Below are 72,089 nucleotides of genomic sequence, written 5' to 3' on the forward strand. Positions count from 1 at the left end.
GCCGATGCTGGTATATTTATACCTGGAAGGTGCCGAGTTTGACGTAAGGTTGGACATAAGACGTCACTAAGAACTCACAGTTCTTTCAGGACTCCAGGAGTTCTAGGACAAATCAATACAGAAGCAGGGGGAATTCCTGGGCTGCTGGAGGCTTGGTTTATCTAAGAACACGTTGTGCTTCCTAGGAGTCTATGAGAGTAGCCTTGCCGTATTTGGACTGCATTGGCTATGTATTAATATGGGTATGATTCTTATGCCTATATAAGGATATGATTTGATATAACCACATAAGGGCATAAATCGGGAATATTAAATAGAGTCCTAGATTCATCTACAACAGCATAGAGTGAATTGGTATAGAGTAGATTGTTTCAAAGTAGAGTAAAGTGATGTAGAGTGGAGTGGTGCAGGGTAGAGTGGAGTGGTGCAAAGTAGAGTGGAGTGGTATAGAGTAGTGGCGTACAGTGCAGTGTTGCAGAGTGGAGTGGTGTAGAGTGCAGTGGCAAAGAGTGCAGTGGTGCATAATACAGTGGGGTAGAGTGCACTGGCATAGACTAGAGTGCTGCAGAGTAGAGTAGAGAGGCATAGAGTGAGTGGATGTAGAGGGCAGTGTCATCGAATGCAGTGGTGCACAGTAGATTAGAGTTATGTAGAGTGAATTGGCATAGAGTTCTGTATAGTGGTGTAGAGTGGTGCTGAGTAGAGTTCAGTGATATAGAGTAAAGTGGCATAGAGTAGAGCGTTATAGAGTAGAGTGTCGTAGAGTGCAGTGGCAGAGAGTGGTGCAGAGTAAAGTGACAGAGTGCAACAGTGTAGAGTAGCGTAAAGTCAATTGGTGTTATATAGAGCATAGATCTCAGCTGGGTTTATGGGTGTACTCTGGTTTTTTATTCTTATATAGAGCATAGTGGCATACAGTGCCGTGGTGCAGGGTAGATTACCATAGTGTGCAACAGCGTATAGTGTATTGGTTTTGAGTAAACTGATATAAAGAGCATTGTTGTAGATCGACGTCGCATTGAATGGTGTGGTGTAGAACAGAGTAGCATGTGTGGAGTGGCGTACAGTGGAGTGGTGTGGCGCAGAGTGGAATAGAGTGGTGTAGACTGCAGTGGCATAGAGCAGATTGTTTCAGAGTAGAGTGAAGTGGCGTACATTGCAATGTTGCAAAGTAGAGGGCGGTAGAGTGCAGTGGGGTAGAGTAGATTAGAGTGGCTTAGAGTCAATTGGCATGGAGTAAAGTGGCGTTGATTGGAGCATTGTAGAGTATAGTAGCGTAGAGTTCAGTGGGAAAGAGCAGTGTCGCAGAGTAGAGTGAAGTAGAGCGAAGTGGCATAGAGTGGGGCTGTGCAGAGTAGAATGGTTTAGAATGCATTGGCATAGAGTAGAGTGGTGCAGTGGCGTAGATGGCAGTAAAGTGGCATAGAATGTAGTATAGTGCAGTGACATAGACTGCAGTAAAGTGGCACAGAGGACAGTGGTGTAGAGTGCAGTCATACAGAGTAATGTGTCAGAGTGTAGTGGTGTAGAGTGTAATAGTGTAGTAGTGTAGAATGCAGTGGTGCAGAGTGGTGCAGAGTGGGGCAGAGAGCAGTGACGTAGAGTACAGCTGAGCAGAGTAGAATAGAGTCTCGTAGAGTGCAGAAACGTGGAGGTCAATGGTGTGTAGAGTAACGTAGCCCACAGTGGATTAGAGTGCAGTGGCATTGAGTACAATTTGTAGAGTATAGTGGCAGAAAGTGCAGTGGTACAAAGTAGTTGGCGTAGGTACAGTGGTGTAAGGTGCCTTGCTTTGAGTAACGTGGTGCGCAATGAATGGGCATTGAGTACAGTGGTTTTGAGTAGAGTTACGCAGAGTGCAGTGGTGCAGCATAGATTGCAGTGATGTAGACTGGAGTGGCACAGAGTATAGTAGAATGGTGTAGAGTGTAGTGGCATAGAGTGCAGTAGTGTAGAGTAGATTGTTTCAGAGTAGAGTGAAGTGGAGTGGTGCAGGGCAGGGTATAGTGGTGCAGTGTAGGGTGCAGTTGCATAGAGTAGTTGTGTAGAATGCAGTGGTGTAGAGTAGAGTGGCACAGTGTTAATTGCAGTAGTTTGGAGTGGTGCAGAGTAGAGTGGCGCAAAGTGCAATGGAGTAGAGAAGATTGTTTCACAGTAGAGTGAAGTGGCATGGAATGGAGTGGTGCAGGGTAGAGTGGAGTGGTATAGAGTAGTGGCAAGGAGAGCACTGGCATAGAGTGCAGTGTTACAGAGTAGAGTGGTGTAGAGTGGAGTGGTACAAGTGGAGTGGCGTAGAGTGGAGTTCAATGGCGTAGAGTGCAGTGGTGCATAGTAGAGTGCACTGGAATAGAGTAGAGGGATGAAGAGTAGAGTAGAGAGGCGTAGTGTGAAGTGGCATAGAGGGCAGTAGTGCTCAGTAGATTAGAGTGGCGTAGAGTGCAGTAGAGTGGTACAGAGTAGAGTGTAATGGCATAGAGTATAGTGGCATAGAGTCAAGTGGTGCAGAGTAGAGTGGCATAGAGTAGAGCGTCATACAGTTTAATGGCAGAGTGCAGTGCTGCAAAGTAGAGTGTTGTAGAGTGCATTGGTATAGAGTAGAGAGGCATAAAGTGCATTGGTGTAGAGTGCAGTGGCATACACTGGTGCAGAGAAAAGTGATGCAGAGTACAGTGGTGTAGAATCGAAAGGCGTAGGGTGCAATGGCTTAGAGTAGAGTATAGTGGCATACAGTGCAGTGGTGCAGAGTAGATTGGCATATAATGCTGTGGGCTAGAGTGTATTGGTTTTGAGTAAAGTGGCGTAGAGTGCATTGGTTTAGTGTGGAGTGCGTAGAGTGGAGTGGCTTAGAGAGGAATAGAGTGGCATAGACTGCAGTGGCATAGAATTGATTGTTTCAGAGTAGAGTGAAGTGGCGTAGACAGCATGCTATACAGTAGAGTGTCGTAGAGTGCATTGGTGTAGAGTAGATTAGAGTGGATTGGCGTAGAGTGCAGTGGCATAGAGTGGAGCGATGCAGATTTCATTGCCGTAGAGGTCAGTGGCATAAAGCAGAGAGGCAGTGTTTCAAACTATACTGTCATAGAATGCAGTGGTGTATAGTGGGGTGGCATTTAGTGCATTGGCATAGAGTAGAGTGGCGCAGAGTGGAGTGGCATAGAGTGCAGTGGCACATAGTAGAGTGGTGAAGACAGTAGTCACGCAGAGTAGAGTGGTGTAGAGTGCAGTGACGCAAAGTAGAGTGGCGTAGAGTACAGTGGTGCAGAGTAAAATAGAGTGGCATAGAGTGTAGGCGTAGACTGCAGTGATGCAGAGTAGAATAGAGTGGCATAGAGTGCAGTGACAGAGTACAATGGCATAGAGTACAGTGACATAGAGTATAGCGGTGTAGAGTGAAGTGGTACAGAGTAGATTGGCATATAGTGCATTCGTTTTAAATAAAGTAGTGTAGAGTGCATTGGCATAGAGTGCAGTGGCGTAGAGCAGTGCGGTGGTGTAGAGCGGCGCAGAGTAGAGTGAAGAGGTGCTGAGTGCAGGGGTAACAAGTACAGTTGCATAGAGTAGATTGTTTCAGAGTAGAGTGAAATGGTGGAGTAAATTAGAGTGGCGTAGCAGGGACTGATATAGAGTGCACTGGCGTACAGTGAAGTTTACAAAGTAGACTGCAATGGCTTAGAGTGCAGTATTGTAGAGAAGGGTGGCATAGAGTGGAGTGCTGTGGAGTGGTGCAGAGTGCAGTAGTGCAGTGGTGCATGTTTATGGATTTATAGAGCGCATGGCCACCGTCACGTGGGACAGCCGCGGGATGTCCTCCGCATGGAACGGGTTAAACACATATCAAACAACATATATTTGAAGTATTTGTGAATGTTGTTCACTTGTTACAATGAAATAAGTGACATTGTACTTACAACTCTGACTCATAGTTAGCTTGGCAGGCACTGTTTCTTATTACTGGAGGTCCAGCTTCCCCAACTTTACATGGACCCAACTCCGGCGGTTTATTCGTGAGAGTGGGGGAACGTTGCCCCCCCACCCACTGCAGCGGCACTAAATGTAAAAAAATAAAATGGCAATGAAATTATTTCATTGCCATTTTATTTTTAGCGTGCAGCAATTGCCAGTCTGCCTCCGGACAGGAGAAATGTGAGTGTGTCCTCTGCTGCCATCGGACTGAAGCAGAGCTGATTGGATGTCTCAAATTGCGCATGTCACTTTGGCCGAACTGTCTTGTGCCGGTCAAAGTGTCATAAGCTCTTTGAAGCTCTCCACCCAGCTGTCTTAGACAGCTGGGTGGAGACGAAGCACAGGCCTAAAGGGCCTGAAGGAGCGGCCAGCCAATCCTGGCACTGCTCTCATGTTGGTGAGAGGAGCACCAAGATTGGTTAGTGGAATTTTCCTGGAGGCTGAAGCCGGCGCAGCCAACAAAAGAGGGACCGAGGAGGACGTCGGACATGCAGCAGGTAAGGTAAGTGACTCTATTTTTTATTATTTGCCACTAGCCTTGCTTGCATGCACGCACCCACCAGCCACTTAGTTTCTCGCCCTACCAATGCATATACTTGCCAGCCGCCCCTATCCTCGACATGTACTTAAAGCCAGCTTGGACCGGTCTGAGACACATAATGACTTATTTGTAGGGCTACTGGAATTACGTGGCATAAGGCAGCACGTACTTTGGCAGTATTATTTCGCATTTCTTTTACATTTTAACACATAGCAGTACTGTATGGGCAAATGTTTCAAAGCATTAGAACACATTTAACACCTGAATACAGCAATCAGCTGCTAAAATGCAACAGGTTAACTTATCTTAGGGTCTTATTCTGCATGAGCCCAGATGTGTGTTTGTTTAGTAACGTTTGATCTGTTTGAGCTAGAGTAATCTGAAAAGTATATACTGTTTAGGGGATTATGTGGAAGGTGGGGTAAATTCATAATTAAGTGGAAATGCCAAAGCTACGATACAATTCAGATAATATATATTTCTCAGAGGGCGAGTTAGTCATATTTGAATTCTTGTTTACAAGAGGCAGTACGAAAACGAGGCACAATACGTTATCATATACAAAGCATGGGCATGCATAATGAATTTTGAACATCCGTCAACAACTTTTGCACCAAAGCTGCCCATAAAGCTTCCTAAGCAGATTCCGTGGGGCGACCTTGTACCAGAGTCAGTGGGGGCTATGGCGGAGGATCATCGCCCCCCCCCCTGCCAGCACTTTAAAAAACATAAAAATATAACGATAAGAAAACAGGTTTAAAACCTGTTTTAATTAGCATGTGCCTGGGCTGGGGGTGGAGCCAAAGTTATAAAAGGCTGGAGAGGGAGTGGTGGGCTCTACCTACTCTGCACATGTGGTTTCTGGCCGGCCGTCTCAGGCCGGTCGAAAATCACATGCGCAGTGGCCACTCGCCAACCCCAGCTGCATTGCTGGGGCTGGAGAGAGCAGACACAGACTCCCAGTCTGTCCTGGAGCGCACATCATTGGCTCTCAGGCCAATCCTGAAGCTGCTGTCATTTAAGAGCAGCCTCAGGATTGGCCGCAGGGCAGGCTGGGAGCCTGTGCCTGCCTGCCTGCAGCGGCGGAGAGGAGCGGAAAAGCACGATGCGATGCTGGAGGGCAGCAGGTAAGTTTTATTTTTTAGTCTCTGTTGTCCCCTGTTCCCCCCCTCCCTGGACCCCTCCCCGCCTGCCTCTTTTCCCCACAATAAGCCCCTCCTGACCAGAGTATCATTCAAACACACCTTTAAGCCTGTATAATTAATCAGCGCTTGACTTTCCCTTGTTTTGCTTACAATTGAAGATCATTGTCCTGTCAGCTTTGACTGGACTCATTTCCATCACCGCATTCAACAACCTGTTCCTTCACCACTTCCAAAACACTAAATAAATAAAAAAATCTTTCCTGGGTCCATCAGCCGTGATTCAGTCACAAACGAGTATCTGCAAGGTAAAAATGGTATCCAGCATGCTGCCAAACTACATGGATTAAAACATGCATCTGTGTTGCTGTCTACAAAAGCTTTATAATGTAGGGTAGGAGAGGTCTGTTTTCAGTCTTGTTTGTAGCCTGCACCTTAATTGGGCACCAGAGCCGGTGACAGCAAGAACCTTGACTCGCGTATGGCAAGGGCCTGAATTTACTCAATAACTATATCAAAAATATTTGAGTGGAATTTCCAACTGGACAAATTTGTTTCTTAATCAATCTCTCTCTAATTTTGCTTTGTTTCTTCATTTGTAAACCATTGTTTATCATATATGGCACTTTCAAGCAGTGGCGGCTGATGCATATTGACAGTGGCGAGGCTGGTGGAGGGAGCGCGGGGGAAGAAATAAATAAAATAAAAGGAAAACTTAACTCATGCTGCTTCTGCCGTCTTGCACCTTGCATCTCCCTTACATTAAAGTCTCCTATTAGGGCATATCTTAGAGACATTTTTAATCTCACCACTTTCTGAGCACCCTCAGAGCACTTACATCACCCCCCAAAAATATGCTCCGCTGTAACCAGGCGTCGTAGCACAGCTGGGTTGCAATCGGCAACTCAGCTGGGATCCCAATGATGAAGCATGTCACCAACTAGATTGGTGAGTGAGGGGTCTTCTAAAAAAATCCACCGGAAGTTTGCTCTCTGCTACAAGTTAGGTGAGTCCACTCCAGTGGTACCGCTTTCTGCGGGTGCGTCCAAGTTGATTTGCTTATTACTTTGGGGAAGAGGACGTACCCTCAGCAACCCCGAGTTCCTCGCTCTCCTATTGTTTTCTTACATATTTTTAAATAATGTCAATAGAATTGGTTAACAGCAGTCTACCACGCTGGGAATTAATATATTTTACTTCCATTTCTTATCAGAGTTGTTGGCACTGGAATAGAACAGAAAAGAAATATAGGTTCTGTTCTGTTTCATGCAAGGAAAAGGGGCACCTCATTTTAGTGCAGATTTGTGTTTAATATGATTAACTTTACCTTTTGTGTGACTGATGGAGCTACCAGAAGTCTTGTGGAGCTGCTCCCTCTGCTGGCTTCCAGTTAGAATTACAGTTGGTTTGAAAGAGCTGCTGCCTCACATACCCGAGTGGAAAATAGTTTTAACCGGAATACAAATAGCCTTTTTTCGAGAAACAAAAAAACATTCCGCCAAACGGTTTTGATAAAAGATACAAACCAATGTTAAAACCATAATTCGATATAAACATTTCCATTATATTGAAACGATGGCAATGTAGCCCGAGGAGATCGTTTTCCATTAACTCACATACAACAGAGCATGGGGTTAGATAGTAAATGAACACTCCAAACAGTCATTTGCCAATCCTCATGTATATATATATATAAATATACATACATATATATCCTTGTATATATATATATATATATATATATATATATATATATATATATATATATATATATATATATATATATATATATATATATATATATATTCACTGAAAAAACCATAGGTTATAGACCATATATAGTTAGGAATTAGCATTTAAAAAACCTTATTTTACTCACACAAAACCATTGAAATTCCATATATAGTTAGTTGCACTAACTATATATCGCGCACCCGTAATCCACTGCTGATGATGTCACATATTACATCATTCATGACATGGTCAGTGACATCACTGATGACATCACTGATGACATCTCAAATGACATCACTGATGACAACATCCAGTGATTATGTGTTTCTGTAAAGTTTAAATATGTTTTACATATTGAAGAATGAGTGGATGTATAAGTGTCTGAATGAAGGTTTTAGTAGGTGCGTGATTGACTGTATGAGTGAGTGATTAAATGCGTCTTACTAAATGCACGGGTTAGTGACTAAACTGTCTGAAAGTGTGCATCAGCATGTCTGTTGTTGTGCAAGCTGCTGCATGTGTTGATCAGTAGCTATATAAGTAGCTATATGGGTTATTGATTGGTTGCACAAGTATTTGTATGGGAGACTGAGTGTGTGTATGACTGGCTGGGAGGTGTGTGACTCTGTGCAGATCAATGTGTACTTGTATCAGTGATTCTATAAGAGAGTAAGTATGTGTTAGTATATGTTTTAAAATGTAAGGTACTCTATGTTTAACTGTGTAGATTAGAAAATGGAACTGTGATTGATTCTTTACAGGACTGACTAGGTGTGTGAGTAACTCCATGGATGAGTGGCAGAGTGTGAGTGTCTGTATAGGTGTATGAGTGCATATGATAGTGTTGTAAAGATGAGTGATTGTATGTATGAATGATTGTATGGGTGAATGAGTGAATGTGTGTGTAGACGTAGGAATCAGTGAGTGGGTATGTAGTAACTAGTATTGGTGTGTCAATGGTTTCAAAAATTATACTCTGTATTTAACACTGGGTGTAACAGAGGTTATATTAAAGTGTGAGGAGATGCATTGTATTGTCACATTAATGATATCATCATTGATGTGACCATTGATGTCAAATGAGATATCATCAGTGATGTCATTTGAGATGTCATCAGTGATGTCATCAGTGATGTCACTGACCATGTCATGAATGATGTAATATGTGACATCATCAGCAGTGGATTACGGGTGCGCGATATATAGTTAGTGCAACTAACTATATATGGAATTTCAATGGTTTTGTGTGAGTAAAATAAGGTTTTTTAAATGCTAATTCCTAACTATATATGGTCTATAACCTATGGTTTTTTCAGTGAATTTTCAAGGTTTTGTAAATGCTAATTCCTAACTATATATGGTCTATAACCTATGGTTTTTTCTGTGAATTTCATTGGTTTTTTAACAGCTAATATCTGTAGCTGTAAAATGTATTCTTCTTTAAATCCAAAAATATATTTTATATGTTTATGAATAATTTTTTTTTTTAAATATTTTTTTTTCTTCGTTCCCGCTTCGCGAATCGGGAAGCTTCCCGTTAGCTGACCTTGATGCCGCGAAATAGACCGCGAGCCGGTAAACGTTTCTTTACCGCAACTGCCGCGTTAGAAAACAACATCGTGACGCCTCCCGTCCGCATGACGTTTCGCGTTGTCGCGTGATACGTCATATGACGTGCTACGTTAGCGAACTCGTACGCTTACCGAGTCGCAAAGCACAGGTTTCTGGAAGCAAACCGGGAGGCCCTGCAAAGCGCGTAACGTAAACACAGCAGGTCATGTGACTTGGTAATAACACTTTTCATTGGTTCATTTCACTTTCGGTTTCCTAATGATGTAAGACTAGGTCATATGATCTAAAATGAACACTTTTCATTGGTTGAGAACTATTTTTTTTCCCAAATGGTGAAAATCCCTCCTTCTTTCCTCACTCTGACTTTCATCATTGTGAGAGAAAGACCCTTTGTTACCAGTGAGCAATGGCTTCTTTACTAGCTTCAGCTGGTGCTTCCCCACCACCTCCACCACATCCAAGGAAGAGTGGACCACCTGCTAAAGTTATAATTCAGCAAGAAGAGGAAGAAGAGGAACAGGACGACCTAGATAATCTCCCTATTATGGCCAGAAGATCTGTTGTACCGGAAGTAACGGGACCAGAGGGCAGGGAGATGGTGCCAAATATACAAACGAGATTTCGTGAAGTAAAACAAGTCTGCGTACATTGCAGTGGAATCATTTGCTACGCAGAAAGTAGCATCACTCTGATCAACAGAGCTATTAACAATCATGCTCATGTTTGTCCGAAACTCCCCAAACAATAAATTCTTTTTTTTGTTTTCTTCCTCCTGTTGAGCCCTTTACAATGAATCGTTTTCGTTGCCCCCTCCGAAAAAAAAACAAAAAAAATATAAAACTGTTCAGAAAAATTCAAAAAAAGTAAAAAAATGTTCAGAAAAATAATAAAAAAAATATAAAACAACAAAAACAATTTAAAAAAAAGTTCTTTTCAGAACTACCTCCCCGTTATAAAAAAATTGGTACAATATTTGCAACTGTGCCAACCTCTATTTCTCTTAGTTCGCTTCCCAGTTCGCTCCCCGGTACGCGAACCGGAAGCGAACCAAAAAATTTTTTTTATAAAAAAGAACAGTAAGTATAAGGGAAGGAAACAGACAGTTATGTTAAAAGAAAGACAGCTATAGGGGAGTAAACTAGAGATACTATTACCCGTAATCCACTGCTGATGATGTCACATATTACATCATTCATGACATGCTCAGTGACATCATCAGCAGAGGATTGCGGGTAACAGTATCCCTAGTTTATTCCCTATAGCTGTGTTTCTTTTAACATAACTGTCTGTTTCCTTCCCTTATACTTACTGTTCTTTTAAAAAAAAATTTTTTAGATCTGTCAGAAACAGTGAAAGTAATGAAATATAAAAGACTACGTAGAATATGAGCACTGTATGCAACAACTTTGACACTGACAGAAGCCTCACCTTCTCCATGCCTCCTACACAGTTCTACATGTACATCATAAATGCAAACAGAACAGAATTAATTATACATGTTAAATGGTTTATTTTTGCTGTTCTCAGAATGTATCAAATTTCACTAAAACAGTGACTTGAAGGTATTCATCATATAACAGCGGGGAAAAAAAAACACAATCAAAATGATTGTGTTTAAAAAACCCATACATTACAAATCAGAATTCAGAACTCCTTAAAGTTAACTTACTTTCCATGACGGCCAAGGATGTCCTATGAACAGCTTACACTCTGTTGTGCTGTTATTACTTTCAACCCGCCACTTTCTGAAAGAAAACCTCCATCGTTTTCAAAAACATGTTACATACAATAAATGACTTCTCGCTCTCTACCACACGATTCCACAAGGCCAAATCGTGTCAGAGCCATGTATAACTCTTGGATTTCTTGTAAGCCAATCCCGTCTTTTCGCATTTCCGCAACTTTCAGAATTAAAATGTTGAAGATCATTTACACAATCCTGGACTAGTAATATCTTCCCCTTCTTGCTCAATCATGTTCTACATTTCCTATCACACTGATACTGCTTACTATGAAGCAGACTTACACTACCTTTATGACTAGTACAATTATTTAATTCTCTACATCACTTTTAATCACAAAGCAATGTAAAACAGTAAACAGCATTGCAGACTTACATTCCCTCTACTCCATGTTTTGATTCACTGCTTCAATTAGCTTATAAAAAGAAATAGTTTTTCTGAACTCATTCAAAGTGCACGTATTTCTCAATAACGTCCAGTGTTATGGTAAAAAGTTATGTCTCTCTACTACACTTATCCTCAAGGCCAAATAGTGTAGGAGCCATGAGAACTTCTTGAAATTCCTCAGAGCACATCCCGAGATTCTTTCCCTAAAATTTTGGTTTTAAAAACACCAGGTAAGAGTTTTTAAGGTCATATGGCAATTTTTTTTTGAAAATTAAAACAGAATCATTGCAGAATGACCAGCCATTTCTACACTTTAAATAAGCTGTATAATGTCCTGATGTTATTGAAGGACCATCATGATATATAATTGCTACAGTTACAAAAGTCCTTCCTGATATTGACAACTGTGAAGCCACAAAATTTTTAATTAAAGTTGTCAATTTTGTTCCATCAGGCCTACATCGTTGGAACATTAAAATGACATACTGGCCATATGTTCGTATAAATAAAGTGGACATCATTTCAGATTTACATTGGCTACACTCCATGTTGTGATCAGCTGCTTTTACTAGCTTATTAAAAGAGACTGATTTACTGTCTGGCAAAGTTAAATATATAAATCTTTCTGAGTCTACACTAGTAGTAGCTGATACCCTACAGTTCTCGCAGTCATGCTGCCATTGATAAGAAAGCCCAAACAGGTGATCTACATCTACACCTTCATCATGCAATACATCAAGCATATACATTAAAAACTCCTGACAATCTTGCTGACTATTTTGAGAGAATTGTGTTTGGCCTGAACATCTGTCTAACAGATTTCGAATTTCAGACACACTTTCTATGTTTGTTCTATCAGTGCTACATTTCTCTAACACAGAATTTAACAAACTGCAAAATCTTTGATCCGAATTGACCACAATCTGTTCTTTTAAAGTTTCTAGAGAAAAGACAACATTAACCACTACATTAGCATAGCAGTTGACACCAGAACTGTTTTCAAATTGAAAACCAACAACATCTTCAACAGAATCCTTTTTGTTTCTGCTTATAATTTCAGGTTCATCAACTTTTCGTCTTTTTGCTACAACCTCCCCAGTATTGGTCACATTTCTTCGTTTCCGGCCTACCACACGTTTCTCAAACAAAGGATACTGAGGCAAATGTGGCGCATACTCTCTTCTCAACCTATTGTATTCCTTAACACAATCTAGATCCGCACAAATGTTTGTGACATCACACTCAATCAAGTACAATCCCGATAAAGTCCTAACTCGTGACAATGCCACATATGCCATACCCTCCTTGAACACAGAACTGCCAATATTCACCAATGCACAGTCTACACTTAAACCTTGCGATTTATGGATTGTCACCGCATATGCCAAGCAAACAGGAAACTGCTTACGACGAACATATAAGTCTTTTACAAGCAAAAATCTAGCAGAACAACGAGCAATTAGCTGTACTTCCTCAATGCCATCAAATTTAATTTTTAAAAATTCAATTCCATCTCTATTTCTGTATTTCACAAAATCAACAACATTACCCATTGATCCATTTACCAGACCTCTTTCAACATGTAAATTCCTTCTTAAAATTATACGGCAGTTCAAGCACACATTCAGAGTCTTTTCAAAACCCGCAGTTTTAGATATACTCTTCTCTAATGAATCCAATTTTGTTTTCAGATTCTCAGACAAAATAATTGTTGATCCCATATGCTCTACTCTGTCAATAGCTTCCAATTTCACAATCTCTTGCTTTTCTAAATGCAACATTTTGTTGTTGAATTTGGCACATTCTGCAAGAGTTGGCATCAAACATATTCCAGATTTTTTCTCAGTAACTTTCTGAAAAATATTCTCAGGCACAACATCTTCGTCTGGATATAAATTTGTCAGTAATCGTGCATGTAAAGCTTCTTTCCCATGCTCGGTCACTTTTCCAATTCTAACATCTTGTAGAATAGTCTTGTAAACTTCATCCTTTGCCTGACGCATATTTTCATGCAGTTCAGCATAATTGAAGTTTAACCATATATTGACGTTGCCAATACTCCCTAAGCACTTCCTGGTATCTTCATGCGTGAGCATTTTGAACACAGGTTGCCCTTTCACTGGTGTCAGCTGCAGAAGATCTCCAAAAACAATGATGTGTTTGCCACCAAATAACACATCATACTCTGTTTTGAGAACTTCTTGCATTCTCAAATGCACAAAGGCAAGCATAACATTGGAAACCATGCTTACTTCGTCAATGATAAGAAGTTTCATTTTCCTCAAGACTCTTGAAACTTCAAAACAAGCATCTCCAGATAGCTTGTGATATTCTAATTTGTTGTCATGCTCCACTGGCAGCATCAGTAAACGATGTAAAGTAATCCCTTTAATGTTATGTGCTGCCAGTCCAGTTGGAGCGGTGACAACACAAGACAGCGATGACTCTGTCCTTTCCTGCAAATAACATGAAATTGCTTTAATAAGGAAACTTTTTCCAGTTCCCGCTTCTCCACTCACGTACAGTCGGACAGGCTTCAACGACGTACATGAGCACTCTTTCTTATCATGACTTAATCCATGATCAATTTGCATGGTAAGTTCGTCATATATTTTCCTCTGCTCAACGTTGAGTTGTCTTTCCAACTCTTCTAAGTTAACCGCATCCTCCTGAGCATGTGCCATGGCTCTTTCCACTTCATTCATAGCAGTGGCAGCTTCATTTTCGATAAGAGGTCCTCCTAGTGGATCCTGACTCAATGAAGCAGAACTCTGACTGTCCTGAGAACTGTCTCTGGCAATCTCGGCTGCAATCGTTGCTTCCTGCTCAATTTCCACATTCAACATTTCTACATATTTGGGAAAAGCAGGACATTCTATGGTCTCCTTGGCAGCATTGAAAGAGTCTTCGTAACAGAGGAAATCTCCAAGCAGTTCCTCTTCTGCACGCCAAGGCTTAAAAAGTTGCAAAAGTGCTAAATAGAAAAACTCCTTTTTTTCAGGAGATTCGCCACTCAATTTTCGATGGTTTATCAAGTGGCATTTTCTTTGCTTGACCAGACATCCCTCACTTCCTATTACAGCATACACTCCTTTCTCAGTATCTTCTTTGATGTTCCTCTTGAATATGTAATTTTGCAGAACCTCATACAGACAAACATTCTCGAGGTGACTGCTTCGATTTGGATAATATGTATCCAACATGTTGCTCTTCAAAATGTCGGTACTGTTTGGCTCCTTTTCCGCCAAATACTCAATTTCCCGCACAGGTTTCAGAACTCGATTACGCGTTGCAGCAAGACCAACACTCGCCCAAACGATACTCCTGGACTTGGCATAGAGACTTGCTGAAGACAACCGGTCAGAACATTCGTAAGCTCCGATTTCTCGATGCGACAACATCTTCAGACTGAAACTGTACAACTTCTTGCTGAGGCTCTTTTCATGGGAAATGTCCTCCCACATATCCTTCAATTCTGTCTTCTCTTTTTTGGTGATGTAAGATGTCACATACCTAGCCACAGCCATACAGTTATCAGCCACAAACTGTATATCCATGTTAGCATTCCACATGGACAAAATCACCGGGTTGTAGTCGTTGATGTACTTAGACTCTTCGTTCCTCTTCAAATTGTATGTGTTTTTAGGTGATTTCTTCATCACATTATGTCGCAGCGAAGACATCAAACTGTTCACTCTTCCTTTAGAAATCACCGATCGTGGAAAGCCGAAACGACATTTGGTGTAGAACTTGTCTTTGTTCCGGAATTTACGACGACAGTACTTTCCACATCGATGGCTTTGGAAACGTAGAACTTTTTCTCTTAGGCTTTTTTTCTCCTTTGCGTTTGGAACAGCACACGTAGAATACTGTTCTATGAAACTCATCACTGAGTCGTCTGCATCCGTTCCAAATTTAGGTGCATCCTTGATCCACAGCAACATATGTATATGAGGAGCACCTCTTGCTTGGTACTCCTTCCTCCAGAAGAAATCCAACACCTCTCCAAGAGGTGGATTCTTCTTATTCATGATGAAAGACATCATACCTTCAAATCTATGATTGAAGTACCTACATACATTGACTGGATCCAAAGAGCACAGTTCTCCGGGTGTCTTGAATTCGATGTTTTCTACGTTAGCATTTGCCTCTCGTAGAAATTCAAGTAAGTCTTCCCAGCCATACTCAGCACAGCTCAAAGTGAGGAACCATGTGGGAGTTCCTAAGTTCCTCAGCATACATTTTAAATCACCATGACGACGGTACCAGTACTCATTAGTACCACGCTGACACGCCATGAGATTAATCAGGTGAGAATCCAAAATACTGTCTTGGACATTGACTTTATCCATAAAGTCACTTGCCGAGATGTTTTGCATGTGTATACCACTTTTCAAGATGTGGTTCACTGCATATGACAGTCCAGACAGATCGCTTTCAAACAGGAGATGAAACAAATAAGGAATGCATTGTCGAAACCTAGGATCTCCTGCATACAATCGCAAAGTCCGGTATTCAGAAGCAGGAATTTGATGAGGTCGCTCATCATATCTTCCTCCCTGACCTGTTGGAAAAAGCTGTGGGAAACACCGAGCTTCCAAACTTTCCTCCCAAACACTAATGGGACTCCCTTTCGCTTGTTTCATTTGAAACAACTCAATAGCATTCCCAATGACTTCCTTGGAATGCAAAGGATGAACACTATAATGTTCATATATTTCTTCACTAGTACAGGGTTCTACTTTCTCAATTTGACCAGCACACAAATCGCTATCCTCTTCCTCACTTACTTCCTCTTCTGCAACATATACATTTTTATAGTATTTATTATATTTTTTCAAATACAATGTTGCCCTTTTGACTTTCCTAACATCTACTAAATCTTGCCATATTTTCTTATTCTTTGTCGGAACCCCATTAACTAAGATAACCAGAGGTTCCTCTTCCACTTTTTCTACTCCAATTGTGTTAATGTTTTTCTTCAAATCTAGAGGCAAATAAACAACTCTTCCCTTTAATCCTCTCTGTAAATCTGATGGAGGCAATTTCCCTGTCTTTGGCTCCATTCTTACAATAGCCTGAAAGGGATGGATACTTTGAATCAAAATAGATTCATAAGTATTTAAATCCTTCAATTCAGAAGGAATTTCAACCAATTCCAGATTATTATGAACTGCTCTAGCAGGCATCTGGTTTTCATTTAATTTGTTACAACAATAAGTACACACACGTTGATCCAATCCCAAATCAAAACAATTTTCTACCATCAAGTATGTTGTAAAATCCTTCCATTCACTATTATTTTCCCTTTCACTTTTTCCATATAAATCCACTAACTTAGTCTGATTCTTATAATAAGTGCGTCGACAACACACACAAGTGAAATTTGGCCTCTCACTTGATTTCACCTCAAACGTCGCAATTTCCCTCTGGAAATTATCTGTACTGGAAACCTGTACACTATCTTCCACATTACTCTCTTCTTCTTGGTCAATTTCAACATTCTCCTCTTTACTTCCAAAGTAACAAAACTCAATTTCTTCACATATATTCTTCACATCTATTTCAGAACCATGCAAAAGAGCAGCGCATAATTGTTTTAGCATAATTGCTGGACTCTTAGCATAATACAACATTCTAACTAATTTCCTCACTTTATTATGATGCACTGCTAGCATCCTGAAATGATGAAAAACACTCTGGCATACTCTCCTGGAAAGACAAGCCAGTGAATGACCATGCAAACCTATCACTTCTCTCACTCTGCAAGGATCTAATTCTTGCAACAACTTCATTTTCTGCTTCAAACTTTTCTTACTAAATGACCGTATAAAATCACAAAGCAAATTGATGGAATCCTGTCGTACACTGCAAATACTACTACACTTCCAGGTGTACACAGGACCCTTAGGACGTCTCCCTAAAACCTCATTACCTAACACCTCTTCTATCTCTGTTCTCACAAGTTTTTCTTTTTCAACTGGACAACCATCTTTCACTTCATAAGCTCGACCACTGGTGTCAACTGCATGCACCAAATCATTATCCTGGAAATAACTCTCCTCATTAAAAAATGCCTCAGAGCTTGAACTATGCATCCATTCTCCAGAAAAAACTTCACAAAAATTACTACGATTAACTATTCTCTTCCATCTACTATTTCTTTTGAAATCATAAATTACCTTGTTTAGCTTCCTAATTCTATTGATTGTCAAAATAAATAACTTACGTTTAATTTCAAATGCCTGATCAATAACTTTCTCAACTATTTTTTTTCTCTTATAAAAAACCACTTTCTGCTGACCTTTCTTAATATTTTTTAACAAATTCCCAATTATCCTGTTGCGGAACATTCGTTTACGAATATCCCTAAACTGTTGTTTCCTTCTACTTTCATGCATAGAGTTCTCTCTTACTCTAGCAGTAACATTTCTCATTGGCCTTTCCTTACCATTTGAATTCTGTCTCCTTTTCTGGAGTGAAACATTTTCTGTAGTAATATTTTTTTTACTACACATATTTCTTATGACTGTTTTTCGACTCTTACCCGGTGCTTTCTTGGTGACTTGACAAATCTTTTTGTTAGAGGACTGCTGCAATATTCCATGCTCCTGCTGTCTTTGACGTTTTCCAGCCTTTCTTACTCTTTCTTTGCTAGGCATCCTAAAATCTTGAAATAATCTGCAGTTGAATCTGTGGTAAAATATAATAAAAAATGTTATTAACCACTATTACCCAACAGTAAATTAATAACAGTCATCAAAAACTTAACACACTACTTAAGTATATAATATATTGAAGCCTATCTCCAATTTTTCACTGAACAGGACTCATCTCTTCTTAACCTTGGATAAACCTCACCTACTCTGTGTCCCCTGCACATAATTAAATGTAAAGGGGCAGATTTATATTAACTAGCACATCCCCAGGGATGCACCAGTTAACGTGCACCGCTGCTCTGCCACCCACGGTGTGCCGCATTTACAATCAGATAGGACAAAGCTACATCAAAACCCTGCGCCTGCTTGAAGCAGGCACAGATCTTGACGCAGGTAGGCTGAAAGCTAAAGCAACAACTAAGTGTCGTGTGCAGAAGTTACAAAAAAGGAAAAATGGCGTTTAAACCAGTAATGAGACCATGCTAACGTAATACAGAGTAAAAATATCCAGGATCTACATCAGTTTGGGGTTCACGAACCTGGCAGGTACAAGGCACTGAGGCTTTCCACCGTGCATGTCTCATCCCAAAACATATGTTGTTTGTGAATGAAACAATTTCCCAGACCAAATGCTTTGGATTGGCTACTTCTAAAAAATTAAACACCCCTACTATCCCGGAGTTAGAGGAATACGATGGTTGGAGTAATTTTACTCGTTGTCTATTAAAGATTTACAGGCCCTACTCCGTAATTCTTCCTTTAACATTTCCAGTATAAATCCAAAAGGTTGACTGCTTTGGCAACGTGCCTTATCCACGGTTTAATAACGCTGCCTTTTGCTTTATATAAGTTTTCAAATTGTATGAAATATATACCAATAGGTCGTTATTAACCTTTAGGTAGTGGTTTTCTTCATCAAGTCTGGTCGCTTCCATACACATACAGATTTTCAAAGATGATCAAGAACTTTATCTGAATGGAGAGGAATGCACTGAGACGCCAGATCATTCACTAATGTGTAGGCACAGACAGTTACACGGTTCATGCAACAAACACCGACCAAATATGGCTTGCGTGTTGCAAGGCACGCCAGTTCCTGCTATCATCCCCACGTTCAAGTTCTTGGAAAATGGTAGTTATTTGATGCTCAATAATGAAGATTGTTCTGGGTTAATTAAAAGTATTCATTTTATCGTAACAGTAAATGAACGGGTTATTTGCTGCAGAAATGTTCTATTTCCTCCCACACATGAACATAGGGAGTTTTCAATCTGGCCACAAATACCAACCTTGGGAGCACATTTCAACAGCATGGCAAGAATAAGAGCTCTTTTGTCTCAGAGAGAGGTGGCCTTGAGTTCGGCCCGTGAAACTTTCGTGCTTCACATAGCGAACACCCGTACAGAGGTGCAGACCCTTTTAAATACAGATTCGACTTTGCATTTCAGCAAGATTACCCATTCATTTCCATGCAGCAGGAGGCCCATAGGAATGAAGGTGCAATTTGCGATTAGCAATTACCTCATCGCAAATTACGAATTTTTCCGACGGTGCAGGGGTATCTCAAGAACACCCTGCTGCACCCCTGAAAAAAAAATTTGGGGTCATATGGCGCACATAAATTTTGAAAACATTCCTTTACCTCAAAAACGATTTTCAACTCATAATTTGAAAACACTGCACATGGGGAAATGACTTAAAATGTCCTTAAGACACATAAAAGCATTTTTTGATTGCCTTTGCAGCATGTTTCAGTCACCTTTAACATGCCTATGTAACGGAAACATTCAAAATCTAAATTTGCCATGCACAGGTGGGAGCATATTTACAAGCAATTTGCTCCACAGACAAACTTCTTACATTGAAATGGGAAAGACTCTCAATTACCTTATAAAGAAGCAGACACCATTATGTCCTTCTCATCAATATTAAAACCATTGCTTTTTCTCAAAAACGATTTACAAGTCATAATTTGAAAACACTCCACAGCTCCTATGCACATAAAAGCCCTGTCAGTACTAATACTTCACATTTTCTCCAATTACAATTTCTCAAACAAACAAAATCTATTTGTGAAACACTTGAGACAAAGCAACATTTGAAAAACACAACTTTCTTCATAATTTTCTCCTTAAAGCACACTATTTTCTATCTAAATTAAAGAAATTTTTTCTCACCTTAGCAAATACTTTGAGTTTCAAAACAGTCTCAGAAACACACCAATTTGTCTTCAGCAGAGCAAAAGGTATGCACTCCAGAGTCTGCAGCTATCAAAAGCACAGAAATGCTGTAATTCCTCACACAGATCTCTCATGTCACCCAATCAAAACTCTTCCCTCACTTTTTTTCAAAGCAAAACCCTTCCCCCCTCTGCCCCCTCTCTGCTTTTTCTGCATAGCAACCACCTCTTGCAAGACCTCTCACACAACAATGTTGCAATTGAACTCTGAACTCTCAGTGCACCTGCATATCCAAAGCATTCTTTCATTTAATGATTTTTTCTTCGCCACTCAAAATACATCTTTCAACGAACTCATCCATGCACACTAACTTTCTGTTTTCAGCAATCAAAATCCACCAATCACTCTTACTGCTTCATTAACACAGAAACTCCTCAGTTTTTTTCATTTTACACTCTCATTTTTTCAACTGCCATTTCATTGCCACACTTCATCTGACTGCAGGAGAACCTTCTCTCGCCATGTTTTCTGTCTGGATTGTTGGACATAGCTACATCTATTGGGCTCAAAGGTACGCTGAAAACAGGAATTTACCTAACCTCAATTTACAAGATGTGGAAATTAAGTGGTTTGGCCACAGAGGATTAAAATGTCACCAATTGATACCATTGGTGAAAACCTTTATGCATTTGCCAAAACCTGACCTGTTAATTGTGCACTGTGGAGGTAATGATTTGGGCACTTTGACTGGGGTAGGTCTGGAAATGCTTTTAAAGGACACCTTTGAGCAATTGATGGCACTTTTTCCTCAGACTGCCTTGGTATATTCAAATATATGCCAAAGACAGAAATGGAGGTGGTCGAACCAATTTTGTCCACAAATTGAGAAATCGAGGAAGCATGTAAACAAATCTGTTTCAGCTTACATGAGAGACCATGGAATGGGCTCCCTGTACAACAATAACTTGCGTTACTACATGCAAGATATCTACAGAGGAGATGGAGTTCACTTCTCAGATGAGGGCAACAGAGTTTTCACTCTGAATTTAAGAATGTGCATTGGTACCTACTTATAAGTACCTAAATGTACCATAAACCCAAAAGCTCTTCTCAGAGCTACCCTACATCTGATCACTCACAATTATTATTGTACTCTAACTTTTTTCACTAATTTTCAAGAAAGTACGCTCCCCAGAACGCTTCCCGGTTCGCGAACCGAGCGCACTCCACGCAAAAAAACTAAAAAAACGGTATATATTTTTTTGCCCTGCGAGAACCTTTCAAAGCCTCCACATCAAACCTAGGGGGTCAGGGACGATCTACTATGCCCCCTTATGGTCATTTGCCCCTTCGCTTTGGCCTCCTCTTGTCTCTCGATCCTACCGAGAGACAAGATGGCGGCCGCTACGGACTGTTTGGAATGTTTACAGACGCCGAAAAACCAATCAGCTTCGCAAACCTCCGTAACGCGAAAAGTACACGAAGCGGAGCGCTGTTACAGATATATATCTTTTTTTGAACGTTAATTTCTCAAAATCCACTGGAGCACATATATTGAGACCTAGCAAAGGCACATCGGGCTACCAGTCCCTACAATTTTGCCAAGTTTCGTGCAAATCCATTCAGCCGTTCGATTATTATTATTATTTTTTTTTTTGCCCCGCGGGGCCCTTTTAAAACCTCCACATCAAACCTAGGGGGTCAGCGAGGATCTACTATTCCCCCTTATGGTCATTTGCCCCTTCGCTTTCGCCTCCTCTTGTCTCTCGATCCTACCGAGAGACAAGATGGCGGCCGCTACGGACTGTTTGGAATGTTGACAGACGCCGGAGAACCAATCAGCTTCGCTTCACAAAGCTCCGTTGCGCGAAAAGTCCGCGAACCAGACCGCTGCCTGGTCCGCGCTTACAGATATATATCTTTTTTTAAACGTTAATTTCTCAAAATCCACTGGAGCACATATATTGAGACCTACAAAAGGCACATCGGGCTACCAGTCCCTACAATTTTGCCAAGTTTCGTGCAAATCCATTCAGCCGTTCGGGCTAAAAGTGAGGCCAACCGCCCTATGGAAATTAACATGGGAAAAACGCGTTTTGGGACCCCCCTTTTTTCTCGGCCCCCCCTTGACGAACCCCCCCCAAATTTTCAAAGGCTGCTCAGAAACAAAATGTGCCATTTTCCTGAAAATTTCAGCCAATTCCGTCCACAAACGGCAAAGTTATTAGACATAGAATTTTCAAAAAACCCATAGAGAAAAAATCCTAACTATATATACCTACTGGCGACCGCCAGTAGGTAATATATATATATATAACCTACTGGCGGTCGCAAGTAGGTATATATAGTTAGGATTTTTTCTCTATGGGATTTTTGAAAATTCTATGTCTAATAACTTTGGCGTTTGTGGACGGAATTGGCTGAAATTTTCAGGAAAATGGCACATTTCGTTTCTGAGCAGCCCCTGAAAATTTGGGGGGGGGGGGGGGGTTTGTCAAGGGGGGGCTGAGAAAAAAGGGGGGTCCCAAAACGCGTTTTTCCAATGTTAATTTCCATTCGGCGGTTGGCCTCACTTTTAGCCCGAACGGCAGAATGGATTTGCACGAAACTTGGCAAAATTGTAGGGACTAGTAGCCCGATGTGCCTTTGCTAGGTCTTAATATATGTGCTCCAGTGGATTTTGAGAAATTAACGTTCAAAAAAAGATATATATCTGTAACAGCGGACCGGGCAGCGCTCCAGTTCGCGTACTTTTCGCGTTACGGAGCTTTGTGAAGCGAAGCTGATTGGTTCTCCGGCGTCTGTAAACATTCCAAACAGTCCGTAGCGGCCGCCATCTTGTCTCTCGGTAGGATCGAGAGACAAGAGGAGGCCAACGCGAAGGGGCAAATGACCATAAGGGGGCATAGTAGATCCTCCCTGACCCCCTAGGTTTGATGTGGAGGTTTTTTTTTATTTTTTATTTAAAAAACTTTTATTGGCATATAAAAAAAAAGACCATACAAAAATATATATATATAGGCGGAGCGTACCATAGCGGTCTTTTCTATAACAGTCCATTTGTGGATGCGCGCTCTTATCGTTTGTTTTCCCTCAAATTACAAGAAGGGAAGAAAGAGAAAAAAGAGAGAAAGGGGGGGGCGGGGGGGGAGGGGTTTACTGGGGTTTCCTCAGGTGGTCATCGAGTGGGCGCCACATGTGTAGTTTGGCGTTGTGTTCTTTTGAGAAGTTGCCTGTGATGTTGTCTGCTCCTCTCAGGAAAGTGACCCAATTAATCCATGTTTTAAAGTTCGCTTTGGCTGTGTTCTTCCAGTTCGTTAGGATTATTTTAAGGGCTGCTGTGAGGAGTAGGTCTAGGAGTTCTCTCTCTTCTCTACTTTTTAGGTTCGCGGCTAGGTGTTCTGTCGCCAGGCTTACGAAGCTGATTGTTAGGTCGGTTTTGAGCATATCATTCAAGAAGGTGTTGATCTGTGTCCAGAACCTCTTGACTTTCACGCAGGTGAAAATGAGGTGTTCCAGGGTGCCTTCTTCTTTCTGGCAGTTCCAGCATGTGCTTGATTCTGCGATGCCGACCTTGTGGAGCTTGGATGGCGTCCAGTAGGCCCTGTGGAGTAGCCAATACTTTGTTTGCGCTAGTTGTGGGGTGAGTTTGTTTGTTGTCGCTGAGCTCCACATTTTTGCCCGTTCTATTTCATTCAGTTGCCTGCCCAGGAGCGTCTCCCATGCGTTAGTGGCTTTCTTGTTCTGTGCCAGCGTGGAGGGGCTTAGGAGCTTGTATATCTTTGCAGTTTGGTGACCTGCTGAGTTGAGGAGTTGCAGGTACTTGATGATGCCTGGCTCCCCTCTACGTAGGTTCGCTTTCGTTATTGCTGTCTTGATCTTTAGGAAGTTGTAGAGCTCTTGGTTTGGAAGGTCGTGTAGCTGCTATAGGTTCTGGAACGTCAGCGGCCCTTGCTTGATTTCTGTCTGGTTGGGGAGGCTAATGCCTTTCTCGATCCATATGTCATTGTGCAATGTCGCTCCATGATATGTTACTTTTGTGTTGAACCAGATAGATTCCCATGCTGTGTTTTTCAGCTTCTGCGCCATGCGTCTGTCTACTTTCATCAGTGCCTCCTTCGTGTGTTTCAGTATGGCGTTGGACTTTAGTGGGTGCCTGTTTGCTGTTAGAAGGGCTATTGGCTTGAGCCCTCCCAGGATATCTTGTTCGACCTCTAGCCATACTGGTTTGTATGTCTGTGTGTCGTCTATCCAGGCAATACCTTGTCTCGCCAGGCATGCCGTTTGGTATGTTTTGAAGTTCGCCAGGTTGAGGCCTCCAAGGTCTCTTGTCAGTCTTAGTTTTTGTAGGCTTATCCTTGGTTTTTTGTTTTTCCATAGGAGGATGTTTAGATGTTTATGAGTTGGTCTAGTTTTTTGTGGAATGTCTCTGTCATTGGGAGTGGCAGCATTGTTAGCGTGTAGTTTATCACCGGGGTTATCATCATTTTGATGGTTTCAATTCGACCCCACCAGCTTATGTATTTTTGCGACCATAACTCCAGCCTTTCTCTTATTTTTTTCAGTGTAAGGTCCTCGTTATGTTGTAGCGTTGATGTGAGGTCTCTTCCAAAGTGGAGTCCTAGATATTTTAGTGGTTTCGTCTGCCATGCCAGTCCGGATTCGCCTAGGACCTCTCTTGTGGTGTGGACATTCATTGGCTTGCACTCCGATTTCTCCTTGTTGAGTTTGTAGCCTGAAGCTGCCGCGTATTCTCCTATTGTGGCCATGAGCGCTTTTATTGATGTGGAGGGGTTTGCTGTTGTGATTAGGATGTCGTCTGCGTACGCCGCTAGTTTGACAGTCTTTCTCTTGATCTTGACGCCTGTTATACCTGTGTTGTCCCTTATTCTGGCTAGCAAGGGTTCTAGAGCGAGCAAGAAGAGGCCGGGGGAGAGGGGGCATCCTTGTCTGGTGCCTCTTCCCAGCGTGAGCGTTTCGGATGCACTCCCGTTTACCACTATTTTTGCTCTCGGTTTGTTGTAGAGGGCCATGACCATTGCCGTGTATTTTTCCCCCAGTCCGAAACTTCCCATGCAGTTTCTCAAAAGGGGCCACGAGACTCTGTCAAAGGCCTTCTCCGCATCCAGCGCTATCATGACTGCTTGTTCGTTACTACTTGCTGTGTGGTTGATTAGGTGGCACAGTAGCCTTGTGTTGTCCTGCGATAGTCTGTTTTTAATGTATCCCACTTGTGAGGTGTGGATGATGTCTGGCAGGATTCTGTTTAGTCTATTGGCTAAGACCTTCGCGTAGATTTTGCAGTCGACATTTATTAGCGAGATTGGTCTGTAGTTCTGGGGGTATTGTGGGTCTTTCCCCTCCTTGGGTATTACGGTGATATTGGCCTCGCACATGGACTCCGTCATCTTCCCGTTCTGGATGCATGTCGAGTAAGTTTGTGCCATTAGTGTTTTAATGTGTTTGCTGAAAGTTTTGTAGAATGCTGCGGAGTATCCGTCTGGTCCTGGCGCTTTGTTCTGTTTCAGTTGGCTTATAGCTGTTCCAATCTCTTCTTCCGTTATGTCAGCTTCGAGCGATTCCCTCTCCTCCTCCTTGAGTTTGGGCAGATTGGTGTTATTGAGCAGATCTAGCCCTGCGTCTTTGCTCAGGGTCTGATCCTCAGTGTACAGCTCTTGGTAGAATTGTCGGAAGACTTCTAGTATTCCTTTGTTCGTTGTTTGGGACTTGTTCGTTCGATCTGTTATCGCTGCTATCGTGTGCTGCCTCTGCTTTGCCTTTAGGTACGATGCCAGCTGTTTCCCTGCTTTGTTTGCTGCGCATAGGTTGACTGATTTGAACTTCGTTAGCCAGGACCCTGCCCTCTCGCTTAAGATCTTGTTCAGTTCGTATTTCTTTTTTGTGAGCAGGGTGAGCGTGTTCTTGTCTGTTACGTTTGCGCAGTGACCTCTCTCCAGTGCTGTTATCTCCTCCTCAAGCTCGAAGATTTTCTTGTTTCTGTTTCTGTTCATCCTGGATTTGATGTTTATTAATTTCCCCCTTAGTGTCGCTTTGAGGGCGTCCCATATGATGTCCTTCCCTACTTCGCCATTGTCGTTTTGCTCGAGGTATTCTTTAATTGTGGCTTCAATTTCTTTAACGTTCTCTCTGTTCTGGAGGATGTCGTCGTTCAGCCTCCATCTCCTCGTTGGGTTTTCGTTGTGTTTGCCACTTAGGGTGAGTGTTATGTGAGCGTGATCCGAGATGGTAATTGGAGCTATCTCCGTTTCTTCTATGAGGTGCGTGTGCGTGTTGGACATCAGTATGTAGTCAATCCTGCTGTAGGAGTTGTGTGGGTGTGAGTAGAAGGTATACTCGCGCGCTGCCGGGTGTTGAAGCCTCCATGGGTCTGCTAGATGCAGTTTGATGCACAGGTCTTTCAGGGTGCTGTTGTTGTTGTTGGAGTTGTGGCTCGGTCTGTTTGGGTGCCTGTCTGTTGGCTGGTCCATTGTCTTGTTCATGTCCCCAGCTGTGATCAGGAGGTCTTCTTGGGGCAGGTCGGATAGTTTGCTGTCCACTCCCTGCCAAAAGTGTTTGTCATCGGAGTTGGGGCCGTATATGTTGACCATGTGAATTCTGTCGCTCCCTCTCTGGACACTCGTTATTAGCATGCGGCCGTCCTCGTCTGCGTCCGTTGTTTGTGTTGTTAGGTTGGCCCTCTTGCTCAGGATCGTTATAACTCCTCTTTTTTTTCCCTTTGCTGGCGAGCAGAGTACTTCCCCTATCCATCTTGCTTTGAGTTGCTTTGCTTCTTCTTCTGAGAGCTTGGTCTCTTGCAGCATGTATACGTCTCCCTTTAGTTTGGCCAGGTGCTCTAATATTTTCCTCCGTTTGACCGGGTGATTCAGTCCTTTAACGTTCATGGACACTATCTTCAGGTCGGTGGACAGGCCAGCTTTTGTTGGGTCTGTCATGGTGGTCTGGTGTTGCCGCTGGTGCTTTGCGTTTTGTAGCCCCCCCCAGGGGATTGGATGGGAATAGAAAGAGGGAAAAAGTATAGGATGTATGAAGAGAAAGGTAAGAGTAGAGGTATTTTGTTCATTACACAAATGGTGGCTATACCATGTACTGTCATGTCCGCCAGCTTCACTCCTCCCCCCTGCCCGCCCACCTCCCCCCCTCCCCCCCTCCCCCCGTCAGTAGTAAACCGGGTGTGCGACAGCAAGGGTCCTCACACTCCCCCCCCCCCCCCCAAGTCCTTGCTAAGTCTCTGTTGTTGGGCTGGCCCCCAGCCCTTAAGGTTTCTTCATCTGTACTGGTTTAAAAAAAGAAAAAGAAAAAAAGGATATGGTTGTTGTTTTCCTGCCTCTTCTTCCGTGGCTGCGATGGCTCTGCTGAGGTGGCTGCTTGTTGTGCGATTGTCTGAGGTAGATTTGTTCGTTTAAGTTCAGAGTCTCGGTGCACGGTTGCGCATGCATGTTACACCTCTTTGCTAAAGTCTTTGGTGTTCTGCCTCTTCTTCCGTGGCTGCGATGGCTCTGCTGAGGTAGCTGCGTTTGCTCTTGTTGTGCGATTGTCTGAGGTAGATTTGTTCGTATAGGTTTAAGTTCAGAGTCTCAGTGCATGGTTGCGCATGCATGTTACACAAGCACATTCTCTTTCCTATTCCTCCCCTTCGTTTGTTTCGTCCGAGGACGCCCTTCGCTTCGCCCCCGGGCTTGGTAGCTCCATTTCTTCTGGTTCCGGCCCTTGTAGGTATCTGTGTAGGTCGTTGGGGTCGTCGAAAATTCTGCTTCCGTGCCTGTCTGTCACTCTCATTTTTTACGGGCCCGCAAAGGTGAAGGCGATGTTCTTTTTTCGCAGGTGGTCCCTTTGGGCTAGGAAGCCTTTCCTCACCTCGACTGTTAGTTTGGAGAAGTCTTGGGTGATTGTTACTTTGCTTCCGTTTACCAGCATCGGACGGCCTTTCCTGGCTATGGAGAAGATCGCGTCAGTGTGATTTTCTCTTAGCGGTTTGCATATTATAGGCCTCGGGGCGTTGCTATTCGCTTGCTTTCTGGCCGGTATGCGATATGCTTTGGTGATTTCGAGCGGTTTGTCGAAGCTGAGTCCGGTGAGCTTGGGTATTAGGGACTCCAGCATTAGGGCGCATGCCCCCGGTGTATCTTCCTCCTCCTCGGGCACACCCAAAAGTCTTATGTTGCCTTTGCGGCTCCTGTCCTCTTGCTCCGCCATGGCCTTTTGTAGCGCCGTCGTTCTCTTTATCACCAGCCCCAGGTCTTTGTGTGTTATGGTGGCATTATCCTCCAGCAGGCCAATCCTTTTCTCTGCCTCGTCTATCCTGCCGTTGGCTTTGCTTTGCTCTGCTCTGATCGCTATTAGCTCCATCTGGATGCTGTCTACTGTCTTTTTCGTGGCCTTTGCCAACTCGTTCCCTTCTGTTATTTTCTTCAGGAGAGTGTCTAGTGTGATGGTCCCGTCCCCCTGGCTGCTGCGCTCCTTGCTCGGGGAGGCTGGAGTTTCATTCTTGCTCTTTTTCAAGTCGTTCGCGCCGTGTTTCCCGTCTCTCCCTGCCATGGCTTCGGTGCCTCCTCTGGCCTGGCTAGTCTTGGGTCTCCCTCCTATTGGCGGTTGTCTTGTGGCGGCTCTGTTTCCTTCCTTTCCTTCTTTGTTCCTAAGGGTGCTTATTGCTGTTAGGGGGTTGTCTCTGAACCTGGGTGGCCACTTGACCACTCTAGTTTTTGTCCTGTACTCCGCCAGCCTCTTGCGGTTCTACCCCTTATCCTGCCTTCCTGCGCTCTCTCCGGTTTAAAATCTCGTAGCTCCGCACCCTCTGCTGTTGGTTTGGGGTGTGGGCTTGGCTGCGGCTCCTGTACCTTGCTTCTGCGTGCGCGCTCGTTGCTCCGCGTCGGCGGTCTGCCCGCTGCTTCCGCCGCAGTTTGAGGGGTTAGTCTCTCTCTCGGCGTAGTTCTGGGCCACTTTGTAGTCTTTGTCTCCTTTTGTTGTCTCGGGTGCTCGTGCGGCGCTTCCGTGAGTGTATCCCGCTTCACCCTGGTCGCCTGCTCGCTTCAGCACTTTTCCCAAGATGGCCGCCTCTCTGTTATGCCTCTGCCTCGTGCCTGTACTGAGCGTTGATTCTTCGGTTTTATTATTGTTAATTTATTTCTTTCTTTTATTTATTTCCCCCTCCGCTGGGTTGGTCTCAGGTTGGTGTGCCCCCCTTCAGCCTCGGTTGTTGGTGTGGCGCTTCTGCGAGGTCTCCTTCGCCTGTCCCCCGCTTCACCCTCGCAAAGTTGGTCGCCTGCTCGCCTCACCGCCTTTCTCAAGATGGCCGCCTCTCTTTATGCCTCTGCCTCGTGCCTGTACTGAGCGTTGACTCTTCGGTTTGTTGTTGCTAATGTATTTCTTTCTTTTATTTATTTCCCCCTCTGCTGGGTTGGTCTCGGGTTGGCGTGTCCCCCTACAGCTCCGGTTGTTAGTGTGGCGCTTCTGCGCGGTCTCCTCGCCTCACCTTCACCAAAATGGCCGCTTGCTCGCTTCTGGCCTCTACCAAGATGGCCGCCCCCCTTTTGTGCATCTACTTCGTGGTTGCACTGAGTGGTTCTCTTGGGGGCTCTGTTGTCTGTTTATTTGTTTCAATTTCCCCTCCGCTACCAGCGCTTGCCTTCAAACGGCAGGGTCGGCCCCAGGCGCTTCCCCCGGGCGGCCTCGTGGCGGGCTCCGTGCCTCCCCGGCTGCCGCTTGCTCTTTGGCTTGTTCCGCTGCCTGCCCCCTGCTCGCGCTGATCTCCTGCCGACCGCACTCTTGCTATGCGGTCTTGCCTCACGCGTCGGGGCGCTTCGCTTGGGGGAAGAGCCTTCCTTGCGGTGCGGTCGCCCCTCGCCCCTCGGTTATCCCACACCAAGATGGCTGCCTCTATTCCTTGTCTGTGGCAGGGGGGGGGGGTTTCGGGGGGGGGTTTCGCTCGCTGCCTTAGTCACGGTACTGGCGGTCCTTTTCCCTTCTACTGGCTTCGGGGGGGGCTCGGCGCCTGATGTCTGGTGCCTCTTGCTTGGTGTCGCGGCAGTCCGTTCACTTCGTCTCCGAGGCGTCCGCCATCTTGCCTACTTCTTCTCCTCTTGGCTGGCTTCCTTCTTTCCGCTTTCTCCCCTGTTTCTGATGGTAGCGCCCCAGCTTGGCTCGGCTTAAGCGGTGCCCCTGTCGTTCACACACCTCTTTTCTCGGGTTATGTAGCGCTTCTTTCGCGTTTGTCTGCCCTGCTCGCCGTTCTTTGACTCGGGGGGTCGGGAGCTCCGGACTTAGGACTGCTTCCTCCTTGCCATCCAAGCCACGCGGGGCAAAAAAAAAAAAAAATAATAATAATCGAACGGCTGAATGGATTTGCACGAAACTTGGCAAAATTGTAGGGACTGGTAGCCCGATGTGCCTTTGCTAGGTCTCAATATATGTGCTCCAGTGGATTTTGAGAAATTAACGTTCAAAAAAAGATATATATCTGTAACAGCGCTCCGGGCAGGGCTCCACTTCGCGTACTTTTCGCGTTACGGAGCTTTGTGAAGCGAAGCTGATTGGTTCTCCGGCGTCTGTAAACATTCCAAACAGTCCGTAGCGGCCGCCATCTTGTCTCTCGGTAGGATCGAGAGACAAGAGGAGGCCAAAGCGAAGGGGCAAATGACCATAAGGGGGCATAGTAGATCCTCCCTGACCCCATAGGTTTGATGTGGAGGCTTTAAAAGGGCTCCGCGGGGCAAAAAAATAAAAAAAATCTTTTTTTTGGTGGGGTGCGCCCGGTTAGCGTAACGGGAAGCGGACTGGGGAGCGTACTACAAGGAAAGAAGAATGATTGACTTTTAACTTATTGTATGTTTATAGACTTTTTTTAAACTTTTTTTTCTGCTGAGTGACGTCTCGGCCTATCTCCACGGGATGCAGTCCCTACCATCTCGGCGTTTAAGCCCAGGTGGACCGGTAGTGTGGGAGAGATAACGGGGCATATTATCAAGGGGGTTTATCTCCGCTTTTTTGGCTTTAAAAGCCAAGAAAGCGGAGATAAAATTATCTCCGTATTACCTAGCTGTCGCTAACACCAGTTAGCGACGGCTAGTAGGAGATAGCGACCATCTTGGGCCCCACTTTGCATGTCAGTGATATTTATCACTAATGACATGCAAAGTGGGCAGGCCAAGATGTTAGCGACTGGAAACAGTCGCTAACATCGCTATCTCCTATTACCAACTTTTGGAGATATTCGCGCTAAGCGCGGATATCTCCAAAAAGTAACACCTGCCCTGAGCAGTTCTTAGCCATGTTATCCAATGGGAGGTGGATAACATGGCTAAGAGCATTAGCTCGTTAATGCATGAATATCGCTGACTTTTCAGCGATATTAATGCATTGCGGCCGTTTTTTATCGCATTTGCGATAAACCTTGATAATAGCAAGGTTTATCTGCGATAATTTCTGACGATGCTTAGCGGTAAAAAATTCGTTGCTAAGCATCGTTAGGGATAAATATCGCTTAACTTTGGTAATATGCCCCAACGTCTGTTAACGTTCGATTCGAAGGAAATCAGGAAGTGTTGAAAAACATTGTCTGCGCCATCTTGCCTTTTTTCAAATGCCACACTTTTGTCGTGCATGGCAGCCATTTTAGATGCCTTGACCAGACCCACTCTCTGCACGCTGTCGATCCTTAGCATGGCTCCCCACCCTCGCAAGCATCTCCCCCAGGCACTGGTCACCCCCGCTCTCTGTCTTATGCATGGGCAATAAACCTCCCCCCATCTGCGCCGCTCTTCCCTGAGAATCACACCCTGTGCCCGCCCGACACCTCCCTTTCGCCCTATTCACTACCGCACCCTCTGACACTCCTCTTCCTCTGTGTCCGATTGTCCAGGCCGGTCCCAGGCTATCAGCTAGCCTTGCAGATGTAGTTTATGGCCCCAGCTGTAAAGAATCACCCCTCTTCAAGGGAGTTATAGTAGATCAAGGCCCACACCCGATGAGATTCGTCACACCACACGCGTTCCTACTATCTGAAAACCATCCTGTATTGTGATTGGGGAGGGGACCGAGCCTGAAGCGGAAGATTCCAGGGATGACTCTTTGTACATCAAAGTTTTTACAATTATGTGTCACATTAAAAATATATAGCACTCCAACAAAGTAGTAGGATTATAAAACTTTAATAACTTATAAATATATACAACAAAACAAAAACAGTAAAAACATTTAAACATTTTTAGGGAAAAAGAAGGAACAATGGTCAGTAGCGGTCGGTTGTACGAATAGTCCCAAGGCAGCACAACGTCCAGATTTCTGGACGGCACCCAGGTGATGTTGCCTGGGTGCCGCACTGATTTGGGTATCCGGCGTGGGGCGTCCCGGGGGGTGGGTCGTCAGTAGCGGTCTGTTGTGCGAATAGTTCCAAGGCAGCAGAACGCGCTGAAATGTGGATGGCACCAAGGTGATGTCCAGTAAGTTGCCGCCCTCCGAATAACGGCGTGGGGCGCCCGGGGGGGGGGGAGGCGGCGTGAACTGGCCTCCCCAGGTGGAGCCTCATCTGCTGTAGTGGGGCGCCCCTTTACCGTTTCAGTTGCCATTCCGTCCGCTTTTGGTCCACTGTGTCAAAATCCGCAATTCAGCTGAGTTGCGCCCTCTCTTGCGGTGCAGCGATAGGCGGCTGTCACAGGACTCTCAAAATGGCGGCAGGCTCTTTCCTTTTTGGGCCTGGTCCACTGAAATGGCCCTGGGACACCTTGGAAATCGGACGCTTGTCTGCTAGGTCTTGGACCCCATTCTCGAAAGCGTCCCCTCCGCCTTGAGGATTCTACAAAAGTCTTGGGGGCCCCCGACTCCTGCAGGCTTCCGGTGGGGAGCGGCTGCCATGATTGCTCGCGGAATGACCACGACGGAGCCACGAGATGGTGGTGCTTTCATGCTGACGCCAGCTTCAGTCTGAAACATCCAGAAACAAGGTGGGGCTTTCATCGTTTGGGAAAAAAAAGTTTTCATCCAATGAAAAGTGTTATTTTTAGGTCATATGATCAAGCCTTCCATCATTAGGAAACCAAAAGTAAAATGAACCAATGAAAAGTTTTATAAACAAGTCACATGACCTGTTATGCGGCATAGGGTATAAAAAGCGTAGAAAATCCGTTGGCACGTGAGGCGGCGTCAGTAGCGGACCGATGTGCGAATAGGCCAAAGGCAGCACAACGCGCCAAGATCCGGATGGCACCGAGGTGGTGTCCAGCAAGTTGTCGCACTGGTGTGGCCATCCTACAATGCTGAAAGTCGGCGTGGGGCGCCCCGTTGGCCTGTGAGATGGCGGCAGTAGCGGACCGATGTGCGAATGGGGCCAAAGGCAGCACAACAATATTTTCTGAATAGAAGACACCACAAGGCGCTGAGATGCCAAGATCCGGATGGCACCGAGGTGGTGTCTAGCAAGTTGCCGCACTGGTGTGGCCATCCTACAATGCTGAAAGTCGGCGTGGGGCGCCCCGTTGGCCTGTGAGATGGCGGCAGTAGCGGACCGATGTGCGAATGGGGCCAAAGGCAGCGCAACAATATTTTCTGAATAGAAGACGCCACAAGGCGCTGAGATGCCAAGATCCGGATGGCACCGAGGTGGTGTCTAGCAAGTTGCCGCACTGGTGTGGCCATCCTACAATGCTGAAAGTCGGCGTGGGGCGCCCCGTTGGCCTGTGAGATGGCGGCAGTAGCGGACCAATGTGCGAATGGGGCCAAAGGCAGCGCAACAATATTTTCTGAATAGAAGACACCACAAGGCGCTGAGATTCGGTTAGCACCGAGGTGGTGTCTAGCAAGCTATGCAGCTGAGTTGCGTGCGCACTTGCGGCGAATAGGTCGAAGGCAGCACAACAATGTTTTCTGAATAGAAGACACCACAAGGCGCTGAGATTCGGTTGGCACCGAGGTGGTGTCTAGCAAGTTGCCGCATTGGTGTGGCCATCCTACAATCCTGCTCCGAATAACGGCGTGGGGTGCCCGAAGGGGGGGGGGGGGGGAGGCGGCGTGAACGGGCCTTCCTAGGTGGAGGCTCGTCTGCTGTAGTGGGGCGCCCCTTTACCGTTTCAGTTGCCATTCAGCTGAGTTTCGGCCGCTCTTGATGCTACAGCGACAGGCGGCTGCAACAGGACTCTCAAAATGGCGGCCTGTTCTTTGGATTTGGGCCTGGTCCACTAAAATGGCCCTGGGACACCTTAGAACTCGGACGCTCAAATTTTTTTTCCTTTCCTCTACATGCAAAAAAAGGTAAATGCCCGGTACGTTACACGCTTCATCTGCCACGATGTACTCTCCAGAGGAACCGAAAAAAAATATAGTTATGGTAACTATACCATGCATCGTCATATGGAGAGGTGGCACTGATTAATTATAGTGCTGCATAAAAGAGAGATTTGGAGGAGAACCCCCGACCTGCCAGTACATTCATCAAAGAAGTGGCACTGACAGCATCAGAGGCAAGGGAAACGGTCCCAAATATTTAGAAGAACTTTGGAAAGATTAAAATGACATGTTTAGATTGTGGCAAATTAATTTCATGTGGACAGATGAGTGTTACTCTAATAAATACAGTATATGAACATCATCATAGTCGATGGTTGGTAGAGACATTTTGACTATATCCTGGACCTGCCCGTCCTCGCCCAAAATGGCGCCGGAATAAATGGGACTCGTAACTCCTTGTTGTGTACTGGTTGCACAACCTTGATATCACGAGATACGTATGCAGTTTTGAAGCACATGGCGGGCGGGGACGAGAATAGATTGAATATTTCGATATCCCTATTGATATTAAGTTCTGATGTGTTATTGATTACTGTACTATTGAAAGTTCGAATTAACGTCACCCATGGTACTTGCCCGCAAATGTATATCTAGATAATTTTATTGTAACTGGCCCTGTCGTATTTTAATTATAAAATGTACGTCCACCGATTCCGCAACTGTTAGACACCTTAGTTCTTGCAACCTAATGGCCCGCCCGTTACGTTCCTCTACAGTGTAAATGTCTACTCATCATATACGATTACAGTTTGCTCCGTGGCCGGCCCACGTGGTCATAGGCCCGTATTTGTATAATGACATTTTCACAATAAAGGTTTTTAAAAGAAAACATGGTAGTAGTATATACATTGGTAAAGTTTTTAATAATAGTCACTGTTTTAGAATCAGTAAAAGGCAAGTGAAATAAAGCAGACCAATTACATGAAGGGTAAAAGGTATAATACGCAGGAACGCAGTAAAGATAAATGGTCAAGGGCTGTTGTGTTTTCTACTCCTGCAACATAAAGTGATCGATAAGAATCTCATATTCAGGCGTATCGGCGACTAAGACAGCAGGCCGACCCTCTTTTGCTCAACGGCTCCGTCATGGGACGAAGAACCGCCCTTTTTCTCGAAAAAGGAATATATTTTACTTGCAGGACAGTTGTAAATTTTCCGGGAAAGTACATTAGCCTGGAATATTATAACATATATTTAAGAAAAAATAATGTTCGAAAGTAATAAAAAGCGTAATTTTTAGGTCATATGACCAAGCCTTTCATCATTAGAATAAGAAAAGTAAAATGAACCAATGAAAAGTTTTATTAACAAGTCACATGACCTGTTATGCTTACGTTACGCGCTGCGCGTCGCGCCCCGGATCACTTCCGGATGCGCTAACGCGGCGCGTCATATGACGCATTACGCGACAACGCAGGTCCAGAATATAGTCAAAATGTCTCCACCAACCAGCAGTCGGAACACAACCCCTTTCAGCAGGCTAAATAGTTCTGTTAAATGACAACAGAAGGGACAGGCAACAAGAACCATCAGTCAAAGAGGGGAGGGCTAGTTCTTCTCTACCGGGTCACGTTGGGGCGCTACCGGAACTGATCGAATTGGTAGTCTACAGTGTTTCTGGATGTTTCAGACTGAAGTTGGCGTTAGCATGAGAGCACCACCATTTCGTAGCTCCGTCGTGGCCATTCCACGAGCAATAATGCTAGCCGTTCCCCACCAGAAGCCTGCGGGAGTCGGGGGCCCCCAAGACTTTTGTAGAATCTTCAAGGCTGAGGGGACGCTTTCGAGAATGGAGCCCAATCTCTAGCAGACAAGCGTCCGAGTTCCAAGGTGTCGCAGGGCAATTTTAGTGGACCACGCCCAAATCTGAAGAGCCGGCCGCCATTTTATGAGTACTGTGGCAGCCGCCTATCGCTGCACCGCAAGAGCGGGAGCAACTCAACTACATGGTGAGCGAGACGCTGTAGTCGAAAGAGCGGGCGGTAAACAGCTGAATAGCGGAAGAGGCACAGTGTAGCAAAAGCGGACGGAATGGCAACTGAAATGGTAAAGGGGCGCCCCACTACAGCGTGTCTTTAGGTGAAACGGATTGTGGGACAAGGTCAAGAATGGAAGAGTTACCAAAAGGCAAAAAGTTCCGCTTGATCCCGGGAGCCGGCCACCTATGTCGGGGGCGATCTCAGGCTACACCAGGAGAACACGACTTGGGGAGGGAGCCGGAGCCAAGCGCCCCCTCCGAGTCCGCGCCATCACACCGTCCCTCGGGGGCCTCCGTCAAGCGGTTCAGGGTGGCACCGCATCACATTGTTCACAAATGCAGTCACGTCCTCAAACAGCCCCCACTTTACTTTGAGAATAGTGAAGCTGAAGCAAGTGCAAATAGGCTTCAGACAGTGTTACAAGCACTCCTCAAAACTTTGAACCATCAGAGTGCATGAGTTTCATGCTCGATCGATTGAGCTAGCCGGATCGGGCAACAAAAAGTATAAAATAGTTATGTAAATAGTTGTTTAATAAAATGTTTTACCCTGTTACTTTGCTGGTGTGTTGTATATATTTGTAATATTTGCATAGAGTTTATCGTTATTTTGGGCGGGGTGGGTGGCGGAGCCGAGCTGTATTGCAGCCATCATGGTGTGGAGTTCAGTTCATCTCACTAGTTTCGTATTTGTCATGAGGGGTTGTTCCTAATGTTTCTATTTCAGCGAGGTCAAAAAGAGATCCCATTAGTGGCCTACTGATTTTGCTCGATTCCTTTTGTTTTTTTACACGATTTTTCGCTATCTGCAAAGACTAAACAGAGTATTGCGACTCTGTGCTTGTTTGTAAATAGAGAATGAACCAAAGAGAACCAATTCTAAAACAGTAAATGCTTGGATAACAATCAATCAAATGGAGAGAGAAGCAGGCACGACGGATTACAACGGGGGCAAAGGCCTGCGTTAACTACCTTTCACTATCTGCAAAGAGAGAGTACTCCTAATAGAAATGAGGGGGGGGCAGCATTCAAAGCAGATCAGTGTGCATAAACACGAAAATGTTTTTTCTTACCACGTACTTGACATTCGACAGCTTATGATATTTGCTATTAAAAAACCATTGAAATTCACTGAAAAAACCATAGGTTATAGACCATATATAGTTAGGAATTAGCATTTAAAAAACCTTATTTTACTCACACAAAACCATTGAAATTCCATATATAGTTAGTTGTACTAACTATATATCGCGCACCCGCAATCCACTGCTGATCATGTCACATATTACATCATTCATGACATGGTCAGTGACATCACTGATGACATCACTGATGACATCTCAAATGACATCACTGATGACATCACTGATGACATCTCAAATGACATCACTGATGACATCACTGATGACATCTCAAATGACATTACTGATCACATCACTGATGACATCATTCATGTGATAATACGATGAACCTCTTCAGACTCTAATATAACCTTAGATACACTCAGTGTAAACACAGACTCACAGATTGTCACTCATCCATGAAGTTACACACACACCTAGTCAGTCATGCAAACAATCAATCACACCTCCATTTCCTCAACTATACAGTTATACACACCTTACTTATTCAAACATATACTAAAACATATTTACTCTCTTATACAATCCTGGATACAAGTTCACAATGATGCATACAGCCACTCACACATTCACTGGCTCTTATGCACAGTTATTTATATATGTCAAGTCTCACATGTACTGTGTTTTACATATGTACTTACTTTGACATGTAGCACTGAGATATCCATTCACTCACCAATACACTGATGCACACAGTCAACCGCCCATACAGCTGTTTCCACATGCACTTTTGAACCCATACATCTAGTGAATCAACTGCTCACACATCTATGCACAGAGTCATACACCTCCCAGCCACCCACACATACACTCAGTCTCCCATACAAATACTTGGGCAACCAATCAATAACCCATATAGTTACTCATATAGCTACTGAACAACACATGCAGCAGTTTTCAGAACAACAGACATAATGATGCACAAATTAAGACAGTTTAGTCACTAACCCATGCATTCAGTGAGACACATTTAATCACTCACTCATACAGTCAGTCATGCACCTACTAAATCCTTCATCCAGACACTTATACATCCACTCAAGACATATTTTAACTTTACAGAAAAATACAGTCACTGGATGTTGTCATCAGTGATGTCATCAGTGATGTCATTTGAGATGTCATCAGTGATGTCATCAGTGATGTCATTTGAGATGTCATCAGTGATGTCATCAGTGATGTCACTGACCATGTCATGGATGATGTAATATGTGACATGATCAGCAGTGGATTGCGGGTGCGCGATATATAGTTAGTACAACTAACTATATATGGAATTTCAATGGTTTTGTGTGAGTAAAATAAGGTTTTTTAAATGCTAATTCCTAACTATATATGGTCTATAACCTATGGTTTTTTCAGTGAATATATATATATATATATATATATATATATATATATATATACAAGGATATATATGTATGTATATTTATATATATATATATATATATATATATATTACCTACTGGCGGTCGCCAGTAGGTATATATAGTTAGGATTTTTTCTCTATGGGATTTTTGAAAATTCTATGTCTAATAACTTTGGCGTTTGTGGACGGAATTGGCTGAAATTTTCAGGAAAATGGCACATTTTGTTTCTGAGCAGCCCTTGGAAATTTGGGGGGGTTCGTCAAGGGGGGGCCGAGAAAAAAGTGGGGTCCCAAAACGTGTTTTTAACATTGAGTTTTCCATAGGGCGGTTGGCCTCACTTTTAGCCCGAACGGCTGAATGGATTTGCACGAAACTTGGCAAAATTGTAGGGACTGGTAGCCCGATGTGCCTTTTGTAGGTCTCAATATATGTGCTCCAGTGGATTTTGAGAAATTAACGTTTAAAAAAAGATATATATCTGTAACAGCGGACCAGGCAGCGTCCCAGGACGCGTACTTTTCGCGCAACGGAGCTTTGTGAAGCGAAGCTGATTGGTTCTCTGGCGTCTGTCAACATTCCAAAAAGTCCGTAGCGGCCACCATCTTGTCTCTCGGTAGGATCGAGAGACAAGAGGAGGCCAAAACAAAGGGGGAAATAACCATAAGGGGGCATAGTAGATCCTCGCTGACCCCCTAGGTTTGATGTGGAGGTTTTAAAAGGGCCCCGCGGGGCAAAAAAAATAATAATAATAATAATCGAACGGCTGAATGGATTTGCACGAAACTTGGCAAAATATTAGGGACTGGTAGCCCGATGTGCCTTTGCTAGGTCTCAATATATGTGCTCCAGTGGATTTTGAGAAATTAACGTTCAAAAAAAGATATATATCTGTAACAGCGCTCCGCTTCGCGTAACGGAGGTTTGCGAAGCTGATTGGTCATTCTGTCACTGGGCTATAGTTGGGCTACATCTGGCTGATATTTGGGCTACATTTGTTTTTTTGTGTGTCTGGCAGCCATCTTTGGGCTACATTGGGCTACATTGGGCTTCATTGGGCTACATTGGGCTACATTTGGGCTCCAACATATATATAGGCCAATGTAGCCCAATATATATTTTTCAAAGTTAATTTTCGTAAAAACCACTGGAGCATATATCTTGAGACATAGCAAAGGCACATCGGGCTACCAGTCCCTACAATTTTGCCAAGTTTCGTGGAAATCCATTCAGCCGTTCGAGCTAAAAGTGAGTCCAACCGCCCTATGGAAATGAAGGAAATGAATGGGTAATTTGTAATTAGCAAATAGCTAATCGCAAACTAGGAATGGTAAAGAATCGCTATTTATTCCTTAAAGTTCGCTATTTAGGAAATGCAAAAAACTTTGATGATACATATGGCGGTTCATCTCTAACAAGATAAGAAGCATATGGATACATTTATGATGACTGGCGCATCACCAGGGATGTGTTAGTCATTCTGTGCCGCTGTTCCGTCACCTATGGTGTGCTGCATTTACAATGCGGCACATCATGGGGCAAAAACAGCACAGATGCGTGATGTATCTGTGCCGTAAAGGTGGCGCATTGCTGGAGTTGTATCGCAAGTGTGATGAAGCTCCAGCAAGGGTCGGGGGTGCCCCTGTCGCAGGGTTTCTGTTCTCACACAGAACTGTGGACAGAGGATTGGAACCTCGGCGAATTAGGGTGTCCCAAAACTCACGTTAGTAATCAAAAACTCCTTAGCAAGCTAGGTACAGTGTCACATTGGATATAACAAACTCTCAATGTTTAGACAATCCAGAATATGAACTTATAGTACCTCAGGATACGTGGAACTCATGAACAGTCGGTCGTTATATATTTCTTAGAAACCAGAACATGGAGTTAAGAAGAACACATGTGTATTTGAAATGTTTATTTACTAATGCCGTCTTCTCAGGCGTAGTATCTTAGATAATACAAGTACACATATTATCAGTAGCAAAATTACCAGCATAGTTACTAGTACATAAAAAGCGAATGGTGATAGTATGTTAACATGCTGTAAATGAATAAGAGTTAGCAACACTTATAAGCAGCCGCGGGCCGTGGAGGGAGTTACGGTGAGGCAGGGAGGCGGGGAGGGGGAGAAGCAGGGTGGAGAATACAAGTACACATATTATCAGTAGCAAAATTACCAGCATAGTTACTAGTACATAAAAAGCGAATGGTGACAGTATGTTAACATGCTGTAAATGAATAAGAGTTAGCAACACTTATAAGCAGCCGCGGGCCGTGGAGGGAGTTACGGTGGGGCAGGGAGGCGGGGAGGGGGAGGGGCAGGGTAGAGAGGTCTCCACCCTGCTTCTCCCCCTCCCCGCCTCCCTGCCTCACCGTAACTCCCTCCACGGCCCGCGGCTGCTTATATCTCACCCTCCCTAATACACATATTATATTATTTGCTAAGAAGGTCTCTTTGTGTTGGTTTAGGGCGTGCCCATACTTTAGTGTCTTAGATTTGAAGGAATCACATCAGCATACACCAGCTCTCTCTTCATGTGAACCGCATCAACTGTTGTGTATGTGTGTTCGGCAAAGCAATATAAAACCCGCCTCATGCCCAGAATTGGCAGAAGTTGCACTTATGTTATGAGTATGAAGTCGTGGAGATCAGACCTCATAACAATTCTGTATCGTGTTGTTCTTGAAACTTTAGCACTCGCTGTACAGATATAGTTTAACAAGCAAAGCAGATAGTAGAGCAATAACATATTATTCTCATGTAAACCACGATGAACTACTAGGTGGAAAGCTAAAGCAACAACTAAGTGTTGTGTGCAGAAGTTGCAAAAAAGGAAAAATGGCGTTTAAACCGGTAATGAGCCCATGCTAACTTAACACGGTGTAAAGATATCCAGGACCTAGATGACACCTCCCCATGATCCGGAAACGAACTGAATAAGATAATAGAAGTGCCATCTCATGAGAGCAGATTGCAAGTTTATATGTGGACGGTCCGCAAGGTAAAGCATTAAAAACTAGGAAAATTTAATGCTAAAGAAAAATAAAACAGCCAAGTACTTTATCGAGTCTTAAGCCAATAGGCAAGGTAAATAATAAAAACTTGACAAATAAGTCAATGAATTGTCAATGAAATGCTAGTACTCAGCATATCAAACATGAAAAAGGTCTATGACATAACTGTGTATGCAAAATAAGCTGCAACAGCCTCCAATAGGAAGTCACCGTCTTCATCCGAAAACAGTTCAGCCATCCAATTTAAAAGCGGAAAAGAACATACGTGCTCTCCCAGCACCAGATCCTCTATCACCATCAGAGGACAGCTCGGTGGGTTTTCAAGAAAGCTCTGTTCCAAGAAAGACTGTGCTGCCGCCAATAAATTCCAGGGACCAATTAGTCCATGCATCAATGCCACAGCCATAATCCTTTCGCCAGGACAAACCAACTCGTGAGTAATGATAGGAGTCATCAGCTGATTAAAGTCGACGTCAAGAGAAACCGGTCCGCAGAGACACAAATCAATGGCCCAATCGAAATCACAGGTCAGGCAGTGAAATACAGGCTGGACACAGGTGAAGTAGGAGAATCGAAAAGATAATCCATATGCCGTGCTTAATATCGCCAACGGCATTGTGCCATAATATTCTAGCATGCGATTGCGGAACAGTGTCAGCAGCTGCAGGGTGGGAGGTTGCATAGGAGGGACATCCATATTTAAAAATGTAAAAAAGCACAAGAGCGTCCGCTGGTAATGCAAGTAAAAATGCCAATCCACGAAGCAGAGTGGAGAAAATAGAATGAAAGAAAGCAGGGATGACTCCAAAGATTTTCTCAAATGAAGTCACGAGACCACTGGTAACAACTTTAAAAAAGTGCGCCAGGGCCTTTGTGGAGGATGCGTTAAAGATAGTCCGAACCATCTTGCTGAAATTGAAAGGCAAATCTGAATTGAAAAGGGTCTGCACCTCTGTACGGGTGTTCGCTATGTGAAGCACGAAAGTTTCACGGGCCGAACTCAAGGCCACCTCTCTCTGAGACAAAAGAGCTCTTATTCTTGCCATGCCGTTGAAATCTCTCCCAAGGTTGGTATTTGTGGCCAGATTGAAAACTCCCTATGTTCATGTGTGGGAGAAAATAGAACATTTCTGCAGCAAATAACCCGTTCACTTACTGTTACGATAAAAGGAATACTTTTAATTAACTCAGAACAATCTTCATTATTGAGCATCAAATAACTACCATTTTCCAACAACTTGAACGTGGGGATGATAGCAGGAACTGGCGTGCCTTGCAACACGCAAGCCATATTTGGTCGGTGTTTGTTGCATGAACCGTGTAACTGTATGTGCCTACACATTAGTGAATGATCTGGCGTCTCAGTGCATTCCTCTCCATTCAGATAAACTTCTTGATCATCTTTGAAACATCTGTATGTGTATGGAAGCGACCAGACCTCATGAAGAAAAGCACTACCTAAAGGTTCATAACGACCTATTGGTATATATTTCATACAATTTGAAAACTTATATAAGGCAGCGTTATTAAACCGTGGATAAGGCACGTTGCCAAAAAACCCGCAATCCTCTGCTGATGATGTCACTGAGCATGTCATGAATGATGTAATATGTGACATCATCAGCAGTGGATTACGGGTAATAGTATCTCTAGTTTACTCCCCTATAGCTGTCTTTCTTTTAACATAAGTGTCTGTTTCCTTCCCTTATACTTACTGTTTTTGGTTCGCTTCCGGTTCGCGTACCGGCGAGCGAACTGGGAAGCGAACTAAGAGAAATAGAGGTTGGCACAGTTCCAAATATTGTACCAATTTTTTAATACCGGGGAGGTAGTTCTGAAAAGAACTTTTTTTTTTATTGTTTTTGTTGTTTTATATTTTTTTTATTATTTTTCAGAACATTTTTTTACTTTTTTTGAATTGTTCTGAACAGTTTTATATTTTTTGGGGTTTTTCTTGGAGGGGGCAATGAAAACGATTCATTGTAAAGGGCTCAACAGGAGCAACAAAACAAAAAAAAAGTATTTATTATTTTGGGCGTTTCGTACAAACTTGCATATGATAGTCAATAGCTCTGTTGATCAGAGTGATGCTTCTTTCTCCGTAGCAAATGAATCCATCGCAAAATACGCAGATGTGTTTTACTTCACCAAATCTCATTTGTATATTTGGCACCATCTCCCTGCCCTCTGGTCCCGTTACTTCCGGTACAACAGATCTTCTGGCCATAATAGGGAGATTATCTAGGTCGTTCCGAAACTGTGCAGCACTGTAGTTGTTAGGATGCCACCTAGTCATATGGCGATGCATTGTGTAGTTTCCGAAACTGTATTTTTTCTCGGTTCCTCTGGACAGTCTATCTTGACATATAAGGCAAGTTACGTATCTTGCATTTACTTTTTTCTGACCTTTGGGAATTTTAAAAAATTGCCAAATGAAGTTTTCTTTCCGGTGAGACGTCCTGGGTTCCTCAGGCAAAAACTGCCTCTCTTCCTGCTCTTCCTCGTCTTCCTCTTCTTCCTCTTCTTGCTGAATTATAACTTGAGCAGGTGGTCCACTCTTCCTTGGATGTGGTGGAGGTGGTGGGGAAGCACCAGCTGAAGCTACTAAAGAAGCCATTGCTCAGTGATCACAAAGGGTCTTTCTCTCACAATGATGAAAGTCAGAGTGAGGAAAGAAGGAGGGATTTTCATCATTTGGGAAAAACAAGAGTTCTCAACCAATCAAAAGTGTTCATTTTAGATTATATGACCTAGTCTTACATCATTAGGAAACCAAAAGTGAAATGAACCAATGAAAAGTGTTATTACCAAGTCACATGACTTGCTGTGTTTACGTTAAGCGCTTTGCAGGGCCTCCCGGTTTGCTTCCAGAAACCTGCGCTTTGCGACTCGCTTCGCGTACCAGTCCGCTAACGTAGCACGTCATATGACGTATCACGCGACAACGTGAAACGTCATGCGGACGGGAGGCGTCACGATGTTGTTTTCTAACGCGGCACTTGCGGTAAAGAAACGTTTACCGGCTCGCGGTCTATTTCGCGGCATCAAGGTCAGCTAACGGGAAGCTTCCCGATTCGCGAAGCGGGAACGAAGAAAAAAAAATATTTAAAAAAAAAATTATTCATAAACATATAAAATATATTTTTGGATTTAAAGAAGAATACATTTTACAGCTACAGATATTAGCTGTTAAAAAACCAATGAAATTCACTGAAAAAACCATAGGTTATAGACCATATATAGTTAGGAATTAGCATTTACAAAACCTTGAAAATTCACTGAAAAAACCATAGGTTATAGACCATATATAGTTAGGAATTAGCATTTAGAAAACCTTATTTTACTCACACAAAACCATTGAAATTCCATATATAGTTAGTTGCACTAACTATATATCGCGCACCCGCAATCCACTGCTGATGATGTCACATATTACATCATTCATGACATGGTCAGTGACATCACTGATGACATCACTGATGACATCTCAAATGACATCACTGATGACATCACTGATGACATCTCAAATGACATCACTGATGACATCATGACACACCAATACCAGTTACTACATACGCACTCACTGATTCCTACGTCTACACACACATTCACTCATTCACCCATACAATAACTCATACATACAGTCACTTATTATTACAACACTATCATATGCACTCATACACCTATGCAGACAGTCACACACTGCCACTCATCCATGGAGTTACTCACACACCAAGTCAGTCCTGTAAAGAATCAATCACACTTCCATTTCTTCATCTATACAGTTAAACACAGAACACCATACTTCAGTGACATCACTGATGACATCACTAATGACATCTGAAATGACATCACTGATGACATCTCAAATGACATCACTGATGACATCATGACACACCAATACCAGTTACTACATACGCACTCACTGATTCGTACGTCTACACACACATTCACTCATTCACCCATACAATTACTCATACATACAGTCAGTTATTATTAGAACACTATCATATGCACTCATACACCTAGTCAGTCCTGTGAAGAATCAATCACACTTCGATTTCCTCATCTATAGTTAAACACAGAACACCATACTTTTCACACATATACTAACACATACTTACTCTCTTATACAATCACTGATACAAGTACACATTGATATGCACAGAGTCACACACCTCCCAGCCAGCCACACACACACTCAGTCTTCCATACATCCAGTCATTCTTCAATATGTAAAACGTATTTAAACTTTACAAAAACACACAGACACTAGATGATGTCATCAGTGATGTCATTTGAGATGTCATCAGTGATGTCACTGACCATGTCATGAATGATGTAATATGTGACATCATCAGCAGTGGATTGCGGGTGCGCGATATATAGTTAGTGCAACTAACTATATATGGAATTTCAATGGTTTTGTGTGAGTAAAATAAGGTTTTCTAAATGCTAATTCCTAACTATATATGGTCTATAACCTATGGTTTTTTCAGTGAATATATATATATATATATATATATATATATATATATATATGCTTGATGTGTGTGTGTGAGAGAGAGTGAGAGAGAAAGAAAGAATGAGGCTGCCTGTGGCTCACGCAGTGGGCCACCTAGAAGGGCGGCCACTTTAGTGCCACTTAGGCACACCGCCACCCCTCTAGTTAAGGGGACCCCTTGGAGGAGTCCCCCAGCCCGATGCGCCGGCCGCGTCACTTCCGGCGCACAGAGGTTAGGGGCGAGGTATTTATACATGCACCTGCCCATATGGCGCCCTCTTTGGCGCTGGACACGCTTTCTCCCGCCCTACCGCATACCTGGCGAGTCGGCTGGTGAGCACGGCTAGGTAGGACTGTTTAATGTTTTTTCATTTGTGTTGCAGGTGGAGTTACAGGGCGTTCCAGAGGTGGAAGGGTACGGAAGGGTACTTCTTCAGGAGCAAATAGGGGTACCTGTCCCAAACCCAAGGAGTCGTTATGGCAGGACCCTGCAGAAAGAATCGTCGGCACCCTGCTAGTCCTTGGGGCAGTTGGAAGCCTGAGCAACCGGGGGCTTGCCTTGCAACGTTCCGCCCTAAAAAGGGCGTGAGTAAAGTGGTGGACCAGTGGTTCACGGTATTCAAAGGGGGAATCCCGTCATAACTGGTAGCACCGATTGGATTGGCCATGGTACAATTTGGATCTTCAGGCGGGCAGAGCAGAGTAGGTCAGTCACCGCTGCCTGCCCTTGCATCGCCCGTAAGATAACCCACCATGTTGGCATTCATTTGTAAGTAATAAACCTGCAGCAAACTTTTCCCAACAAAATTGTGTGTGTCGTTATTTATTCCAATTGCATGCTAGGTTCTGCAAAGATGGGGAGTGTTGCCTATATAGGCACTAAGAGCGAGAGCTAATTCATGGAAACACATGTAGTGTGGGGAGTCAATTAAGGACAAAGATTTTGAGTCTGGTCTCCTTTCTCCTGCTGCCTTCCATAGTTTTGCTCCTGATGACTTGCTTGCTCAACCTTAGCCACAATTTAAGGTAGCCTAGAGCATAACCACACTCAATGAATGGTCTTGGTGAAACAGCCTTTTGTGGTACCTGACAACATGAGTTACGCTCCTCTGACCACAATATGTCTTCCTTGATGAGTGTCTCCGGAGTGGCACACTGCATGCTTTCTCATTTATTGAACATTTTTTAGACCTCCTTTCATAATCCCGGACCCACGCAGACCCACTACCACCAACCTGCTGGCATCAGTGCGGCCCTATGTCACACCACAGACCGTACGTTGTGGCCCCTGGGCAAATGTGTGCAAGTACCCATGCTCTGGAGAGATCAGATATGATTTTGAAGGGAAAGATAGTCACATTCAAATTCTTTGTTTAGGAGCTGTGGCCAACCTATTTTATTACTTCTTTAACTGCATATGTTTTAAAGTTCACCGTGAGTTTTCTCTGGTTTTTCCTATTGGGATTGTTCTTAAAGGGGTCACGGTGAGCCCTCTGAATGTCCGTCGAGAAATTTTTTGTTGTATCTTTCAGGGGTGCAGCCCTTTTTAGTAATTCTACAACAAAATGATTTTAAATGCCCCCTACAGAACCTTCAAAGATGTTCAAAATCTTTATATTATTCCTTCTTGCATTATTTTCAAGCCTTACAAGTGTTTCCTGTGTTTCTCTCTCTCTTAGTTTTAATTTCTCCTCCATGTTTGAGTCTGCTACTCCTCTGAGCTCCCTCACAGAATCCTATACAGCTTGCATCCTTTGTGCTAAGTTATCAAATTTCCCTTCCAATATCTCCTTATATTTCTTTCTGGCTACTTTCAGATATAGAGCACCTTGATTTTATCTCGGCTGTTAGAGACCCTAACATCTTTTCAATACTACCCTCCACAAAATCTCTCTGGATGCCTACTATTGGGCCTCTTTCACTTTCTGCTTGGTTGTCAATTTGATGTTGCCCAGGCCCATGTGCCATATTGACTTTTATGTTGTTCTCTATCCCTTCTTCTACACATACCTGTAATTTATTCTCTGTTAAAATGTCATCTTCTTCCTCCCTCCTGTGGCTCAACATGCTGTTTTGCCTTAGATGCTGAAGAGTGCTTTGTTTTTTCATGTTAAGTCCTGAGCTTGCCTGTGACTCTGATATTTTGAGGGTCGAACCTCTGTTCCCTTAGGCTTTGTTTTCCTAGGTTGGACCTTAAAGATATTTCAGAGTGAAGGAGTTATTTTGAGTTTGTTTTGCGGTTTATAGATAGCTGGAGCTTTCCTCTCTCTGTATCGCTGGCTTTGCACGTATGTTACTGAGTTTATTCCTGACGGGTGCATCCCAGGTGTGCACGGATGGCTTGGTTAGGGAGACGGGGAAAATGGTGTCCAGCTAGTCCACTGGTCAGAAGCTACCCCCCTTGGAATTGCAACTTATGGCAAGAGATAGTTATCTCATACTGTAGACAGGGTACTGAGTAGGAAATCTGCAGGGGCGGCTCCTCCACTAAGGAGGTGGAGAGTCGCCCACTGTGCTGTGAGCAGTAGGAAAAAAAAGAAAATGATTATAACAAATGTTATTATCATTTTAGATTTTGGTCTGTGGCCCAGCTGGTTAGGGATTGGGCTGGGCTGGACATCACAGGAACAGTGGTGGCACTTTCTTAGGTGCACATGAATGTTTGCCCGGCCAAACAGTAATGCGCACTTTGCATGTTCTCCACCTAGGCTGTATTACATCCCGGGTGGAGAACATTCCCAGGCCACCAGCCCCTCTCTGAGCACCGAACCACGGTGTTCAGACACATCACAGTGCTGCTGTAAGGCAGCAATGTAATTGGTCAGGGGAGTCTAGGAGCCTGGGTGCTTCCTGCTTTACTCCTGCTCCTGGAGGCATGAAGAGGACTGAGAGGCAGCAGCTGACCGGTGTGTAGCTAAGTGGTTTAAAAACGTTTTTTATTTACCCACCAGCCTCCCCAACCCTCACCCTGCCAACCCCGTTAAGTAGCGGCCGCCACTGGAAATCTGAACATATCTTATGGCAAATGTGCCCAAACAGTGAGGTAGAAGAGGCCTGCGTCAACACTGTGGTTTGATAGAGGGCAGCATCGTATTTAAGGAGGGACCACTGAGCGACAGTGCGAATCTCCTTCTGAGGCGCAGTGACAGTACCAAGAGTGTGTGTAGGCACAAAAACTAAGGTGAAAGAGACCACATACATGCTGAGTCATATCTGGCTGAGAAATACCCATCCGACCACCCTTATTGGCGGAGTATCGTCATATGGGAGTTGGTACATGATCCTAGTACCGCCCAAACCATCGAACGACTGTGCGGGTCTGGATCTGTAAAGAGACTCTTGCCAAGATAATGCTCAAAAGGGTGGAAAAAGATGAAAGTAAAGTGCAGTGCTCAAAGTGTAAAGTGAAACTAAAATTGACTACTTAAACAAAAAATATGTTTAATCAGGATTGTCTAAGTGTCAAAATTAAAACCACGCCCTGTATTGGAAATTAATAACTACAAAGTGGCGCTGTGCAGGACACCTTAGTACATACCAGACCGAGATTACAGACCAGTGATGTGACTAACACATTGTGGAATCTTCCACCTGTACGAGGTCACTATCCCTGCGGGTCATGTAGTGCATGTCCACAAACCTATAAGATCGACCAAGTTGACATAGGCACAGGAAGACCATGGTTGCTAAGAAAGCATACCAACTGCAATACTGAGAGCGTCATATATATGATAACCTGCCCCTGTTCACTAAGATACGTTGGTCATACCACTCGAAAAATGAAAATACAAATTAGTGAACACAAGAGTACCATCAGACACCTAAAACAGTCTACTTGCCTCACTAACCATTTTATCTCTCTTAAACATCAAGCAGAGGACCTGCGGTGGGTGATATTAGAGCATCCATTCATTTCGCCACACATCAGTGACGTCTCAAAGTTCCTATTTTTGAAAGAACAAAAATGGATTTATAAACTTCAATGTGACACCAAGGGCCTTAATGATGCCATTCCCTGGGTCTCCTTGTAGTCGTGACTAGTCACTATGATGCTTGTTCTTCGGGACTTCAGTGTGTTGGGTACGATTTTCCATCTCTCACAACACTAGTACACTGATAAACGGAGATAGCGGTGAGCTACTGCCATCTATACATTTTTCACCGCCTCTCAACAATGCTAACACTGCATTTAATTTTGCTTTTGGTTTCCTCATTGATTGTTTCTGCACTAAACACGCAAAAATGAAGGAATTTTTACCATCAATATTACTGCAGTTAAGGAAGAATGTCCCTAATTATCTATATATTTTTCGGCCCCACAAATTAATATGAAATAATGCTTCTCTTTCCCTCTTTTTATCTTGCTCCACTAGCAAAATATAATAGCGAGCCATTGCGCATGCGCATGAGCATGATACACAACATTGCTCCGTTAACACGCGCATTGCGAGTACACTAGCAAATATAATAGCGAGCCATTGCGCATGCGCATGAGCATGATACACAACATTGCTACGTGAACACTAGCATTGTGAGCTCCTAGTTCACTATACTTTCGCGCATGCGCGCTGGACATCGAGAGTGGAAAGCGGACCTAACGCCTGAGCTAGTGCGCAGGCGCTGGCGAGTAAGCACACGATTTACATGACTAAGTGACAATCTAACAACTAATTGGCCTCTTGCAACAAGCAACCTCGCAATTTCGACCAATCAGCGAGAGTATTTAAACGGAAGAGGCTGTCTGGTCGGTACCTCCACTTCCCCTCGGATGACTGCGAGAGGTACTGACGGACAGGTGAGTTCTTCAGCCCATAGGCGTTCTGTGGTGGTAGCAATCAGTTTGTGTATGAGCTCCATGACACCTTAGCTTAAATAGATTCTTTCTTTGTTTAAGTAAACATCGTTTTTTCCCCTCTTCTGGTATTCTCTACAGTTTGAGTTAGAACAGGGGCTATTTCCTCTTGCTCTTGGGAGCCTTGTTTGCCATTTGCTTTCTCAAACATACCAATAAAACAAATCTTGGCAACATGATTAACCAAACTTCTATATCCACTATTCCTGTAAATGGTCAGGCTGTGATTCAGGGCGTGCAGTCCAATGTTTTTTAAAATTGGTTTTTTTATGCAAAGCCAGTGAGCTGGGGACATTGTATGATTAACATTATGTTTTCCCCCTTTTTTTCTATATTGCAAATTAGAGCGGGGCCTCAATTTCCCGAGTAGGTTGCCGGGTGAGGTGAAGTCTTTTCCCACATAAAGCTGGGTGAGTATCTCGGCGGAGGCTAATACCTCCCTGAAATAGAGATTTATTACTCTTGTGTTGCGGCTAAGTAAATTTTACTTATGCTAGTGTGTGGTTCCTACAATTTTCTATGTGTGTGAGGTGGCTACATACACTATACATATATATATGCTGAAAGTTTTTCTTTTTATAAACAGGAAAGGAAAGCTAGCTCTCCAAGATACATTGGGGCTCCAAGGTCCAGGGAGACTGCTGTTTTTGTAAAGTATCAAATTTTCGTTTTTACTACACTTTGTATATTTGCAGTAGCTGTTATATCATTGGGTCCTGAAGAAAGCCGGATAATTTTTTCCAACTGGCTGAAACATGTTGACCGTCCTGCACAGCGCCACTTTGTAGTTATTAATTTCCACTACAGGGCGTGGTTTTAATTTTGACACTTAGACAATCCTGATTAAACATATTTTTTGTTTAAGTAGTCAATTTTAGTTTCACTTTACACTTTGAGCACTGCACTTTACTTTCATCTTTTTCCACCCTTTTGAGCATTATCTTGGCAAGAGTCTCTTTACAGATCCAGACCCGCACCGTCGTTCGATGGTTTGGGCGGTACTAGGATCATGTACCAACTCCCATATGACGATACTCCGCCAATAAGGGTGGTCGGATGGGTATTTCTCAGCCATATATGACTCAGCATGTATAGTATGTGGTCTCTTTCACCTTAGTTTTTGTGCCTACACACACTCTTGACCCAGTATCCCCTTTTGTAGTTTGTGTTGTCAATTAGGGGTATGGGATTCTAGGTCGGTAAATATTCCCCTTTGACCCCCTTTTATAGTGTTATTTGCGTTTCAGAGCAACTTCGGTTGCGGGTCATGAACATGTGATTGTAAACATAGTTGGTTTGCTCCACTTATTTGCTCACCTATTTTTTCTACATTGGACACCTGCACGCTCAGTCATGGCCGATTTTTCAGGATTAGCGTTTGATGATGAGGCACTTAACTTCATTCTAGAGAATAATCTGAGTATCCTAGACTCTGTACCAGAAAGAACAATCACCACACAAGATGACTGGACAACTTTGTTGAATATAAAGGAAAGTTACTCCAGAACATCTATACATGGTATTATCATGGCAGAATATTTACGGGGCAAATGCACACCAACAGGCTTAATTGTCACAAATACCCCCAGACTCTTCCTTACTGATAAAATATTTCTTCGAGATTGGTCACTCATAGCGTGGCGATGCACACGTGATTGGCTGATTCTCATCGTCAACACCGCGAAACGGGCAGCAGATGCAATCTTAATAGAAATTCAACTGCTAGAAGGCAAAATCAAAACTACTTTGACCAATAGTGTTTTTAAAAAACATCTAGATGAGACAAACAAAAGTAACAAAGACTATGGTGATAATATTCTTGCCATCAAAGTAGATAAATTTAAAAAAGACCTAGCGAACTTCTCCATGACTAAAACCTTCCCTTACACGAGTGACACTTGGACTGCACCTGAATTTAATAACAAAGGGAGACGGTATGGGTCCAATTATTCCTCCTCAGGCTCAGACCAAGGTAATGACTCGGATGGGTCGGACACAGCTACCTCACAACTGAGAGGAAGAGGCCAACAATGCAGATTCAATAGGAGAAGAGGATCGCGTGGCCCGTATCAAAATCAAGGCCAATGGTGGCCGCCGGGACCATGGGGCTACCAACCACCACCCTTTTCACAACAGATGCAAGGTTTCCCACAATACCCACCTAAATTTTTTCAAGATCCCTCTTTTTTATTGCAGGGCAGAGGGCGCAGCTATGGCAGAAGGAGAGGGCAGCAAAACGTTCATTGGGAACCAGAACAACCCTTCCAGAATACCAGGAGCAGGAGGGTAGCACAACAAACGTCGACAACAGAGACGACAGGGACCTAGTAGTCAACCTGAGTTCTAAACAACTAACTGACGATGAACAAGTCATTCTGAGGAAAGGTTTGGGCTTTGTCCCAACCAACAAAGGTGACCCTTTTCAAACCAGATGCGAGCTAGAAAAGTTTTTTAGAAAAATACGTCTTCACTTCTTCTTTAAATCTAAAGAGAGTGATACGTTATTAAGAGATGATAGCTCCATTAACACAGGTCTACGGCCAAAGTCTACGTTTACACCCCAAGTACATCAAGTACCTTCTAAGGTGAGCACTTTCGAACAAGCTGTAACACATGACGTCATGGCTCTTTTTGAAAGTAACCAACCACATTTTCAAAATCTTCCAACTAGAGAAAGACTTGCCCTAACAAATTTGTCCTCGGATCCATCAATTATAATTAAGCCGGCAGACAAAGGCGGCGCTACGGTTGTCATGGACATGACAACCTACCGCCAGGAATGCCTCAGACAATTAAACGATCACAGGTCATACCGGCGCTTACTCAGTGACCCTACTCCAAGGCTACTCTTGGAGATCAAAACTCTGGTCGATGAGGGCAACGCAGAAGGTTGGATTACACCCCAGGAGGCTCAATTTCTGGTTACTCCCAATCCCGTAATGCCAGGGTTCTATTGCCTGCCAAAAATACATAAGGCAACCAGGCCCCCCCCCTGGGCGACCTATCATTTCAGGGATTGGTTCTCTTCTGGAACCACTTTCCACTTTTGTGGATTTTTTTCTTAGGCCTCTAGTGAGAGAGATGCCCACATACCTTCAAGATACGGCTGACGTATTCAGGTTGTTACCAGAGGTTGACTTCGACGTCAGTACTGACCTCCTAGTCAGTTTTGACGTTGAGTCATTATACACTTGCATTCCGCAAGAAGAAACTTTAGAGGCTATTAGACTGCTTCTGGATGCCCGTGACTTAAATAGTATTACTCCGGTCAACTTCATCATGGAGTGCGCCAGATTGGCAATGATGGAGAACTTTTTTAGATTTGAGGACGATATCTATCTCCAAACCTCGGGGACCTCCATGGGTAGCATTTTTGCCCCCAGCCTCGCCAACCTCTATGTTCACTTGTTCGAACAGGCTCATGTACTCAACCATAGCAACCCGTACTACCATCAGGTGTTGCTATGGAAGAGATACATTGATGACATCTTAGTGATTTGCCGAGGCACACCATCTGAGGTGGGATCATTCCATGGATGGCTCAACCAGCAGAATCGTTACCTTAAGTTCACCATTGAGTATAGTCAACATCAATTGCCATTCCTGGATATTTTAATCTTTCCAAGTGGTGGCAAACTGGAGAGTGAACTATATAAAAAACCTATGTCGAGGAACTCACTACTTGCATTCAATAGCCACCACCCGCGGGCCCTACGAGAAAATCTTCCAGTGGGACAGTTTTTGCGAGTTCGCAGAAACTGTTCGTCCCTACCACTTTATGAAAAACACGCTACAAAACTGGCCCAGCAGCTCCAGGAAAGAGAATATCCCCGCCATCTCGTGAATCGAGCATGGAAAAGGGCTTCCAACAATAATCGAGAAGCTCTGTTGGAAAAGAAAACAGAAAAACAACCACTGGCGAGACTCACGTTTGTCAGCACCTTTAGTGTCCTCTCAAATCAGATTTAAAAAACCATCAGGCGACACTGGAATATCTTGAATGTGGCACAGACTGGAGTAATACCACCACTCTTCTCCTTTAAAAGAGCCCCTAGTTTACGTGACACCTTAGTACATACCAGACCGAGATTACAGACTAATGATGTGACTAACACATTGTGGAATCTTCCATCTGTACGAGGTCACTATCCCTGCGGGTCATGTAGTGCATGTCCACAAACCTATAAGATCGACCAAGTTGACATAGGCACAGGAAGGCCATGGTTGCTAAGAAAGCATACCAACTGCAATACTGAGGGCGTCATATATATGATAGCCTGCCCCTGTTCACTAAGATACGTTGGTCATACCACTCGAAAAATGAAAATACAAATTAGTGAACACAAGAGTACCATCAGACGCCTAAAACAGTCTACTTGCCTCACTAACCATTTCATCTCTCTCAAACATCAAGCAGAGGACCTGCGGTGGGTGATATTAGAGCATCCATTCATTCCGCCACACATCAGTGACGTCTCAAAGTTCCTATTTTTGAAAGAACAAAAATGGATTTATAAACTTCAATGTGACACCAAGGGCCTTAATGATGCCATTCCCTGGGTCTACTTGTAGTCGTGACTAGTCACTATGATGCTTGTTCTTCGGGACTTCAGTGTGTTGGGTACGATTTTCCATCTCTCACAACACTAGTACACTGATAAACGGAGATAGCGGTGAGCTACTGCCATCTATACATTTTTCACCGCCTCTCAACAATGCTAACACTGCATTTAATTTTGCTTTTGGTTTCCTCATTGATTGTTTCTGCACTAAACACGTAAAAATTAAGGAATTTTTACCATCAATATTACTGCAGTTAAGGAAGAATGTCCCTAATTATCGATATATTTTTCGGCCCCACAAATTAATATGAAATAATGTTTCTCTTTCCCTCTTTTTATCTTGCTCCACTAGCAAAATATAATAGCGAGCCATTGCGCATGCGCATGCGCATGAGCATGATACACAACATTGCTACATGAACACTAGCATTACGAGCTCCTAGTTCACTATACTTTCGCGCATGCGCGCTGGACATCGAGAGTGGAAAGCGGACCTAACGCCTGAGCTAGTGCGCAGGCGCTGGCGAGTAAGCACACGATTTACATGACTAAGTGACAATCTAACAACTAATTGGCCTCTTGCAACAAGCAACCTCGCAATTTCGACCAATCAGCGAGAGTATTTAAACGGAAGAGGCTGTCTGGTCGGTACCTCCACTTCCCCTCGGATGACTGCGAGAGGTACCGACGGACAGGTGAGTTCTTCAGCCCATAGGCGTTCTGTGGTGGTAGCAATCAGTTTGTGTATGAGCTCCATGACACCTTAGCTTAAATAGATTCTTTCTTTGTTTAAGTAAACATCGTTTTTTCCCCTCTTCTGGTATTCTCTACAGTTTGAGTTAGAACAGGGGCTATTTCCTCTTGCTCTTGGGAGCCTTGTTTGCCATTTGCTTTCTCAAACATACCAATAAAACAAATCTTGGCAACATGATTAACCAAACTTCTATATCCACTATTCCTGTAAATGGTCAGGCTGTGATTCAGGGCGTGCAGTCCAATGTTTTTTAAAATTGGTTTTTTTATGCAAAGCCAGTGAGTTGGGGACATTGTATGATTAACATTATGTTTTCCCCCTTTTTTTCTATATTGCAAATTAGAGCGGGCCTCAATTTCCCGAGTAGGTTGCCGGGTGAGGTGAGGTCTTTTCCCACATAAAGCTGGGTGAGTATCTCGGCGGAGGCTAATACCTCCCTGAAATAGAGATTTATTACTCTTGTGTTGCGGCTAAGTAAATATTACTTATGCTAGTGTGTGGTTCCTACAAATTTCTATGTGTGTGAGGTGGCTATATACACTATACATATATATATGCTGAAAGTTTTTCTTTTTATAAACAGGAAAGGAAAGCTAGCTCTCCAGGATACATTGGGGCTCCAAGGTCCAGGGAAACTGCTGTTTTTGTAAAGTATCAAATTTTCGTTTTTACTACACTTTGTATATTTGCAGTAGCTGTTATATCATTGGGTCCTGAAGAAAGCCGGATAAATTTTTCCAACTGGCTGAAACATGTTGACCGTCCTGCACAGCGCCACTTTGTAGATATTAATTTCCACTACAGGGCGTGGTTTTAATTTTGACACTTAGACAATCCTGATTAAACATATTTTTTGTTTAAGTAGTCAATTTTAGTTTCACTTTACATTTTGAGCACTGCACTTTACTTTCATCTTTTTCCACCCTTTTGAGCATTATCTTGGCAAGAGTCTCTTTACAGATCCAGACCCGCACCGTCGTTCGATGGTTTGGGCGGTACTAGGATCATGTACCAACTCCCATATGACGATACTCCGCCAATAAGGGTGGTCGGATGGGTATTTCTCAGCCAGATATGACTCAGCATGTATAGTATGTGGTCTCTTTCACCTTAGTTTTTGTGCCTACACACACTCTTGACCCAGTATCCCCTTTTGTAGTTTGTGTTGTCAATTAGGGGTATGGGATACTAGGTCGGTAAATATTCCCCTTTGACCCCCTTTTATAGTGTTATTTGCAGTGACAGTACCTGCATGCTGTATGGCCATATACTTCAGAGAGCTCGGACACTTGGAAGGGAGTAGAGAGGTAGTTCCTGAATTTCTGAAGCTCCAAACACACAAGCGAATGTGGGGAATCCTTCAACAGAGACGGTCGACACTCTTGGATCCACAGTATGGCAGGCGAGACAAGTAGAAGGTGGGGGAGTTGGTAGGTGGGATGGACAATGTGAGTTGGAGCCTAGTGACAAAAGAGGGAGGTGCACAGTAAAGAGCACCAGGATTAAAGAGGTGTAATGGGGAGACAGTTTTGGTGGAGTGGGAATGTAAAGAATAGTAAAGATGTGCCCTTCACTTGTGTGAGAAGTGACGAAAGCATGAATGGAGTTAAGAAAATAGAAGGTCAAAAAAGACTTAATTAAATAGAGAATAAATTAGCAAAAAGCCACAAAAACAAAGGAACTATGTATAGATCAAAGTTTTTCATTTTATGGTAAATACTAATGGTAAAGTCTTGAGATAAAAGTCAGTCAGTCAGTCAGCCAAAACTCTTTATTTCGATTAGTTAAAATCATAAAAGAAGCAGCAATACATACATCCATTGTGCATAAAATGAATAAAATAGATAAAAAAAATAAATATGCATACATTTGCAGGCATTCATATATATACACTATTTACAGTTCATGATTTGTACCAAACAGTTAACACAAATGTCTCCACCTAACCTATGGGACCGCGATGTGAGCTGCAATATAAAAATCTAAAAACATCATATAAATTTCCCTACTAAAAGGACAAATATACCCCCCCTTCTCAATCTGCTGTACTCAATGCATGCAGATACTTCTTTTGTTATTCACTCTGGTTGCGGCCACCAGAAAGATTGCTACGCTAAAAATAACGCGCATGCTACTCAACAGTTGCAGATGTAAGAGTGCAGGCCTCACCTGCAGAAACCCAGCTTCACGTATTATAGGACATAGGAATTTTTTACGTGCCCTGGAAAAATGTTCACAAAACATGATCAGGTGGAGGGTATCCTGTGACGAGAAATTATCACAAGAGCAAGGTGGAGACTCATCTGGTTTACCCCAATGCGGAAAGGTTCCTAAAGTGAGGTGAATTAAATTGAACCTAAATCTTGTCAACAAAAAGCGATGGAAAGACTTAGTGACGATCTTCAGGTAAGGTTCAATGGATGGGGAGGTCTGTAAAACATAGATACTTCTTACTCCTTGTTTTTTAAGCTCCACCTCTTCCCTCTCTGCCTCCAACATGACCCGGAAGTTATGTTTAATACACACCAAATCCTCTTTCTTGATTCCCTCTGGGGCTGTATATCGTTCAGGACGTCCCAGTCTGGCACACGCCGCTCTAACGTATGCCAGCCATGGAATGCTATCTGCCTTGTCGAGGGCCAAGCCGTCTTTTAGGATAAGGTGATTGAGAGTAATTTGGTCATTGAGCCAAGTCTTTGCCCAGCAAATCAGTGGGGCTGCTTTTAAGTAGTCTGTTATATAACCCAGACCTAATTCAGAATGTACAGACAAAGTCGGGGACGACTGAGGGACCGCCAACAGGGATCTAAGGAACCTATTTTCTGCTAATTGTATTTTATCCACAGGTGCGAAGCCCCATACCGATGCCCCATAGGAGGCGATCGCACAGCACTTAGACTTATATATTTTAAGCATGGCCTCCATGGGCCTGGATCCCAGCCTTTTGGCGAAACTAAGAAGGGCTACTGTGGATCTTACAACGGCGTTACTTTTATGCTTCTGCTGAGGGCCCCAGTTGCCCTTCTCGTCAAACAGTACTCCCAAGTAAGTGAACACTGGGACCCTAGAAACTTCCGCGCCCAAGCATCTGAATGTGTTGACCTTGCTGATCCTCCTGCGGGCCCCAACGATCATTACATGGGATTTGTTGCTATTTACTTTTAAGTCTAGGGACTCCATGAATGTACCAAAGTTATCCAGCAGCCTCTGTAAACCCAGGCCTGTACGGGCAATGAGTACGGCATCGTCCGCATACAGAAGGACCGGGATACCCGATCCCCCTGCATGCGGAATGTCCGCACTGACCCCGGCTAAAGATTTTTCCAGGCCAATAATATAGATCGTAAAAAGTAGAGGGGCCAGAATGCAACCTTGACTGACCCCGCCCCCCCCGCCTGGAGCTGAGTTTGCCCGTACATCTGCCGTCCTGCGTGACCCTAATGACTGCCGCTAGGTCTTGGTGGAGATCGCTAAGAAAGTAAACCAGGGGTGCATCTATGCCCATTTCCAGCAAAATGCGCCATAGTTTGGATCGATTCACCAGATCGAAGGCTGATTATAAATACATGAACCCGAGGTATAAAAAGCCCTCTTTTGCTATTGTGTACTTATTGATCAAAAGATGTAGGTTTAAGCATTGGTCCATGGTACTTCTATGTTGCCTGAAGCCGTACTGGAGGTTCGAGAGCACCCCCTACCATTCATCCAATCTCCCAGTTTCTGAAGGATGACTCTGCCCATGATATTGACTGCAGAGTCCAACAGGGAGATTGGCCTATAGCAGGCAGGGTCCCCTCTGCTCCCCTTTTTGAAAATTGGCACAATAATGGAGGATGCCCAGGAAGTAGGGAAACCCACTAGGGTTGCTGCATTGAACACGTTGGTTAAGATCTTCACCCACAAATTGGGGTACATGATGGAGAGGTCAGCAGGAACCCCGTCGGGTCCTGGGGCCTTGTTTTTAGATGTATCTCGAATAGCCCTTTCTACTTCAGCCTGCTCAAATTTGACAGGGTTTGTGGGACAGCCCGTGATGGCTATTCCTAAAGTTGGCTCCTGATGCTCCTTATCGCCATAGATGCCCTTAAAGTGCTGGAGCCAGATGTCGTCTGGAATTACGCATTCCGTGTCTAGATTATCACTTTCTGAGAAGAATGGCTGATTTATCGTGGCCAAAACTTTCTGCTGCCCCTTCATACGTCGGTAGACTGCAAATTATCCCAGGCCTCCTCCTTAATTTTATTTTTCCGCCTGGTGATTGCTTGTTTATACTCCTTGCGGAGAGAGGACACTAGAGCCCTATCCCTCGGGGTCTTCTTAAGAGCATTAAGAAGAACCTCATGGGCCTTTGTACATGAGGAATCAAACCATTTCTGTACCTTCCTAGAATGTAGCCCGCTCCCCTTGTGTAGGTTTTCAGCAATTTGCTTGCAAATTGCTGTAAAGGAAGTTATAGTTCCTGCTCCTACAGCACAATCGTCCAGGCAGATACCAATGTTGGTTTCTACCTTGGCTACCAGATCCTCGAAAAAGGCTTCCGGAACTATAGCATCCCACTTTATCCGTCTGCCTTGGTCTTTTTTAGATAAGTCCCGTACTACCTCCCTTCCTTGATCAATGGTGGCGGTCTTGACCCCTAGATCAACTTCCAATACAAGGGGATTATGATCGCTGAAGGTTGACGTCACTACTCTATTGTCCAAGGTCTTAATCAGAACTGAGGGGGATAAAAAAATGTAGTCGATCACAGAGTTAGCTCCTCGACCTATAAAGGTGGGGACAATCTCGCTACCGCTTTCCTTGCCTGGTTCAAATAGATTTAAATCTGAAAGCAGTTCCTCCAGAGCCCCACCATGTTTACCGTGTTCAAAGTGTGGTACCCTCCCGTTCATCTGCCCATCGAGGTCATCACCATAACAGTCCCACGAACAAGGGTGTATATTAAAATCTCCCATTAAAAACATCTCTGGCACAAAAGGGTTGTTAAGTTTATAGACTGACAAAAATTGCTCTAACACACTAAAATGCTCCTTCTTTACGGAGCCTTCCATGGCATTATACAAATTAATCAAAAGATAATACTTATCGGAAACAAACCATTTTAATATGAGGAAATTATCTGACTCCCCATTAAGTTTCCTGAAAGTTCCAGCAAGGTTTAGATGCGGGAGGAGCGGCTCGCTCTTATGCGCCTCCGGGCGCGGGACTTTGGCGTGGCAGTCAGTCGGCGTCCCCGTGTGGAAGCAGGGGACACTGGGTAGTGTAGTTCTGTTTGGCTCCCCCCTGTCAGCGGCCGCCGTGTCAGGAGCGGCGGCGGGGGAGAGCGGAGCAGGTTACCAGGTGTCCGTGGCTCAGCGCTGGTAGGACTGAGTATAACAATGTCCCCTCGAGCTTGCAGCAGTCAGTTTTGGAAATGGAAAAACATTAAAAAGATTTATTTCTAAGACATAGCCGTTGGGAGACAGCAGTACTTTTGTTTTGGGCAACAGAAAGACAGCAATACCCTGAGCAGCTTGCTTAAGAGAAAACGTTTTCACAAACGATTCCTTAAAATCTAGCAATATACTTCCTTGTAGCAGCCACTGCTCTTGTTTAAAATTACCTTGATCATAATCTTCAAATCTTCAGGAGTGGTTCCTAATATCTCATGCCATTTTAGGAGAAATCCCTGCAAATCCGTGTCAGGCCCACAGCAAGATCCTTTTAAAATTGTATATGTTTTTATTTCTAAATCTTTCATTTTTATAGCACTACACCTGTCCTTTTAATCATTTATTTTGTTCTTCAAATTTTGTAATTGCTTTTTTTTTATAATAATAGGTTATGCCCAGATGTGTGTCCCTTGCTCACTTTGCCACTGGATTCAAGCTAGCCTGGCTGATGAGGACTGTTATCCCAAAACTGGTCCCAGGATGATGGTTTCCGGTCCAGGGAAGACATGGCTTGGCAGTTCATGCTAGACTGTTTCCATGAGGCACAGCGTCAAGACTGATTTGCATATAGCTGTGTCTGAACTGGGGTGGCGAAGTGAGCTAAAGAACAATGATGAATTCAACCCATATCTGTGACTGTGGGTGAGTGTCTGAAAGTTTCAGTAATCCATCCATCATCTCCTTGTGTTTGCTTTGTTCCCCCTAAGTTGGCAGGGTATTCCCAGACGTGGGTCCCTTTCTCACTTTGCCACTGGATTCAAGCTGGCCTGGCTGATGAGGACTGTTAGCCTGAAACCGGTCGCAGGATGCTGGTTTCCAGTCTAGGGAAGACATGGCATGGCAGTTTGGGCTGGACAGTTCCCATGAGGCACAGGGTCAAGACTGATTTGCATAGCTGTATCTGAACTGGGGTGGCGAAGTGAGCTAAAGAATGATAATGGATTCAACCCAGAACTGTGACTGGGGGTGAGTGTCTGAAAAGTTTCAGCGCTCTGTCCATCATCTCCTTGTGTTTGCTTTGGAACATGCGTGCCAGCGTTCTGTTCCCTAAATAGAGGTAGTATTTTTCAGGGTTCTAAAATGGTTGTAATCATAATGTTGTCGTTGCAGGGAAATACACTATGGGCCAGATGTAGGTAATTCTATTTTACCGACTCAAATACCGAATTTTACCGATTCGGTATTTATGAATCGGTAAAATAGAAGGAGGGAGATTTAGGTAGATTCGGTAATTGAATTACCGAATCTGTAAAAATCGGTATTTACCGAATCGGTAAATACCGATTCGGTAATGCCCATTGATTCCTATGGGCCTTGAAGCCCATAGGAATCAATGGGCAATACCGAATCGGTAATTACCGATTCGGTAAATACCGAATCCTGCAAGGGTGCAGGGGGTGTCACTTTGACACCCTCTAGCTCCCCAAATACAGGCATGTGTGCCATGTGGCACACAGACATGCCCTAAGGGCATGTCTGTCTGTCACATGGCATAGGTGTGCATGCACATATGTGCATGCACACCTGGATTCGGTATTTTAACACCCAATTGGATTGGGTGGTAAAATACCGAATCTGTAAGGCCTTTGGGACTCAGAAGAGTCCAACCTACATTTGGATTTACCGAATCGGTAAAAATACCGATTCGGTATTTTACAGAATCGGTAAATTTACCGAATCGGTAAATTTACCGATTCTGTAAAATAAAGGCACCTACATGCCAATTCCTAAATACCGGTCGGTAACGGCCCGACCGGTATTTGGGCTCCTACATCTGGCCTTATATGTCCTTTGATCTGACAAAATTGCAGGAAAATGTCACAGCAATACAAGTAATTCGCATCACATGACTTTAGACCTGACTACAACATAAAACGTAATGACATATGGTACTGGAACCAAGCTGCACTCAACAGAAGAAGCCCAATGGGTCAAAACAGGTCTCGGGTTGTTTGTGTTCCAGTTCAGAGAGGATCTGAATAGGCTGTCCAGCTGGACTGTTCATATTGGAGCAGGGCAAAGACTGATTTGCATATGAGTGGGTTTAATCTATGGTGGCATGGGAGACAAAATAAGGCAGGATTGGGATGTCGCCCAGAGTAAAAACCAGTGGCTGAGATTCGTTCAAGCATTCCATCCGTCATTTTTGTATTATGCATCATATCACCAGTCAGCTTGCAGTGATAGACATATTTCTTCATTATTATGCATACCACAATTGCACAAGGAGCTCTCAAGTTCACCCGGTTCACACATCAGTAGACCATGCCAGGGCTTTGCTCTCCATTATGAGACTTGTAGTCCTGATTATACCATTAGAAACTCAAGACTTCAAGTCCCAGAATGTAAAGCAATAACCAAGATTGGATGAACTACTGACAGATGGACCTCTGCTCGGTCTAAAAAGTCATTATAAAGACTGGACTGTAGAACAGACTCCTAGAGGAGGGCGGATCGCACCCAGGCACTTACTCCACAGAGTAAGGCCACAGGAGCCCCTCCTTTGGGGTAGGGTGTTGTAGAGAGTGCAGGGCGAGAGGAGCAGGAGTACTTCTCGGGCCGAGGAATGGAGGTAGGTAGGTAAGCCCTAAATGAGCACTACAGGGGCCACATAGACGCCATTCGCAGGAAAGGAAAAAAGGCGAGAGTGTAATTCTGGGCATCGGGTGTCAGTTCTTCCAGGGAAATGAGGGGATTCAGAGACACTGGAAGGAGAGAAAAAGAAATGGTTATTTGTACTCAGTACCCGTGCTTGATGTTTTAATTGGACAAGAGGGGCTCGTGAACCTCAAATGTGCTAATGTTTCAGAAATCACTTTATCTCTAAGATAGGAGGCCACGTCCTCTGAAGGCACCGCGAGGCAGGCTTAAAGCCTACAGCGACAGATCTGATTGGTCAAACACCTGATTTGTCACTGTTAACTCTGCTGAGCCTCAGGCAGGGCAACCATGTGTGCTTACTTCTGCATAGACATTGCACCAGCTCATCGTGGAAGAATATTGATTGGGTTTCAATTGCAGGCCTTAAAAACCATAGGAATCATTATCTGTAAAATCGGTAGGAAATAGTGGCCACTAAAAAGGCCAGAGGAAAGACTGCCTAAATCTTTAAGTGCTGGCAAGTATGATGGTGCAACATTTGGTGCAAATGAATATGAATATGAATATGTTTTTCTTCCTTTTCAGTAAAATGAATGCTAATAGTCAAGGCGGGGTTTGGTGTGCATCAATTGTAAAAGGCTTTACCTCATTTTTGCAGTTTGTTCTTTCTTTTCTTCCTGTGCAAGGCCTAGCTCATCTGACCACCAACTCTGCCACGTCTTGACCACCTCCTACACTGATGCCATCTTACAAGGAAACATGTTTTTCTGCCTTTTGGTACGTGTAACTGTTGGAAACGGGACCCCCGGCTGGCCAGGGCTTTCGCCAAAGTCAGTCAGAGATCCCCATTCCCAAGTCAGGGCAAGGGAGTCACACGCCAAGATAACCCCTGCTCACCCTCTAGGTAACGTGGCGCGAGCAGCAAGGCTAAACTTGGAGGCGATGTGAGTTAAGTATTTGCGCACGCACCCCAGCAACAACTCCCAAGGTCCACCACAAAGGAAACTCCACACCAGGTTATATAAAAATAGCCTTTGTATTATAATAAACATACATTAGATAAAACACACATCTTGTTACACTGTGCCAACAGGCACGGGCGGAATTTACAAGGGATATTGTACAGGACAGGGCCACCTGGACCACTGTCAGGGGTATGCACTTTTAGAACTTAGCACTTGTAGAAAGAATACTTTTAGAATGTAAAATCACTGTAGCACACAATATAAAAATAGAGCACACAACCAGTAATCACTGGTAACCAGGCCCTCACTAGCACCACCTGCACTAGGAGAAAAACAACCACCTAAGTATCACAATACCTGTAGGGGTGTAAGAACATAACACATGATGCAATGCATAACATTCATTCAGAGGTGTAAGGAAGGAAAACACATGATGCATCAACAATACATTCAGAGGTGTAGGAAATGAACAATTGCGCCAAACTCACATAAGTCACCACCTGTGACTGTCCCTAGGCCAACTGGCCTCTCTAGGGCTAGGACGCCCTGTGTCCCAAAGTCAGGGGGCCTAAACGTGGCAGTTGCCCACAAAGTGCTGGGCAACTGGTGCAGGGAAAATTAGGGCAACGTTGGAGCCTTGTGGGCTCAAGAACCACCACTGTGGCACTGCTGAGCCTCTCTGGGCTCTGGACAAGAACAAATGCGGACAAGGAGCCTCTCTGGGCTCTAGACACGAACTGGCCCCCTGAGCCTCTCTCAGGCTCTCACACCAGAATGGGCACTCGAGCCTCTCTGGGCTCGCTAAGCAAATGGCACCTTCAGAGCCTCACTGGGCTCGCAGAACGAAGGAAGGCCGCCTCACTGGGCGGTGGAGCCTCTCGGGGCTCAAGAACAAAGATGGCGCCTCGAGCCTCGCAGGCTCGTAAATCGAATGGGCCCTCGAGCCTCTCGGGCTCTAAATAGAAAAATAGCCCCCAGAGCTTCTCTGGCTCTCAAACGACCAAAGGTGCGGCTTTCTGGGCCGGTGGGGCCCCTCACGGGGGGCCCGTGAACACGTGTGCACCCTGGTTTGGAGTCCCCCCCCTCTGGGGGACTCGAGACGTCGGTAAGGCCCCCTTGAAGCCCTCGTGGCTTCACTCTGAAAACTAGCGCGAGCTCGCGCTACCGGGAAGGGGGGGGGCGGACACCGACAATGTGTCCTGGCGCCCCTCCCTTTCTGTGTGCCACACTCACCGGCTGTCTCGCTGGCGGGGCGGCTCCTCCTCTCGGCAGCGCGGGGTTCCTCTCTCCACTCGGGGAGCCTCGGGGACACGGCCGGCTGCTTCTATCTTCGTTGCTCGGCGGCGGGGGCGGGACTTCCGGTTCGCCTCTCCCGGGCCGCGCTGTGATTGGCCGGGCCAACGATCACTTCCGCGTCGCCGCGGGCAGCGCGGCGGCTCGCTTCAGACAGGCAGGCGGGGTCCCATTATCCGAGGAGTGGGCTCCCTCGTGATCAATTAAAATCCCAGGACGGGGCAATGCTGGGTGGGCACCGGCCTCCAAAACGGCAATAATCCGAGGTGGGCACTCGGACATCAAACGGTGGCACCGCCAAATCAGCAGATGCCGGGCGGGCACCGGCTGGGCACACGAAGCGCTCGTAGCGCTAGCAACGAAGAACTGGCGCTCCCAAGCGCCACAGGACGAAATACAGCGCTCACAGCGCTACAAGCCAAATAAAGCGCTCTCAAGCGCTAGGCAAGGGGTTTCAGCGCTCCCCAGCACTGAAGGGCAGAGAGCAGCGCTCTCAGTGCTGTAGGCACAGCACAAGCTCCAGCAGGGGCTGGAGGCAGGCAGGGGGGCAAGGCTGGGCCCAGAGCCAGCTCACTGGGTCTCCAGGCAGGGAAACAGTCCAAGTGGCGGTCCTCCTGGCCCCAGCAGCAGCAACAGCCCCCTCTGGCAGGATCAGAAAAGAGAACAGTTTCTGTGGGGACACAGTCCCATTTTTATACTCATAACTCCTTTGTTTGTAGGTGCAGGGTGGGGGGAGAGCAGTCGCAGCTGGTCTTGGAGCACCCTTGATGGCCCAACCACCCCTTTCATTCACTGGGGAGGCTAGGGTCGTTAGACACACCACAGGGGGGCGGAGCCAGCATTGTGTGGGGAAAACCCAGCCCATTCAGGACACAGGTACACTCCTCCCACACATCACTCATGCTAATCTCACACTCACCACCGGGCAAACCCATCCAGACTTCCTGGAGCCTGGCATGCCAGCCAGCTCCAGCCAATCACGCTCCAGCACCCTCACTGCACACACATATCAATGTCTGGAAGTGGCACTTCCCTACTAGACACATACATGCCGCATACACCATCTCGCAGCATTCACTCTCACGAGTTCACACATACTAAACTCGAGCCTGCACTCCCCACGCATCAGGAACTACCAGGGACACACACATTCCCCGTGCATTCCTATGGGAGGGCAGGCCAGCCATACTACACGCACGCACTTTACTCTGGGACACAGGGAAAAAGTGCGCAGAGACCCAAAAATCACTAACACAGGGTCACAAATAAATGAAAAAAATTTAGGGGTGAACCTGCCCTAAGGGCCAAGTCCAACACAACCCCCTTCCAGCCAAAACGCAGGGCAGACCAATCTCCACCGTGATGGGCCTCCCTGCTTGGGGCGATAAAACACGGACGCGGGCCCGCAACTGCAGGGACACCTTCCTGTTTTATGCCACGGTGAACCCCTGGGGTTCCTTCTAAAACTACTGTAGGGACTAACTGGGCTACCCCACTGGTAATCTCCAGCTGCCCTCGGCCAGGACCAGGCCCTAGGCCACCCAGGTGCCACTGGATCCTGCCTACTCACAAAGTGGGGGGTAGTAACCCCAGGCACATAATAGCCACTCTCCACCCTTCCTGTCTGCGAGACAGGGCTAGACTGCCACTGGTTCTCCAGCCTAGGGCCTACAACCTCAGGCGGACCAGGAGTCTCGGGGAAGGCTCTCCTCCCCCTACCTCTTCTTCTAGGGTTCCTCCTCCTCCTGCGAAGGGTACCCTCAGAACGCCATTCTCCCAACCTAGGGTTTAACCCCTCAGGTTGCACCGGGGTCAGAGGTGGGCTCTCCCACCCTCTGCACCCCCTTCCAGAGGTCTGCCCTCTCCCAATTGGAGAGGTTCCTCTGGAAGAAGAACCGGTCAGGACACTGGTTACCGTCGTCCTACCCTTCAGGTTAGGCTGATCCTGAACCTGGCCTCCCAACCTCCGGTCTAAAACCTTTGGTGGAACAATTGCCTGGCACTCCAGGACTTCTGGGGATTCACACACCCTCCCCCTGAGGCTAACAAATGACACATCTGTTGTGTGACTGTCTGTCTGGCGCAGATCTCCCGTCCCCTGTCCACCTGACAGTGCGCGGAGATCCCCCAGACCAGAAGTGGCACCACCCGGGTCCCCCCAAGAAGATCTAGCCCAACTGGCTAGTCCCTGGTCCACTGGTGCATCCACTGGAAAACTCATCCCCCAATCACTCCTCACGCTGGACTCCTGTACCCTCCCTACCGGAGCGGTACTGCCAGACTCTAGAACCACAGGAGCTCTGGTTACAGACGCTCCAGGTCCTCTACTCACTAGGAGATCTTCCTCAAATGGGCTAACAGGACAGCCTAGGTCCCCAACCTGGTGTTCCCTACAGAAACCATCCAAGTCCTGAGGCAGGGCTTCGGGCGTCTGGGGAACCTCGGTCTCCCACTTACTCCTGCTCTACTGAGCCAGGCAGTAAGCCCCTACACCCTCCTCGCTATCCTGGGACCTAGCTGGGCTATACTGAGCCTCTTCCACCACGCTGGGCTGGAAGATACCTGAACCACTTCTTTTGGACTCACTCACTAGAGACTCTAAAGAACCTCTGGCCCTCTCCCAGCGGTCTGCTTCATCTGCAAGCTCACATGCCTCAGACAATCCACACCCCAACAGGTGTTGGCGCAACCCTGGTGAACAACAACTGAGCAGGTGCTCTTTGACAATCAGCTCAAACAAGACATCAAAATCATCTTTCGTGTGAACTTGCACCCAAGCCCACAGTGTATCACAACATTCATCCTCAAAATCTACCCAAGACTGGTGAGACAGTTTCCTACTGTCCCTGAACTTCAACCTATACTCCTCTTCTGGGGAAACAGGTACCAGACTGGGGGAACTGGGACTGGGACTTCCTATACTGGAATCTAAATAGCTGCCACCACTGGACTCAGCCCTCCCTGGGGAGTCCAGAAAATCATGACTGCGGTCAGGGGATAACCTACCCTCTAGGGCTATCTTCTCCCTGGCCAAGGCCCTCTCAGCCTCTGCAATCCGCTCCTGCACACCCAGCTGCGCCATCTCTCTGGCATGCTCTAACCTGAGCTTCTCCATAGCCAGCTGGTGCTCCCTCTCTTCCATCCTATCCAACCACTCCTCTGGGGACAGGGAAAGGGATGGGGTGCTGCATCGGACACTGGACCCAGCAAGGGACTCCCTATCTAGGGGGTACTCGCTCTCTGCTGGAGCCCAGTCACTGTCAAACTCACTCTCCACTTCAGACTCTTCAGGGCTCCCCTCAGACCCACCACCCTCATGGTGTGCGGCCCGGGCCCTCTCTCTCTCACTGTGCTCACGCTCCCAGTCATCCTTCTGCCATAGGATCATGTTATCCCTAAGCTTGGACTGGGTGTCTGACTCACTCACTGGGATGTCTCTCTCCTCACAAAACCGTACCAACTCATGCACACTGTACTTAAACAGGCCACAGAGGTTAAAAGGAGATTTCGGCGTGGCTACGCGGGCGAAGATGGTGGACGCAGCTTGTTAGAGCTCCCACCGGCCCGTTCTTAATCCGATTAATTATCCTGGCTTCCGGACACCTTTAGTCACCCACACCGCCGGTGAGAGTTGCGGAGGGCAGTAGGTGTCATCCGGTGTGCCCTTCGGTGCTCCCGGATCGTTGGCAGAGCCGAAAGCAGCGGCAGCAGTCTGCGGCCTTGTCCCCGAGGGAAAGCCGGGACCTCGAGTTTGGCGCTCCCCGGCCGGGGGGTCTTCGCGCCGGCCAGCTGACACCCGCTTCCTCGGGGCTGGCGGGGCTCTCCTAACTGGCGGAGTGAGGAGCTGCTGGACGGACCCTCCAGCTGTGGTGGGTGTTTCGTTCTGGCGTCAGGAGGCAGCTGGAGAGCGACGCGGCCTACATCGGGGCCGAGAGACCAGGGCCTCGATTTTCGGGGTCTTCAACAACAACAGCAGAGGCAGTGCGGAAGCGGCGAGGCCGGCTGGAGCAGCAGCAGGGGCGAACCTGAGAAGACCGGTGGGGGTGCCTGGCTGGACGATATCCTGGTTGGGCCTGAGAGCCGCCGGTGAGTGCCCGAGACTGCTGGTCGACAGAGCGGGGGGGCTCCCCGACTGACTACAGGTGGTGGTTTGCGGTGTGGACGGGAGTGGCCTCACGGGACCCCCCGCTGGTGTCTGGAGTACCGGTGGGGTAAGGCGGAGCAGAGGCTGGGCCCGGCCGGTGCACTGCAGTGCACACGTTCTCTCCAGACGATCTAGTGGAGCGCGGGTGACGATAAGAAGAAAGCCCCCTCCTCCCCCCTGGCCCTTTATTCCCCCCCCTGGTGGCGGACAGTGCTTGAGGACTTGTGGGCCAGGTGTCCATCCTGCGGTGAGTGCGTGCCGGTGGTCCGGGGTGCTGAGGTGGGCCCAGAGGCTGGTCGCAACTGCTCGGACATTTGTCGGACCATGGGGTGCTGTGGCCATGACCAGAGGAGGGGGCGGCAGCGGATCCGCTAAGCAAGGGACCCTGGATAAATTTACCGGAATGTGTGGGGCATCGGGTGCCTCGGGCGGGGGCCATGGCTCGGGCCCTGACAACGCGGCTCTGATGGCGGCAATCACCCAGTCCAGAGACATGCTGGACGCCAAGATCGGGGCGGTTGGTGCGGATGTGACCCTCCTGCGTCAGGATTTGAGGAACGCCGTGGTGCGCATTACTGAAGCCGAATCCCGAATATCGGAGGTGGAAGACGACGTCGTGACCCTGAAGCGAAAAATGGCGGCGATGGAAAACGTTCAGCGAGGCCTTGCGCTCCGCGTGGAGGACGCGGAAGGGCGGGCGCGCAGAAACAACCTGCGTTTCGTGGGCTTCCCGGAAGGCTGCGAGAAGGGCAACATGGAGCAATTCTTGTCCCAATGGCTGGAGTCCTGGCTTCCCCCTGAGGTGCTGTCACAATGTTTTGTGATTGAGCGGGCACATAGGGCCCTGACGCAGAAACCGCCGGCGGGGGAGCGGCCCAGACCAGTGATCGCACGGATCCTAAACTTCCACGACAGGGACACTATCCTACGGGAAGCACGGTCTAAAGACTCGCTTTTATTTGAAAATCAGAAGATAATGATCTTCCCGGATTATACCAGGATTGTGCAACAACAGCGCCACTCGTTTATCGCAGCCAAGGCAAAGCTGCGAGGCCTGAAGATCCAGTACTCTCTTCTTTATCCGGCCCGCCTGCGGGTAATATTCCAGTCACGGACTCACTTCTTTGACACTCCAGAGGATGTTTTTAAGTGGACGGATGAGACAGTAAGGGTCCGGCCGCACGACCAGCCGGGACTGAACCCGGGCCACTCGAGGGGCCCGTCGCCGGAGCGTGAGGATCCCGTCGTCAAAGGCAAAAGAA

Source organism: Lissotriton helveticus, chromosome 8 (genome assembly GCF_964261635.1).
Source record: "Lissotriton helveticus chromosome 8, aLisHel1.1, whole genome shotgun sequence".
NCBI classification, from domain to species: domain Eukaryota; kingdom Metazoa; phylum Chordata; class Amphibia; order Caudata; family Salamandridae; genus Lissotriton; species Lissotriton helveticus.